Genomic DNA, 70916 nt, shown 5'->3' on the forward strand with positions numbered 1-70916 from the left:
TTTAAAAAAGGCTTATAAATCTAGTACAACAAACTTATAAGTAGGGTAATTCTTTTTTTTTTTTTTTTGGATTGTATTTCTTTATTTGACAGAGAGAGAGCAAGCAAACACATAAGCAGGGGGAGCAGCAGAGGAGAGGGAGAAACAGGCTCTCCGCTGAGCAGGGAGCCCGACACAGGGCTCCATCCCAGGACCCCAGGATCATGAGGCAGATGCTTAACCAACTGAGCGCCCCATAAATAGGGTAATTCTTAAGTAGTCTTCAAATATTCAGTATTTGACACAGACCTAGGTTCACCTGCAATAGCGTTGCGTGGTTACAGATGGCCACTGCACGTGTAGTGAGCATAACGTACAGATGTGTCCAGTCATGATGGCGTACCCCCAAAACTCATGTAACATTGCTAACTGTACTTCAGCAGAAATTTATTAATTAAAATAAAATAAAATCACAAATGCAAATCAATTACTCAAATACATAGTTCAAATTGGAACCACAAATGATTACTTTAATAAGCTGGATGTCTCAAATAATACATATATATAAACAAAAAGTACTAACTGATACCTTGAACATGCCTAATCTGAATTCCTTATCTTTCCAGCACTGAAAGATTCATAAAGGACACAGTTAGGACATCTCCACTCCTGCTGTTTTCGCCTCATCAACAAAGGTTGCTTAAACACCAGAAACATTACTGAGATTTCAACTGTTGGTACTAGCCAGGTCTCTTTGTTTATGTCCTCTAAAAGGCTGGTCTCAGGTGCCTGGGTGGCTCACATGGTTAAGCATCTGACCCTTGGTTTCGGCTCAGGTCATCATCTCATGGTTGTGGGATGGAGCCCTGTATCAGGCTGTGCACTCAGCAGGGAGTCTGCTTGAAGACTCTCTCCCTCTGCCCTCCCCTACTCCCAGAGAGAGAGAGAGAGAGAGAGTGTGTGTGTGTGTGTGTATGCACGCACACAAACACCCACGCTCTCTCTCTCCCTCTCTCAAATAAATAAATAAATAAATCTGAAAAAAAAAATAAAGGAAGAAGAAGAAGTCTCGTCTCATAGCCTGTGTCCCTCAATTCAACTTGCCACACTGTGATATCACCTAATTCTTTCTTCGCTTTACTCTAACTGTAGCCCTTGATTTCATGTTACATTTCTTTCAGCTCTTAAGATATTTAACTATCTTTCCATTGAGGTGTAAGAAGTTTTAAACTTGTTGAAATTCTGTATTCTTTTCATATTGTTCCAATCTGCAGGAGTATAAACATGTAAAAACCCCCACATAATACTAAAAGTGAAGTAAAAAAAATACAGTTGTGTAAAAGGCAGGGTCATCTTAATTGCAAATTTAATGAAGGGCCTGTTAGGAACTAGTGGTGACTGTAAGCAGCAGAACTTGGGACAGTGGCTGCAGAATCCAAATCACAGCCCAGGCTGAGATTTGATGATAACTGGGGGCAATGCCCAGTAGATGGGTGATTCTGGCACCTGTGCCTGTGCCTGGCTGGGTTCCTGGGGCAGCAGAAGGAATTCCAGAAATTTCCAGTTATTTGCTCACATTTACTGACCTGGACCAAGGACACGGAGAAGCTGAAAATAACCAACTCCACTTGCCTCCTCCCTGAATCCCAGCACAAGATGTCTGCGTCCACAGCTCACTGAGAATATTAGCTCTCGCTGTGTGAAGTCGGGGACTGGGTGAGGCCGGGACACATTTGCCAACTGCATTATATCAAAATTCATATTCTTTTAGGTTTTTACTTATTTAAATGCTTATACTTCAATTCTACGTATCACAGACTGCCCATCCGGGTTTACCACTACCATGGTTATTCGAGGGACGTATACCTTCAGTTTCTTTGTCTCTAAAATGAGGATAGCAAGAGTACAAACCAAATAAGGTTGGCTTGAGGATTAGAAGAAAACTTACATAAAGCACAAAGCATCACTCATAGTCATTACTCAATAATTGTTAGCAATGATTTTTATTATCATCGGTGTCCTCGAACCACCTCCCACTCAGAGTGTGGCAGCTCTCATGCTCTTACCTGGGCTCCTTAACAACTCCCTACTTGTCCTCTTATCACAGTCCCATTCCTTCTATCCCCTCCCCACTGCTGCTGGAGCAAGCTTCCAAATGGGTCCTTGAATAACACTGCAACCCTGTTTAAAAACACCTGCTAGGGGCGCCTGAGTGGCTCAGTGGGTTAAAGCCCCTGCCTTCAGCTCAGGTCTTGATCCCAGGGTCCTCGGATCAAGCCCCAAGTCGGGCTCTTTGCTCAGTGGGGAGACTGCTTCCTCTTCTCTCTCTGCCTGTCTCTCTGCCTACTTGTGATCTCTCTCTCTGTGTCAAATAAATAAATAAAATCTTTAAAAAAAAAAAAACAAAACACCTGCTAGATGGGGGATGGGCACTAAGGCGGGCACATGAGACAATGAGCACTCTGTGTTATACGCAACTGATAAAATACGGAACACCACATCGGAAACTAATGACAGCTAATTGAATATGTTGGCTAGTTGAATTTTAATTAAAAAAAAAAAAAAACTGCCTACCAGATGCTCTTTGCCCTCTAGTCTCTTGGTGAGTTTGTGCTGCCCTAACAGCAGTGCCAGAGACGGGGCTTATAAACAGCAGAGCTTGACTTCTGACAGTTCTGACGGAGGCGGGGAGGTCGAGGGATGGAGGCACCAGTAATTCAGCTTCCGGAGAGGCCCCACCTCCTGCGTCATAGACGGTGTCTTCACACTCTCCCCTCACGTGGCAGGAGGGGCGAGGGAGCACTCTGGGGTCGCTTGCATGCAGACACTAATTCTGTACATGAGGGCTCTACGCTCACGACCTAATCACCTCTCAAAATCCCCGCCTCCTAATGCCACCCCTTTGGAAATAAGACTTCAACATATGAATTTGGGTGAGGTGGGACGGGACACAAACTTTGAGTTCGTGGTTTCGGGTTATAAGAGCCTTTATCTGGGCTCCAGAGACCGCTCCTGGCCGTGTGTCCTGCAATTCTCTCTAGACAGCCACACTCCAGCCCCAGGGCCAGGACTAGCGGGATGCAAGAGAGGCACCTGATACACCAAATTTAAGGAGGCCCTCGCTCTCAAGCTTGCACGTGCCCTCTGATGGCAGATGCCTGCCATCCTCATGGTCCCCTCTCTCCCTCCTTCCTTCCTCCCAGACTTCCTGGGCTCAAATTCTTACTTTTCAAAAAGTCAGAATAAGCCACTTAGCCTCTCTGTACTGTGGCTTCCTCATCTATAAAACGGGGGTGATAAAAATACCGATCTCCTCAAGCTGTCATGTGGACTAAATGAGTCCGTGCGTGTTTGCTCTCGAGGGGTCCAGCACCTGACACGCACTCACTGAATGTCAGCTGAAAGCCCCCACTCCGCTTTCCTGCAGTTTTCCTTCCTAAGTCCTCTCCTGCTACAACCTCAGCAAACATACAATCTGAATCTCAAGACACCAACTAGTTACCGTTTAACCAGACACTGTACATCCACCATTTAAAAAGTCAGTTTCCCGGGGCACCTGGGTGGCTCAGTCAGTGTGCATGTGACACTTGATCTCAGCTCAGGTCTTGATCTCGGGGTTGTGAGTTTGAGCCCCGCACTGAGCTCTACATTGGGCGTGGAGACTACTTAAAAAAAAAAAAAAAAGAAAAGAAAAAGAAAAGTCCGTTTCCCATACCCGGTTAAAGGGAATGATGCCAACCCCCAGCCTGCTGACTGCACACTCCGGCCTGGTGACTGCACACCCTGGCCTGCCGACTGCACAGCTGCCCCTGGAAGCTTCCATCCTCGAGGCAGCTTTGACGCCCTTCCTTCCTACTAGTGAAAAGCCTCTCCGTTGTATGTGACGGGAAGGCAAATGCAAACTAGCTTTGCAAAGCAAAACAGTGAATTCATTGGGCCATGCTGTTTGTTATCCATTGCTGCGTAACAAATTACAGAACTTTGCAGCTTAAAATAAGATTTATTACCTCATGGTCTCTCTGGATCAGCAATCCAGGCACAGCCTATCTGGTGCCTCTGGGTCCCGGTGTCTCACCAAGCACCAGTCAAGGCATGGGCGGCGTTGCCGACCTCCCTGGGCAGGCACGGCCTCCCGGGGGCTCTCAAGTCCTCATGAACTGTTGGCAGAGACGTGCGCTCCTTGCTGGGTTTGGGCTGGCGCCCTCCCTGTCTCCTCGCCTTGATGCCTCCAGCTCACAATACCTGGCTCCGGGCAAAGGGACCTGGGGGTGGGAGAGAGGAAGAGAGACGCGGAGAGGGAAGACACAACCTTTTGTCACCTAATCTCAGAAGTGACAGCTTATCACCACAGCCACGTTCTCCTCGTAACAGCAAGCCGGGACACCAGCCCCACACGAGAAGAGGCCGTTACGGGGCACCTGGCTGGCTCAGTGGGTAGAGCGAGCTACTCTTGATCTTGGGACGGCAGCGCAGCCCGAGCGAGTGGGAGGAGTCTGTGTGCCAGTTACGAACAGCGCTTGCCCGACCAGAGGCACACACATGCACAGGAGTCTGTGGTAAGTGCTTCCTCTTTCAGCCGGAGATCCAAAAACAAATCATCATGGCAGGCCCAAAGCGACACCCGGATGACTCGGCTCTACAGTCCTTCTCCAGTAAACCACAGAAGACCAAGACACACATGTTCTTTTCCTTTCTCTGGACCCATCTCCTCTTCCTGCCAGTGGGTAAGTCCCCATTATGGCCACTGCCCCTCATTGGCGGTGTCCCTGTGGGGCTGGTCACATTATTCGCTGGAGTTCTTATTGGTAAAATCTGGAAACTCCTCTCCTTGTGATAGTTCTTCTGTGGGTTCCACGTTATTCGTGTGTGTGTGTGTGTGTGTGCGCGCACGTGCGCGCATGTGAGCATGCGCGTGTGTGAACATGTACGCGTGTTAGCGTGTATGTGTGTGTGTGAGCGTGTGGTGTGAACATGTGCGTGTGCGAACGTGTGCGTGTGTGGGCATGCACGTGTGTGCGCGTGTGTGTGTGTGTGTGTGTGTGCATGTGTCAGCCTGTGCATAGTCACTCACCGTGAGTAGGTGACGTTCTAGCCCCTGTCTCAAATAACTCAAATAACTATGTTCCTCTCACTCTGACATTCTCCCGCTGAGGATGCTGAGTGATGAGTTTGTTCCCTGTACAATGTGGATAAAATCCACAGAGAGATACATGAAAATTCTGGTGACAAGCCACCCCCTTTTCTAGGGACATATTGAACTGCTGGAACTCCTTTCTACATCTGCCATGTTTGTCATATATCCCAAACTGAGGGCTTCCCTTGCGGTCTGGAGATGGTTTGGTGGCCCTGAGCTGGGTGGTTTCTCTCCGAATGTCCTTTTCTCCCCACATCCTACCTCCCTGTCAAGGCCCGAATCCTGCTATTTTCTGGAAACATCTCTCAGCAGCATGGCCAGCAGGCAGAACTGACCCAGTACCCCAGGGAGGGTCTCAGCCCCCTGGGACGGTGACCTCTACTGTCCCTCTGGGAATACTATTTTCCTCAGGACCTTGGAGGATAGCACAGTTAGCCTAGGGATCTGAGCACAGAGAGGGTGGAAGGGTGGGCAGTGAGGGGAGCTCTAGAAAACCTCCCAGATGCATGCTCAGGGGCAGGGCCTAGACTCTGGGGTTGGGTTCCAATCTAATCTCTTTTCACTTTGCATCTCATCTTTGCTCGCCATAAAAACATTACAAGCATCATGGTTCCTTGTAGTCACACCCCACTCTTGGGGTGCTACCTGGCTGCATTGGATAAACCGGAAGTTCACCATCTAATGTCACTCAAGCCTCAGATGACCAACAAGTAAATTTCAAGGTAAAGAGGCATCTCCCTCTGTCTAGCTCCACTGATTGGGGATGACCTCAAACTTCACTGTCTTGGTCTAGCAGGGAGTTTCTCTGATGCTTTTGTGTCTCCAGGGAATGGTTTCAGGAACTTAGGAGGCAGTAGGGTGAAAAGTTCTTCCACTTCGGTATGTCAAGGAGCAAGAATGTCCTACCCCCTTTTTTGGGGAGCAAGAATTCCTGTCCCCTTCAAGGTCCTTTTAGCTGGACTAAGAACCAAATTGACATGAGACAGATTAACAGGAAAAAAATCAAATTTAATGACATGTATATGAGGAGTCCACTCAGACAAGGAAATTCCAAAGACCCTCAGGCAAAATGAGGCATCTACGTCATCCCAGACTAAGGAGAAGGGGGCAGCGGTCTGGGACCTCAGAGGGAAGGAGGGTAGTTCACAGGGCAATGCAGAGAAGAGCAGATGTACGGTAATTAGAGGTTTGCCCTGCCGTGCAGAAGGGTCACTCAGATAAAATTCATGTCTGCTAGTAACATGGGAAAGACCCCCCAGTTAAGATTCTTCTGTGTAGTTAAGGGAAAGGCAAAAGTTTCTCTGGAGCCCACAAGGTCTTGATTGCCTTCAGTTTGGAATAATCTTCATGCCAAAGTGGCCCACCTCAGGGCAGCCCATCCTCTGCCCCTACAAATATCAGAAACATTTGAAATTAAATCTTTGCTCCATTGTTTCCTAGCTGTGTGAGCCTCTGTTTCTTAACCATAGAATGTGATTAGTAAGACATATCACGCAAGACTCTCTTGTAGATGAAAAATGTTAGCTGTAAGCAAGCACTTGGCATGCAGTTGGGAGAAGTTGATTGTTATAATAATCACTAAATGCACTATTTGGAAACTATTGAAGGTGGGGAAGCCAAATTCAGTTATCACAATCATTGAACACCCTTTTATTATTTGCCAAATGGGTAGTTCAAAATAAGATGGCTATGCCTGGGACTCCTGTCACTGCACTGGGAGTCACGGAGCATTGTAGCATTGTTTGCTGCAACAGTAGCAGGATTCGACACACGAACCACATCTCTCTTCTCCTGCTGACAGTCTGTACGCCTTGCTTTGATGTGAGGAGACACGGGTGCGTCATATGTGCCCAGCCAAGACTCAGGCCCTTCTGGGCTCCTGGGATGGAGGGTGGTCAGAGCTCTCGGCCTCCACCTTCCGGGACATCACGTACATGGAATCTGGGCTCTGCAGCTGACAAACCTGTCATCTAAACAAGTGGCTAAAACTCCCAAAATTTTAGCTCCTTTTCTGCAAACACGAGCTAATTTTCAGGTAATTTTGAGGACTGAATGAGGTCACTTCTACACAGTGCTAGTTGTCGTAGAGATCATGAACAGTATCTTTCAGAGGCAAAAAGCTCTCTTTCGGGTAACTTCAAACCAGCATCACACGAACCCAGTTTCTGCTTTCTGACTGCCCCCAGAATCTACCTGAACTGACCTAGACTAACTTGTCCAAGGTCCCTAGCCCTGCATCCTCCTAGCTACCTCCCTACAAGGTCCAAGTGCTTGGCTGATACAGGTAGAGAATCACGCCCCAGTCCCCAGCCCTGCACCAGTCTGCACCAATCTAGGGGTCTCATCTGTGTACCTGCATAACTCTGTACACTCTGGGCCTTCAGAGCACACCTCAGCCTCTTTCCATCCCTCCAGGCTGTGCTTCAGATTTTCCTTTCTCTCCAACATTTTCTACTTACTTTCAAAGCAGATTCCTGGAGTAATCTGGGTCCTGAACCCATCTGATTTGATCTGGAATTTTCAGAGGACTCTCCAGAGCCTCAGAAGCTCTTGAATCTGGGAATAGACACTGGGGCCCCCCAGCAGACACTCACAGGGCCCCTGCAAGGAAATGAGCCACCTCGGACTGATGCTGGGCCTATGGAAGCCATGGTAACAATGTATATCAGGGATCTGGCTCTTTCCCGAGATGAGGAAATCAGGAGCAGAATCCATGCTACTTAACTATTTCCAACCGCAAACCTTGTTCCTAAGGACAGACCAGATTTCCCTGGCCAAGACAAAGCCAGTCTGAGATCCCCTGGACAATGAGGGAAAGGAAGAGTGAGATAGAGATGAAAAATGGTCCTTTTGTGGCCGACGTTTTATTATGAAAATTCTTGAACACAGAGAAAACTTGAAAGAATTTTGCACTAACACTCACATGCTTCCCACCCTGGTTCTACCATTACTTTCACTTCACTTGCCTTCTCCCACAACTTTACATCTATCCACCCTGCTAGCCATCCATAAACCCATCTCATTTTTTAAAATATGCTCCCTTTTTACTTGTTTTGTTCTTTACGATTTACAGCAACCTATTTTTATTCCATGTCTACCATATCCTTAAAGGAAGATAGTATAGGTGTGAACATTTCTATCTTATAGATGAGTAAACTGATTCTCAGAGAAATTCAAAAACTCACCCAAAGTCACCAGCCTAATTTCCACATTGGGATAGAAAACTAGAAAGTCTGTTTTACTCATCTTGTAGATGCGGTTATAAGACAGTGTTTTTTAAGTGAGGGAATGAAGGAATGGTTCTGCTGGGCAATGAGCCTAGAGGAAGGAGGGCAGGAATTTCATTTCATTTCTCAACATCTGTCATTTATTCCCAGTATGTTTTTATAGAATGAATGAAAGAAGGCTGACTTGAGGAGTCCAGCTGCTTCTTCTCCAAGTCCCTCTTCTGTCTCTGCAGGTCTAGGAGCCTCTGAAAAGGACTCAACCCCAGCAGTGGTGCCCGGGATTCTAGGGGGTTTGGTGATTTTCCCCCTGAACATCTCAGTAGACACAGAGTTTGAGAATGTTGCCTGGAGTGGTCCCCAAGGCACTCTTGCTTTTGCAACTGCAGAAAAACAAATTTTCATCACAGCCAAAAGCTACCAGGACCGACTAAACATCAGCTGGGACAGTTACTCCTTGCGTCTCAGCAACCTGACTTTGGAAGATGCTGGACCCTACAAAGCCCAGATAAACCGGAAGACTTCTGCAGTCACCACTGACAAGGCGTTTACACTGCACGTCTATGGTGAGTTCCAGAAAGTTTCCATGGGTTTTAATATTTTTGTTTGTTTGTTTATTTATTTATTTAAGATTTTATGTGTTTATTTTGAGAAGGAGACAGGCAGAGGGAGAGAGAGACTCTGAGCGGACTCCACGCAGGACTCACTTTTATGAACCCAGATCATGACCTGAGCTGGACTCAGCCAGATGTTCAACCGGCTAAGCCACCCAGGCACCACGATCCTTTATTTTTTTTTAAAGATTTATTTGTTTGTTTGTTTGTTTGAGAAAGCGAGAGGGAGAGAGAGAGAGGCAGAGAGAAAACACACATGGGGGGAGGGGCAGAGGGAGAGGAACAAGCAGGCTCCCCGCTGATCACAGAGCTGGACATGGGCTCAGTCCCAGGACCCTGAGATCATGACCTGAGGCAAAGGCAGTAGCTTAACCCACTGAGCCACCCAGGTGCCCCTAATCTTTTATTTTTTATTTTTTTTAAAGATTTTATTTATTTATTTGACAGACAGAGATTACAAGTAGTAGGCAGAGAGGCAGACAGAGAGGGGAGGAAGCAGGCTCCCCGCGGAGCAGAGAGCCCAACATGGGGCTCGATCCCAGGACCCTGGGATCATGACCTGAGCCGAAGGCAGAGGCTTTAACCCACTAAGCCACCCAGGCGCCCCCCCTAATCTTTTATTTTTAAAAGCAGATTATTTTCTTCCTAGGTGATTATCTCTCTAGGACAAATAGGACCACCATGTTGGTCCTTTTCATGCAGTTCCATAAATATAGATGTCAGAGTGAAAACACAGCCAAAATATGTTTAAGACCATTTGTGTTCTCTTGTCTGCAACTCTGTTAGTACCCTTTACCCGTCTGTACTAGCTAGCTTGCTGGGTTTGACATAACAATATACCACTGCCTGGGTGGCTTAAACCACGGAAGCTTATTTTCACAGTTTTGGAGAGTGGAAGCCCGAGATGAGGGTGTCAGCAGGCTGGGTTTCTTCTGAGACCTTGCTACTAGGCTTGCAGATAGCTACCTGTTTTGATATGTCCTTGTATGGCCATCCCTCTGTTTGTGTCTTCTATGTCCTAATCTCCTCTTCTTATAAGGACACCAGTCATTTTGGATTAGGGACCATTCTCATGACCTCATTTTAGCTTAATGGCCTCTATCTCCAAATACAGTCCTATATCCAAATAAAATCATGTTCTGAGGTACCGGGAATTAGGGCTTCAAGATATGAACTCTGGGAAGACACAGTTCAGCCTATGGCACCATTTTTCTATCAGGTAGTTTGACCTTTTTTATTGATTTGTTGAGTGCTCTGCATATGTTAAAGAAATGGAATACTTTGCAGGGAATAGAAATAGAATGAGTGAGCTCCATATGTACCAACCTGCAGCAATTTCTAAGTCACATTGTTAACTTGTTTTAATTCCAGCACCGTGAATGCACAGTGCTATGTTAATTTCACGTGTGCCATAGGGTGATTCCACACCTCCGAACGTCACCCGCTGCTCGTAATGATAAGTGTGCTCTTAATCCCCTCCCTGAGTTCACCCATCCCCTACTCGCCCTCTGGCAACCATCAGTGTGTTCTCTGTTGTTAAGAATCTGTTTTTTGGTTTGTGTTTTTTTCCTTTGTTCATTTTATTTCTTAAATCCCACATATGAGTGAGATCATAGGGTTTTTGTCTTTCTCTGACTGATTTCACTTAGCAAAATACTCTCTAGAACCATCCATGGTGTTACAAATGACAAGACTCCATTCCTTTCGTGGGGCGCCTGGGTGGCTCAGTTGTTCAGCATCTACCTTCAGCTCAGATCATGATCCCAGGGTCCTGGGATCGAGCCCCACATTGGGCTCCCTGCTCAGCCTGCTTCACCTTCTCCCAATCCCCCTGCTTGTGTTCCCTCTCTTGCTGTCTCTCTCTCTGTGTTAAATAAATAAACAAAATCTTTTAAAAAATGATTTCATTCCTTCTTATGGCTGACTAATACTCATATATATATGGTATATGTATGTATGTATGTATGTGTGTGTGCATATATATCTTCTTTATCCTTTCATCTATCTATAGACACTTGGGCTGCTTCCGTAATTTGGCTATTGAAAATAATGCTGCTATGAACACAAGGGTGCATATATCTTTTCAAATTAGTGTTTTCATATTCTTTGCGTAAATACCCAGTACTGGAATTTTCTGTTTCTTTATGATTCAGTTTGGGGAAAGTATATGTTTCTAGGAATTTATCCATTTCCTCTAGATCCTCCAATTTGTGGACATATAATTTTTCATAATATTCTTTATAATCCTGTGTATTTCTGTGGTGTGAGTTATTGTTTCCCCTCTTTCATTTCTGATTTTGTTAATTTGAGTCTTCTCTCTCTCTCTCTCTTTCTCTCCTTTTCCTTTCTCCCCCCATAGACTCGCTAAAGGTTTATCAATATTGTTGATATTTTCTTTCTTTAAAAAAATATTTATTTATTTATTTATTTATTTATTGGAGAGACAGAGAGACAGCACAAGCAGGGGGAACCTCAGAAGGAGAGGGAGAAGCAGGCCCCCTGCTAAGCAGGGAGGCTGATGTGGGCCTCAATCCCAAGACCCTGGGCCCAAGGCAGACCCTTAACTGGCTGAGCTTTGGACCAGATGAATCTAACAGATATATTCAGAACATTTCATCCTAAAACAGCAGAATACACATTCTTTTCAAGCGCACATGGAACATTCTTCAGAGTAGGTCACATACTAGGACACTAAACAAGTCTCAACGAGTTCAAAAAGATCAAAGTCATACCATGCATCTTTTCTGACAACAACACTATGAAACTAGAAATCAATCACAAGAAAACCTTTGCAAAGAACACAGATACGTGAGGGTTACATAACATGCTACTAAACAATGAATGGGTCAACCAAGAAGTCAAAGAGGAAATCAAATGTACATGGAGACAAATGAAAATAGAACAGTCCAAAATCTTTGGAATGCGGCAAAAGCTGTTCTAAGAAGGAAGTTTATAGCAATATAGAACTACGTCAAGAAGCAAGAAAACTCAAATAAAGGACCTAACTTCACACCTAAAGGAGCTAGAAAAAGAAGAATAAACAAAACACAAAACCAGTAGAAGGAAGGAATCGTCAATATTAGAGCAGAAATAAATTAAAGAGAAGCTTAAAAACCAACAGAATAGATCAATGGAACCAGGATCTGGTTCTTTGAAAAGATCAATGGGGTGCCTGGGTGGCTCAGTCCGTTAAGGGCTATTTGTGCTTGTGTTGTGAGTGGTCCAGTCTAGGGCTGCCTGGGCTTGAGCTGAGTCAGAGCAGGCATTTGCCAGAGATGCCATAGCACTGAATTACAGGGTGATTTCCTTGTTTTGTTCCCTGAGATGCTTTCCTGGTGGGCAGGGCCTGACCTCAGACCAGATGTTGGCCCCAAACCCATTGCTGTGGCCATGTTGGAGTGTGTGTGTGTGTGTGTGTGTGTGTGTGTGTGGTCATCTTCCCTTCCCCCGGGGACAGGGGTCACTTTGGAGTGGTGCTGGCCCCTGCTGGCACTGCTTGCACACTGTCAGGTTTGAGGCACTACTTTGGATGGGCTTTGGCCGGGAGCACGCTGGACAGGTCAGGACCACAGGAGAACTCGGGGGCAAGCTGGGCAGTGTTATCAAGCTTTGCTTCTCCCCCTCCAAGCGGGCTGCAGGAGGAGACCTGTAGCAAATGGGACCCAGGCAAGCTGGGTTGCAGGGGCCAAATCTGCAGAAGCGGGGGCTGGGTGGAGGGCAAGGTGTCTGGTGTTAGCAAGGTATGTGCAAGTCTGCGGTGGGAGCGGGCCTGCAAAGGAGGCATGACAGGGAGGGGCATGTCTACAGGAGAATGCAGGGGTCGGGTGAGCTGTTAGCACGTTAGGTATTGCATGTTGGCACTGTACTGGTTCCCATAGGTGTCCATGTGTCTAGGCGAGGCGGGGGTGGGGGGGAAGGAAATGATGTCCTCTACCTCCTTTGTTCCTGGAGAAGCCTGCCCGTGATCTCTGCCCCTCCAGAACATGCTCTGAGATTAGTAAACAAGTCTCCTTCCCACATATTCCAGGTGATTTTCAAACTGCTGCTACTGTTCTGGGGGGCAGGGGGCGTGCTGTTTGTTGTGCTGCCTCTTTACAGCCAGAGATGCAGTTTCCTTTCCCCCTCCCAGAGCCCAGCCAGCCCATTTTTAAAGTTCCAGGTGTTAAGCCCCTGCTGATCGTAAGAACTCACGAAATCAGGCCCCTCTGGTTTTCCAAACCAAATGTTATGAGGATTCCTCTTCCTTGTGTGAGAGTGTTTCTGTCCCTCCTCTGCACCCACACTATCCTTCCGTCCTGTGGACGGTCTTGTGATCCCATAAGTTCCCAACTGTGCCTCTGCCTTTCTTACCCTCTTTGCGGTGACCTCTTCTATACATTTAGCTGTGGAGCGTTAGTTCCGCCAGTCTTCAGGGCATTTTCTGGGTTATTCACATGGATGCGGGTGTTATCCAGTTGTATCCATGGGACAAGTGAGCTTAGGGTCCTTCTATTCTGCTGTCTTCCCCAGAAAGCCAACATATAATTAAATTTTTAAAGGTTTCAGGACAGTGTGTGTGTATATAATAGTAATATATAGTATATATAATAACAATACATACTATACATATACTATATATAGTATACTATCATGTATGTGTCTATATCTAGAATATTTCTAGAAAAATCAACAGGAAGTTCATAGCATAATTCCTGGGGAGAGGAAACAAGTAGCTGGGAACAAGAAAGCTTGCTTTTTAAACTATGTACACTTTTTTGTATCCTTTCAACTTTATGTATTATCAATTCCCCCAAAAAAGCACACTTAAACACACACACACACACACACACACACACACAGTGGACAGAGGAAATGGAACAAAAGGGGAAGAAAGGACCAGGAAGAAGGTCTGAAAGCACAATGGTCATAAATTCTGACCAAAAGGCAAAAGCAACTCAAATTCTAGAGGCAGAGCTCCCTGCTGCACAGCGTTTGGGGCTGACTCATTTATGCATTTATTCACCGAACATTCCAGAGAGACTTTCACGGATGGGCCAGTCAGGTGTTAGTATTTGGGCACAGGCATTGGCCCTGTCCTGAAGGAGTTCATGTACTGATGGAGAGAGAGAGAGGTGTAATCAGACTGGTGTCACGCTGAGTCATGGAGGTAACACTCTTTGGGGATTTACGGGGGTGTAGAAGAGGGGCACTCGGTCCAGGCTGCGGGGGAAACTAAGAGAAAACTTCCCCTGGAACAGGTACTCTGGCTTCTTCCTTCTGTCCCTGGGTCTTCTATCATCACCACTCTCTTCTCTCAGTTGTGTCCTGCTGCTGAAGGGATCTGAGTAATCTCCTTGTTGCTGTTGTCCCTACAGAGCAGGTGCCGGAGCCTCAGGTCGTCGTGAAGTCTGTGAACATGTCCGACAGTGGCTCCTGCAACATTACCTTGATTTGCTCTGTGGAGAGGGCGTGGACAAGTGCTCTGTACAGCTGGACCCTGCAGAACACCCAGGCTTCTGAATCGCAGGAGGGCTCCACTGTCACCATCCGCTGGACACTGTGTGACCCAGACCTGCCATACACCTGCACAGCCAAGAACCCGGTCAGCCAGAGCACCTCCAGCCCCATCCATGCCCGGCAGTTCTGTATAGGTACAGGCTCCACTTGGGCCCTCCAGGGGATTTCAGAGATGGTCTGAGCAGCCATAGAGTTTAAACCGCCAGGGTTCTGGCAGGACACAGGTGGAGTGGGGACGAAGACAGGCTTGAAGAACTCTTGTTCTCTACCCTCCGGGGTCTGAGAGAGACTGGCAGGGCACTTGGGAACTCCCAGGGAACTCTGAAACTCTAAAGATAGAGCAAGGGAAGAGAAGGGAAGGGAATATGGATGAAGAGATCTAATTTGTTCTTTATTTAGTTGGAGGTATCCCCTGCGGTCTCCTCAGAAGGACAGGGAGGGTAAGGGAAGCCTGAGTACGCAAAAGGCAGAGCCAGGTGTCTATCTGTCCCTGACAAGTGTCCAGCAGGGATGCCTTGTCAGAGGAAGGGAAAGGGGGTGTGGGCAGGAGAGCTTCTGGGGCTTCAGTCTCCTTCAGGCAGGCTGAGGGTTTAGGGAAGAGAGCCAATGACTGAAGCCACAATGTCTCATCTCTGACTGCAGCTCCAGAAGCCTCCGGAGGAGACTCAATGGGGGAGACAGTGGTGGGGATCCTGGGGGAGTCAGTCACCCTGCCCCTAACACTCTCAGCCAGTCACTCCGGAGAGAACGTCATCTGGATGTTTAACACGTCTATTATCAGCAAAGAGCGGAAAGCAGCAGCAACAGCTGATCCATTCGTGAAGTTCAAGGATGCCAATATGAACTCTAGCCAAGACTACTCCCTGATGATTGGCCGGCTGAAGATGGAGAACGCTGGCCACTACCATGCCTACGTGTGCTCCCAGGCCTCCGGAGTCATCAGCACAAAACACATCACACTGCGCGTCTATGGTGAGTTTCTGAGCAGGATACTCATCATTACATTCCTCCCCTGGGATGTTTCTCCTTCCTCTTTGCTCCTTTCCCTGCCTCCCCAAATACCTCAGATCACTAGCACAGCTTTTGAGTCCAGACCAGTCAACTCACAGGAGGGAAAACTTCCAGCCAGCAGCCAGGCAAGAACCACCTGCCAAGTCCCCCTTCTGCCAAGCTTGCAGTTGGCCTCCGCCACCCAACCTGCAGTGCTTGTCCCTGTCCTCCTGCATTGCTTGTCAGGTGAATCTCAGAGCTCTTCGACCCGCATTTTTATAGAAGACTATCCTTTTGGATAAGGGCACAGCAGGCTGGAGTGGACTCAGAAAAGACTGAGGAGAAAGGCTTTAGTATCCAAAGACCCTCTGACCTCCAAGAGGGATGGCTGCTTGGCTCTCCAGGGTGTGAGGGACAGAACTTGCAGTCTTTCTCCTCAGGCTTGGGCCTTGCAGGAGCTTGGCTTGACAGCTGGGTTTACATTTGCCACCTGCTTCAGTTGTATCACCCAGACGTGGTCATCACATCCCCTGCCTGGGTTTATTGGTGTCTAAGTATCTGTGGAGACTCACGGGACATGGTCCTGTTAGAATATGCTGGAAGTCAGCTAGTCCGCATCTGTAGCATGCCATGACTCAACTACTAAAAAAAAGAGAAAGAAGATTAAGTGAAAATAATAATAAATTAGGAATAACTAGTGCCAGTGTTATATTTCTTTTAAAATCGCTAACATTTTTTGAGCACTAACTCTATGTCAGAGCGGCACTCAGCTCTTCACGCTTTATCTCCTGAGTACAGAACGTCGATGATGGAACCTCAACAGGTAAGCCTGCAAGTCCTCAGAGCGCATGAGACGTTGTACCTACCTGTGTTGACGGGTTTGCTGGTTCTTCACAGGGTACGCTATGGAGGGATGTGATGTCTTTCTTTTTCCAGTTTTTATTTTGACTCCTTTGTTCAACATCTGAGCATCAAAGGCCCATAGTGGTGAAGGGGTATGTCTGAGGTTCCATTGCTGCCACGAGAAAGGCCAGGTGCATTCCAAAATGCCTGTGACTCCTGGAGGCACTTTCTCAGCCCTAACGTGGTGCCAACACCCAACTTCAGGAGCGTGTTCTGAATGAGTGAAGATGTGGTGACTGCCCAGCAGGCAGGCCTGACTCCACATTAGGTCTGTCTTTCTCCTCACACAGGGAGATTGAAGAAGCCAAAAATTACCTGGCATCCTGGGCTTGCTAAGGATGGTATCTGCAGGGTCAGCCTGACATGCTCAGTGGAGGACAGTGGACACAATGTGACATACAGATGGGCCCCCCTACAAAAAGGAACCTTCGAGTCCCAAGAGGGACCTCACCTCAATGTCTCTTGGACACGTGGTGAAAATCACCCCAACATCACATGCATCGCCAGCAACCCTGTCAGCAGCAGCTCCCAGCAGTTTCTTCCTGGCGACATCTGTCAAGGTTACCGTTTATCTCTGCTCAGCCAGACTTCAGGGACTGGGACGTTGGTATCCAAGTGTTCGCAGTCTGAGTGGTTCTTTATGAAATGCGGTGAGAGAGTGTGGACGAGAGTGCTTCAGAGTAGGACATTCCAGCAGAAATATAATGGGAGTCCCTCATGTCATTCACACTTTCTAATAGCCACATTAGATAAAGTCAAAAGAAGCAAGTAAAACTAACCTTAATAATATGTTTTATTTAACCCACTAAATCCAAAATATCACCGTTTTGGATTATATTCAATACAATTACCGTTGAGATAACTTACATTTCTTGTTGTACTAAGCTTCTGAAATCCAGTATGGATTTTGCACTAAAGGCACATCTCAGTTCAGATGACAAATTTCCATCGGAAGTACTCCATCTGTATTCAGATTTCATAAAAGTGACAGTTGAAAAAAATAGCTTTACATATCCAAGTTGTTCCAAACCTACTTACTGTTTTTCAATAAGAAATTAAATCGCCGATTTCTATTTCAATTTCAATTTTTAAAAAATTAAATAAAATAAACAATTTAGTTCTTCAGTCATACTGGCGACATTCCAAGGGCTTATAGCATGGGTTGTGGCTACCATACATGGACAGCACAGTGTCAGAAGTTAGTGGAGATGAGTTGATTGAAACGGATGGGTGAAGGAAGGCAGACCACGAATGAACACGGACTGTGAGTGGAAGCTAGAAAGGAAGCCCTAGGGTCTTTCCCTAGATGTCAGGCACTATTCTAGGACCATGAGCATTTTAACACAATTAACTTCACAATAATCCTGCACAGCAAATACTCTTACTATCCTCCATTACATGAAGACACTGAGACTCAGAAAGGATTAGGGACTTGCTCAATGTCACACAACAAAAGCACGAGTGGAACCCTGAGTTCTGTGCTCTGTTCTGTTCTAGAAGGAAGTAGAAAAAGAAAGGTTTACCTGGGATGTAATAACGCTAGGTCAGGCTGGCAGATGGATTTAGAGCCCTACGAAGTGGAAATCTTGACTCTGTCTCGAACCTAGAACTGCCCTTACACCATTTACAGAGAGGAGCAGTGTAGTGTGATAGATAAGGGCATCTTAGGTAGAACCAGGCAGCCTACATTCAAATCCTGTCTAAGTATTTAAAACTCTGTGACACTGGGAAAGGCATATATTTCTCTACCTAGGGACAGTGTCTACCTTAAGCACTGCTATAATTTCTAGCCCAGAACAATGCCTACTCAATAAATAGTTGTAGAATGAATGAATGAAAAGGAAATATTTCCTGCGATAGCATGAGATTTTAAGAGGCCATTTTGCTTTTTTTTTTTTTATTTTAAGATGGCCATTATGCTTTGTCCATTGCTTGTTCCAATCTCCTTGTCATTATTTGTATTAATGTCATTCATTTCCTCTTCAAAGGGCCTGAGAGGAACACAGAGCTTTACACTGGACTCTTGATAGCCAGCATCCTGTTCTTTGGGATCCTCATCTGGTACATTTGGAAGCGAAAAATACCATGTGGGTTTCTGAGATCATTGGCGTGTGCCAGCACCAGACCATATCCCTGGGACCTTCGGAGGCTTGTCTGCCCTCTCCTGGTCCCCTCCTACTCCCATTTTCCCAAAACTTCATTTCTTCTCCTCCTGATGTGGGAGAGGGCTATTAGTTGGGACTCTAAATTTAGTTACAAATCGCTGAAGCCAAACTCAAACTACCTTTAAAGGAGGGGAGGGTGCAGGAGGTGTGATTTATTATTTTGGGACTCACATAATCAATCTTTGGGGAAGAAAGGGAAGGAGCTGACCTTAGGGACAAATGTTACCAGAGACTTAAAAATCAGGGCCCTCCATCTCTCACCCTTACTTTTCTCTTTGAACTGAGGGGCAGGGATGGGGGTGGGCTGTGCCACAACACAGTAGTTGGTAGCTCCAGACTCGTATCTACTAAGAGATATGCCACCAGGAAGAGAAAAAAGATGTTTCCCTCCAGCTCCAACTTGAAAGATCTCTGATTGGTGCAGCCTTGGCTCATGTGACCATTGATTGCACCAACCACTGTGGCCAGCGGGATTAGCTATTACGATTGGCAGCTCCCTTGGAATTTCATATTGCAGGGGAAATGGAACAGTTCCTCAAAAGAGCACATTGGGTAGAACACATAAGATCCCTGCAGCAATTCCTGCAAGACGGCAAACCAACCTGAGAGGTGGCCACCACAGAGGGGACAGAGGGATGGCAGGAGGCTCCAGGGCCCTCTCTTCATTTGAAAATGACCTTGGGACTCTGGTCACCCTGTCCTGTGGGTTCCTACTCATGTCAGGGTTCACCCCCTCCCTCGAGCGTTTTTCTTGTCTTTGTCTCTGGAAATCTCTCCCCGTCTCCTTTGTCACTTAGAATCACACGTCTCTCTCCAAACAGACCTATTGCTAAGTCTTCTCTACCTTGGTTTGTCAGGTTCAGACCCAGCCTCCAGCTCCAGCGCCACTGAAACCCCAGCAGACGCACCAGGTAATATCACCAATGACACGGGCTGTGGGGTCCCTGGGCCAGATGGAAGCTCCAAAGCCTGACAATTTATTCAGTGTGATCTGTCAATCTGCAACACGGGGCATCACCCAGGAGCTTGTTAGAAATTCCAGTTTGGGGCACCACCCCAGATACCGAACTCTAGTCTGCATATCAAGGTGAATCATACGCTTGTTAAAGTTTGAGAAGTTATGTGACTTGGAGAAGGAAAGTTTGGGGAACAGAAATCAGAGCCAGGACGGACTCCAGAAAGATGATAACCAGAGATAGGGGAGGCGGCCTGGCCTCTGGGATCTGTAAGGTTCCTCCGGCATTATCGTCATTTAAATGTGGGCTCCGATGAGAATAGAGTTATTTTCCTCACTCCAAGAGTGGAGGAACAAAGGCCAGATAGAATGGTAAAATTTGCGGTAGGAGCAAAACTAAAACCTATTTAAAATTAAAACCCATGAAATTGCATAGAACACCTATTGCCCAAGAACATTCCTGAGGCAGTGGTTTTCCAATTTTTAAAAAAGCTAAGGAATGCTTTCTTCGAACAAAATACTGTGCAACACCCCAATAGCACAAAGTATGCAAAAGTGGAATTGTCCTGATGGGTGTTGGAGTGGTGAGATGAGATGCCTGCGTCTTACCACCCCCGCTTCCCATGGCTCAGTATCCTCCATTACCACCCTGAGCTCTAAGCTCTGGAATTCTAAGGAATTCCCGAACTCCCCCCATTGGGACAAACCCTGCTATTAAAAAACAAACAAACAAACAAACAAACAAACAAACCCCATGTAACCTCTCATGGAAGAGATCCCCCGAAGAGATGGAACACAAAGAGGGGTTGGGTGGGATGCCAGCAGCTCAAGGTCCAACAGTGTGGGCCTTAAGGATGGGAAAACGTTACCAAGAGAAAGGGACCAAGAAGTAGGAATGACGGTAAGGGTGGAGGTTCTCACCAGCTCCTTCCTCACAACCTGGGGGAAGACCCTGGTCTCCCCCAGTCTGTGCCATTGTACCTTGGTGCTCTGGGCACAGGAGAAGGAATAAGGAAGTGTTGGGAACACCACTGCCATCCCTGATCTTCCTCCCTCCCCAGCACCTTTCCTCAGCTCCCAAGGTCTGCTTCTCTAACCTTCCTAGCATCTCTTCAAAGTCTCCTCTTCTTGGGGCGCCCGGGTGGCTCAGTTGTTAGGTGTCTGCCTTCAGCCCGGGCCCTGATTCTGGGTCCTGGGATCAAGTCCCATGTTGGGCTCCTGCTCTATGAGGAGCCTGCTTCTCTCTCTCCCACTCCCCCCGCTTATGTTCCCTCTCTGGCTGTCTCGCTGCCTGTCAAATAAATAAAATCTATTTTTAAAAAGGGAGGGAGGAAGGAAGGAAAGAAGGAATCAAAGTCTCCTCTTCTCTAGATCTTTTGTCACTACCAAGGTTCATTGTGTCACAGTTTTTCTGTTTACTGAATAGGGTTTTTTAACTGAAAAATCGTATTTTCTCATGGTATACGATTAAATCTCCTTCCCAATCCCAATCTCCTGGTCTCTCCCCCCAGAGACTTTCATCGTTAAGATGCATTTCTAAATCTTTTTGGGGTCTTTAATGCATTTATGGGCATTAAATAGATTTGTGCATATGTGTTTGTGTATATGTGTGTGTGTAGGTGCCTTTCTTTTAATTACACATATGGGAGCAATCTATAGCATTTTCCTGAACCTGGCTTTTTTTAACTTAACAGAATATCCTAGTAATACTGACATATGTAAGACTGATTCCTATTTATTCCATCCTACAGATGTACCTTAATTTACTTAACTAGTCCTCATTAACAGACATTCCCATTCCTTATTATTTCTTCCCTAAAAGTATGACAGTTTCCTAACTGGCCATTCCTTCCCCAGGGTTTCTCTTTTTTTTTTTTTTTTTTTTTTTTTTAAGATTTTTTTTTTTTTAATTTATTTATTTGACAGAGAGAGATCACAAGCAGGCAGAGAGGCAGGCAGAGAGAGAGGAGGAAGCAGGCTCACTGCTGAGCAGAGAGCCCGATGCGGGGCTCGATCCCAGGACCCTGAGATCATGACCCGAGCCGAAGGCAGCGGCTTAACCCACTGAGCCACCCAGGCGCCCCGGGTTTCTCTTTTCTATCCCTTCTGCTCACTATCTTGCAAAGCTCAACTCTGACTGCTCTAAAGCCATCAATGACTCCTCATGGCCTTTGTTTGTTATTCAAAAGTCAATAAAACCTAGGGGCCAAGTGTGTGTGTTCTGAAGTCAGGCAGTCCTGTGTTTGAATCTTGATTCTGCTCATAAGTGATGCTGGGCAATTCAATCTCTATGCATCAGTTTCCTTACCTTGCAAAATAAGTGCGCCCAGTTCTTAGAGTTGCTGTGAGTACTGAGTGGGTCGGTGCCAACACTGTGCACTCAAGAGGTGGTAATTACTCTTATATTCTCATTCACTCTTTAGCCAGACCACCCTTTACCTACTTTTTTCCTATGCAAATTTTGAGTATTGGTTTTGAGTATTAGTTAAAAACATCAGGGACAAGGTTTCCAGCATTCAGATCCTGACCTTACCGCTTACTCAGGCAAATATTTAACCCTTATGTGCTACAGTTTCCTCATCTGCAAAAAATAAATGTAGTTTTTGTTTCATGGAATTTCATGCAGACTGAATACATTTAGGATGGTGTCTGATACATATGAGGCACTTGGTACGTGTGAACCATTATTATTCTACACTCAGACCAAATAATCCACTTGATGTGTCCCCAAAGGCAGCTAAACATGCACCCGGTGTACCAACGAATTGTTCAATACAGGGGTCCACTCTGATTGTCTTACACCCAGTCCATTGCACCTGTTAAATATTTTTTTAAAGATTTTATTTATTTATTTGACAGACAGAGATCACAAGTAGGCAGAGAAGCAGGCAGAGAGAGAGGAGGAACCAGGCTCCCCGCTGAGCAGAGAGCCCGATGTGGGGCTCAATCCCAGGACCCTGGGATCATGACCTGAGCCGAAAACAGAGGCTTTAACCCACTGAGCCACCCAGGCACCCCACCTGTTAAATATTTTGAATACCTTAATCATACTGCTTCTTCAACCAATGACAGCCTGTCACTCATGAAAATCCCAGCCCTCCGTCCAGGCCCACCTCAATCCCACCAACTCCCTGAGTTCTTCTCTGCTTCCTAACCCGAGACCAAGTCCTCACCTTTTCCTGACACTTGTCCCATCACCCTTGCCAGAGCTGGGCTTGCATTCATTGATCTCTGTATGGATCTGACCCCCTGCTGGACAGTGTTCTCCTTCAAGAGCAGGTCTAATGGGCTCTTTGTGTTTTCCCAGACCACACATTGTGGCACTCAGGGTGGCTTAGCCAGCAGAGCCAGTTAGGCTCACGGAGCATTGCTAAGTCCATCCCGTGTCACCCTCCATGAATATCTACCCAAGAGAAATGAGTGAATACCTGAAAGGAGGAAGGACGGGGGAGAGTAGAACAGAGTCCCTGGGGGGGCACAGGACAACCTCTCTTCCAGTTCCTTAGGCCTCACCTGGAGTAGAGATCACAGCAGGTCAGATCCTTGCACAAAACAAGAAAGAGGTAGGGGCTGGCACACTTTTTAACCAAGCCACACAATGTGTTCAAAACTCACTACTTGGCCACACACTGTGCGATATGCTCTCCCAAGAGTGTCAGAAGCTGGACACTTTCTCTGAGACTGCCAAGCAACTGCACAGGCCCACCTCCGACAGCGGCTCTGACAGCAGTGAAACAACGGAGAAGGACCGGGAGAAGACTGGCATACCCAAGGCTGGAAGGTACCATGAGTATGACTTGCTCACTCAGGAGGACACTGGATCTGACTCATCATCTGAGGGGCAAGCAGAGTATGATCTTGTCACTCCAAAAAGCATGGTGCCTGCACCTGAGGACAACACAGTGTATATGCAAGTAGTCCTGAACTTGCAGGTGAGCCCTTTGGATCAGTACACCTTCCCTCCTCCTCCACTTCTAGAACCATCCAATAACTGGGATGACTAGTCCCTCCAAATGGGGGCCAGAACTAGCAGCACATGGGAAGATAGCTTTGGCCCTATCCATGTTTACCAAACCTTGGGTTCCCTTGGAGTGAAGGTGCTCATCCTCAGCTCCCAATCTTGGGCCATTGATAAAGGAGGTGTGAGCAACCAGAGCACTTCCCCACTGCACGGAGGCAACCACCACCCTCTGTAGGAAACCTAAACCTGGTGGGGTATCCCCTCTCCTTAAGGGCTGAACGTGAAACTCTGGAAAGTTCTTATCTGGTGATTATGGATACTCTGATGTCGGTCTATTACAGGGAAATACCCCAGTTCCTGAGCAGAAAGAGAGTTCAGCCACAGTCTACAGCTGTGTACAGATACCTCAGAAGGTGAGAGCAATTTTCTCTGTATCCCAGGGTTCCTAAAGCAAGGAACTATTGTGCAGACCATTTTAACTGAAAGTCCTAGATCCCCATGGCAAAGGAGCTTAAGTTCTCTCCACTACGCAACCCCCTGACACACTCCATGGTCAATAGAAATGCTTAAACAAATATTTCTGATTCACATCTGTTTGGCCAAAGGCTGAATGTTTCTAAATGATTTAATAATGTTTTGTATTGATTATTCTTAACACTGACCAGAATGAGAAGCTGTAAAAATGCTGCATGATCTATGTATATTTCCAAATTTACTTCCAACCCCATCTTAACCCACCAGTATGGCAATTTACCAAAACAACTGGAAATCAGCCAATAGTCCAATGTCAAGATTTTTTGGAAAATGTGCTATTAACTATAACACATTGGTTTTATTGTGATGTTGAAAGGTCCTTTAATGGTAGAATTTATCATTAAATAATACGAAGAACTAACTTTCATATCAAGTTTATAAAACATGGACAAACCAAGTTTATAAAACATGGACAAACATATTCTCTTGTGATCCCTAGGACACCTCTACAAATGTGTTATCGTCCACATTTTCTAGCAAAAGAAGCTGAGATTCACAGAAGCTAAGTTTGCCTAAGGTCACATAGACAGTAGTTGGACTTTCAGTATTAAACACCAGAAAGAAGGGCACCTGGGTGCCTCAGTCAATTAAGTGTCTGCCTCCAGCTCAGGTCATGATCCCAGGGTTCTGGGATTGAGCCCCACATCGGGATCCCTTCTCAGTGGGGAGTCTGCTCCTCCCTCTCTCCTTCTGCCCCCGACCCAGCTCATGCTTTCTCTCTCTCTCAAATAAAATCTTTTTAAAATAATACATATATATAAGTAAAAAATAAAAACCACAAAGAGCTTTAAAATAATCCTGAATAACCTTAACCAATTAACCTTGACCTGAATCCAGCTGTCTGTTCCGCTTTCACTTCCCTGAAAAGATTGGGTTCATATATACTTTTTGTTTTCAAATCTCCCCCAGAATTCCTTCCCTGTTTTTCCTCCTTGTTTTAACATGCTCAAACAAAAATTTTTTATTTGCTTACTTAGCGGGAGGAGGGTGCAGAGGGAGAGAGAGATCTTAAGCAGACTCCCCGCTGAGCACAGAACCAGACACAGAGCCCTTTCTCACGACCCTGAGATCATGACCCGAGCCGAAATCAAGTCAGACGCTCAACGGACTGAGCCACCCTGGCACCCCCAAACAAGATTTTAATAAAAAAGAAAAACTCAAAGGTTTTCAGTCATGCTACTTCTCTGTGATTGATGCATCAACCAATAGATATTTATTGAACATCTTGTGTTTGTCTAGAACTAGGCTAGATGCTATGGGATTTAGATACGGTGAAGGCACTATCCTTAGCCTTGAAGACATGTTATCTTATCTGGCTGTCAGTGGAAGATGCATGGAGAAGATTCAATCACCTAGAAGGGAAATGAAAACACTCTACATACTACTTGTGAGGTGTGCCGTTCCCAGGGGTTTTCCAGACTTTGGAAGTGGGAGATACTACTGCACTGAGGTAGACAGGAAAGCCTTCATGAAAAAAAAAATAACTTGTGTTGGACCTTCAAATGTGGATAGGACTTGCTCAGTAAGCATCTGTGCAGATATGCAGCCCCGTTTAGCCATCGTCTACCTCCTGTCCTGCCTTGTGGAAGGTCGCCTATGCTTAGCCAACAAGGTACTTCACCTGTGGCTTTGAGACCTCATCTGTACGCTACACTATACTCCCAAAGCCGCTTTTTACTCCAACCTGGCCCTTTGTGTTTGGGCCACCACTGGTCTATCGTAAAGTCATGGACATCATCCCTACTCTGAGTTTCAGAATGGCCTTGAGTCACCACTGGTGGGGTGGGTCCTGCATGGTTCCCACACCACCCAGGGACTCCCTCACTCCCAACCTAAGTGGACAGGAGCACGTTTCCTCAGGTCTTGACAGAGTTTACCCGTTGCCTTCAGAATTTTCAGGACCACCAGTCCTGACTCTGTGTCCCCTGAGGCTGTCATTGCCCATTGGTCAGGAACTTCTCAAACCTACCTCTGCCGTCACTCTCCGACACATGTCTCTGCACCGTATCTCAAAGGGTTATGCCGTTCCCCAGCTGTTCCTGACACCTGGCCGCCCCTCTGCTCTGCATCAGCTCACGCCTCACCTGCTCCTTGGGGCCTTCCCTGAACCAAGAGTCAGAACCCTGGGAACATGAAGTCTGAGAGTCTGAACCATTACTTTAAGGCATAACCTCTACCACCTGGAATGTCTTTCTCTAGATGTTTGTCTTGCTTCTCCAGCCAGGGCGGAGACTGAGCTCATTAGACAGTAGCTTCTTGAGAGCAAGACCTTTTATTGCCATTTTTATATCCCTTCAACGAGCTGCACTAAACTGCCCTCTATCTGCCTTACAGAAAGCCTTGCCAACTTCCCAGTGGGAGGTTCTCCAGAAATGCCTGCAGTCAGCTTGATGGACGGTTCTATCCCAAGGCCAGTCCATATGAACTGACTCTTACAGCACGGACCAGTCTTAGCCTGGCCTGACCTTCCTCTCTCAGCAGCACAGGGCCTAGGAAACCAGGGCTTCCCGGGCTTTGTTAACCATATGCTTTGTGTCTTTTGGTTCACAGGTGGTGCCACCACCACAACAGAATGATCCTGAGTCTTCTGAAATCCCTACCTATGAAAATTTCACCTGAAAAGAAAAGCAGCTGCTACTTCTCTCCTTGTAGTTGGAAAATCTTCTGGAAGGTGTAAGGCCTGGAGCTCTTATAGATAGAAGCACTTCAGAACTGCCTTCAGTGTCTCCAAGATACCTGAATTTGACGCGCCCCCTTCCCTCCACCCCTGTGACTTCCCAAATCTATGAATAGATCAGACACGGGCTGCGTCTTGGAGTCCCCGGCCTTCAAGAAGTCCCTGCTCCGTCCGTCCCCTTCTGTGCTTCTACAGTTTGGAGGCACCAACTCAGGACTCTGCCACAACTGGTCCAGTGTTGTTGAAAGGACCCTGGACCTTCACACCATCTTCTAAACAGCTGCTAAAATGAATCCAATGGATATTCTCACTCATGGACACAAAGATCCATGTAAAATCATGTCCACTGTAGTATCTTTTTAAATAAAAGGACAGAAACAACTTAAATGTCCATTTAGTAGGAATGTGGTTAAATGTGTGATAGTGAACCCATGCGACAGCAAGCCCTGCCACTTTTGTAAAGAAAGGAAAGACCAGGGAGGCCTGGGGGGCCCAGTGGTTAAGCGTCTGCCTTCAAGCTAGGGTGTTGACCTGGGAGCCTGCTTCTCCCTCTTCCTCTGCCGTTCCCCTGCTTGTGCTCTCTCTCACTCTCTCTGTCAAATAAACGAATTAAATCTTAGAGAGAGAGAGGAAGGAAGGAAGGAAGGAAGGAAGGAAGGAAGGGAAGAAGGAAGGAAGGAGGAGGGAAAGAAGGAAAGAAGGAAGGGAGGGAGGGAGGGAGAGAGGAAGGACCAGTATGTGCTAATATGGAATACAGTCTAAGGACAAAGAAGCAGCCCAGTGCTACCGGTTAGATAAAGAAGAAGTGTGTATCTACATGCTTGAATAGTTGTACAAAAGTTCCGAAAGGAAATACGAAATACTTATCAGTGGCTGCCTCCAGGGAGTGAACTGGGTTGTTGTTTTTATTGCATACTTCTTTGTACTGTGGATTTCTGTTTTTAACCACATATGTGTATCACTCTTTTGATATATTTTTAAGTGCTTAATATGCCTCTTCCATATAAGCTTCCCATATTTACCTCAAAGAACTTCTCCTTTCATCGTCAGGTCTGGATGCAGAACAGCCATAGCATTTCTCCTTTCCCCCCAGCTATGGCTCAGCCCTATCCCCCTGCCTATAAGTTGCACTACCTTGACTTAGATTCATGATACTGTAGTGTACGTTTGTGTCACGTGCACCTAGAAGCCCACATATGTCCTTAATGTTGTGCTTCTGCTGTTGTGCTCTCCTGCATGTGTCCTGTGGAGTCCGTATGCTTTCCGTGTCCTGCAGTGGGTCCTTCCGGGGACCAAGCAGTGCTTCATACACAGCAGGAGCTAAATTACTGCTTCTTCACTGGCTGGTCATTGCATGGATAATTATCCTCATAAGGCATTATTACAGAAGCTCAGTAAAGACATACAATATGATAACGTTGTGCATTATTACACTCTAGAACACAGCATCCCCAAAAGCCCTGGGAGAGACCATGGGGTCTCTTCTGCTCCTTTAATAAGCTGCAACTCAGGTTGCATGAAAGGCCGGGTGAGTGGTCAGTGTCTCTGGTGTTCATCTGAACTGTTCCAACCCCCATCGTTTCCAGCTCCCTCTGCTCACCAAACTCCTAACTCTAGCGCTGAGTTGCCAGTATGTGCCTTGGAGCCCCCAGGCTTCTTTTGCATATGTTTTCCTGGTTTTTACCCTTGACACCTGCTCCAAAATGTGGTCCGCTCACACTTGTCTCCAGGAGGAAGCTAGCTGGCCAGCCAAAGAGCCCCCAGGGGAGAGGGATCAGGAGGGCATGAGATGAACAAGGATAAGCTGTGGCTATGCTCCCATGAGACTGAATGGCCTGGGGTCTGGGGACTCTGGGATCATCTGCTCCAGTGTGAACAAGGCTGGAAGACACCAATAACTTGCAAAGAATCCAGACCCCTCTCCAGGAGGAACTAAACAGACTTGTGTTTATTGATGGACACAAGTGCCCTTTGGCTGCTATAGAGAGGAAAAGTACAGAATATGGAAGGGACACAAAAATTTAACTCAGAAAAGAAATTTAGAATGCCTCTGAATGACAGCATGGTTTTATATTAAATTCCCATGTTACATACAGAGTGGACAACTGAGGAACCAGGTTCCATGCGATAGCCACAGCTGGGGTCTCTGAGTAGGACCTCTTCCAGCTCACACGCATCCCCTTACCGGGCTCAGCCAGAGTCTCGTCTCTTGTCCGCACAGCCTCGTGGAAGAGACTGGCCTGAGGCTCAGGGGAGCCCAGCAGAGGGTCTAGTTCCCAGCTGCTCAGCCCCCTGAACCCTTGCTCCAGAATACGCCATGGGGAGCACTCATCAGGACTCAGACTTAAAGAGAGTATGGTTTCTACTTGTGAAGAATTTGTGAAGACGCTAAAACAGATTTCTAATAACGTGTTTTTGTAAATCATACATCATACCGTAGGCAAAGCTGGTCTCACTGTCCAGTTATCAGGACAGCACGGGCTCAGGGTGATCTTTCCACTCAGAGGTCAGCTTGCTCTGCACCGTCTACTCTCACTCCTGCCCTCTCTCCCTCATGATCAAGTGGCCAGAAGTAAGGGTTTAATGTGGGGAGGGGGTTTCCTCTGTATCGGAGTAAAGCCTAGGCCCGGGCCTCCTGGAGAAGCTGCCAGTGGCTCACAGCTGGTTAGTCCATCCTCACGGTGGGGGGCTGTTTCTCTCTCTCTGAGTCACCCTATCTTTCCTCCCTCTTTGGAAGATGGGCCTGGGCAAGGGGAGAGTCTGGAAACGTGGTCTTTCCCGATTAGAGAGGAGGAAAGATGAGTCACACATTAGAAAACCAGAGGAAGGGATCGTAATGCTAGTAATAACAGCAGCCTGCCTCGGCATAGCACTTGATAAACTCGCTGTGTGGCTGTCGACTTGCTTTGCAGTCTACGATGAACTACCCAACGGTCTACTCATTCTCATCCAGTCTGTAAGTTAGAGATATTATTTAACAGATTCGCTCTTACTAGAAATCATTTTTGAAACAAGACATAGACTATAAAAAACTCCCATGTCCTCTCTAAACTGTGCACCACTCTGTAGACTCATGTGGTATCATCCATTGCGCTGATTTCCAAAGCAACACTGGGATATTAAGGGAGGAGAGAACAGCTACAGCAACTAGGAATACACGCAGAAGTTCTCCAGCTCCCTGCGGCTTAGTCGGGCAGGGTTCTGGGCTTTGAGTTGTGTCTTTCCAACCTGTGGAAGAAAAGAAGAACTTTAGACCCTCTCCCTTGAGGAGATCCTCATAGCATCCTTGAGAGGCATCAATTATTACCCCCATTTTACAGATTAAGAAAATGAAGCTTGGAGTTGTAGTACAAATAATGTAAAGGAGGAGCTTGAAACCAGTTCTTCTGGCTCCAATTCTAGTGTTTTCTTAACATTGACCCAGCCCTAGGTTGCATTGGCTCACATGGTGTCCTCTACAGCCCTGGGCTGTCCAGCTGGCTTTGATGTGGGGCTACAGCTGAAATGCCAGGAATTTGAGCAGGCACCCACCTACCTTCTCCCCTGTGACCACCGGCAGCATCTTTATTGGGCCGCAGGTGGAAGCTCCGATATACCATGAGGCTAGTGGGTGGGAATGCCCTCCATGCTTCAAATTCTTCTGGGTATAATGGGAAGTATAATTATATCTACCTCATGGCATTCTATGAGGATTAAATGAGATAATTCACACGACGCCACTAGCAGGCTACCGAACACATCATACACCCTCAATAACCATTGAGAGGCAAAGGGAGGAGCAGGGAGCCTGACCCTGAGATCATGACTTGAGCCACAGACGCTTACCAACTGAGTCACCCAGGTGCCCCCCAGGGATGTTCCTACCCACATTTTCATTTTAGAGATGAAGAAACTAAGGTCCAAGGAAAGTAAGGGTTTAATTCAAGGTCAGAGAATGTATTAGGGTTGGACTCTTATTAGGGAGCTTGAGTTTTAAATTAGGGCTGTCCTTCAGCTAGTTCCCCAGCTGGGGGCTATACCTTGGACATGTCTCCTTTCCACGGGTGTGTGGGACAAGGGTGCAGAGAAGGGAGGATAAATAAATCTAAGTGATTTTCCAAAGTTAGCAAGTAATTGGGAACCATTCTGGGGCATAGATAATCTTACACTGATTCTGGAATGGACACTGTAAAGTGATCATTGAGCCTGGTGGCTCCATTGAGGCCATTTAGGGAATGGAAAATAGGGACACACACACCCCCGCCCCAATTGTATGCTGTCTATCTCTCTCAAATAAATAAAATCTTTAAAAAAATAAAAGAAGATCCCTAAAATCTCTACAACTCTGAGACTCTATGCATGGCTTTTTCACGAGTGTTCAACTTCAAGGCTTTTCTACGGGCCCTGAACCCATTCAGAAAGAGCTCTAGAATCTCACCTCTTCATAGATGGTATAACTGAAGGAAGAGCTCTGGTTCTTCTTCTTGGATTCAGACTGGAAATTCAGAGGGTAAAGAGTGCTTAACTTCAAGTCAGGAAACGTCCCACTCCTCACTAATGTGAGAGGTCCCCAAAGGGACTCAGGGCCCCCTCCAAAAAACATCCCTGAACCCACAGCCAGGGGTGAATAAAATCTTCTACCCCGAGAGTAAGTAATGGGGTTTATGGTTTCCAGAGAAGGCACAGTACACACTTACATATGACCTGACATTTCTGAACCCGAGTCAGAAGTCGGTATCCCGTACCCACATACCTCTCAGATCCACTCACACACATTCCCAGCGCACGCACACATACACATACGCATATGTCCTCAGACCATGCATCTCATCAACACATCTCACTCACACACACACACCCCTAGTGTAAGCGCTTCTGGCACACACATCCCTGACCGTGGTGAAACCCTAGAAACACTGGAATTCAGAGGCACTCGCAGTACTAGGTAGAGTCTCCTCAGCAGCAGCAATCACGTGATGGTGGTGCCTGTGACCGACCCTAGCGCCATGCCCTGCAGCATAGAACTGAAGTGTAACTGTCTCTCATGGTGGGATCTTGAGGGATTGAATGACATATTAGAAGGCAGGTGAATAAAGAGTCCGAAAATCTGTTTTAAACCTCCCCCCCATTCGACCCTGACCCGATGTACTCAGCACTCCCGCAGTTCAACATACTCCCAACTTCCCGTACTACCGTGTTAAGTTCATGTCGTCCTGCTGTGACTCCAGCCTTGGAGATACCATTCTTCCAACTCCCTCCCACTCAAGGTGAAAAGATCACCGTGGGCACCAGGTTCACAAAAGAGCTGTGAGCTCAGCTTGGAGCAGGACGTGAGGGGGCTGCGATGGGTTGCCTCAGCTCACCAACCAGCACAGGACTGGCTAGAACCTTACCGGTTTCCTGAAAGTCAACATTGTGTCTCTCTAGGTCTGGGCTCCTCCTCCTGCTCTGGGCTCTACTCCCCCACCTCGGAAAGCCCTCTAGTAACCCTCCATAGCCTCAGCTGGCCTACTAAGGATGGCGTGGTCTCTCTGGACAAAGTACCACCTTTCTGTCTGATTGTCCTTGTCCCATAGAAACTCCTAGAGACTCCTTTAATCCGCTGTTGTCTCAGTCTTTTTCTCCAAACAGAATCGGAAAAGCATTTCTAGTTGGCCCATTAACATTTAAATCCAGCCATTTAACCCACTCTGCTCAGATACACACAAGGGAAGACAACTCACGGGGCAGTGCACCCATACTCGGCAAGCTCACGTGCACGTGCAGATCCACACCTGCCTCCCAAGCACTGGAGGAGGAGACTCACCTTCCGGGAAGGCTGTACCAGCGCATACAACGTATTTGTTTCTTGTGATGTGGGAGCCGAGGACTAAGAAGAAGAGAAATAAAAGCCTTTCGGAAGCATAGATCCAACAGAATCCTAGGGAGGGAGGTCGTCTCTTCCACCCCCCCACAACCCTGCCCAGACAGAATCTCTAAGTACTAGTGAAAGGAACCCTGGACCCAGGAGGTCAGACAACCTGATGGCACTTACTCTGTATAAGTGTTCTCCCCTAACCCTTACGATACACCCACATGAGAGGAATGATCATCGTCGGCCCCATTCTACAGATGAGGCTCCAAAAAGGTAAATGGCCCAAGTCAGTATATTCACAGTAGAAGCAGGATTTAAACCCCAGACTCACCGGAGGTCTTTCCTAAACACCTCAGTGCCTCCTGTTGGCAACATGCCTTCCTTCTCTGCACCTGAACCAGGTGTCCTCAGAGAAAGGTAGCCATCCTCCTTCTCAGGAACCCCAGAGAAAGAGGCTCCTTCTCACTCAACATCTCAGTCTGAGGTGAGCTCTCCCTTGCATTTACTGAGATTCCTCTTGTGGGAATCCAGTGTGACTAAAGCCAGAAAACTAGCAGGTATCGGTCACTCTTACATCTCTCTTTAATGCTCTTGGACTTTGACCCACTGTCAGTGAATCACATGATCTCATGGGGAGCAGGAGGGGGCACCCCCCCGCAACTTCCCCTTCCCTCTTCCCACTTTCTCCTCTTTCTTGCTCTTTCTCTGAAGCCTATCACTATCCCCCAGGGATTTTCTCTGCTCAGCAGCTTAGCCACCAAACCAAAGAGGTTACTGCTTCAGGACTTAATTATTTTAAAAATAAAAAATAAATGTCATATTTATTAGAAATTTTTCATCACTAGCCACCAAGAGGCAGTGTTTCCCTTGAGAGAGATGCCCCAGCCTGGGTTATCGAAAATGTCATTTTAGCTGTCAAAATTAGAGGATTCTTCTCCAGTTTATGGTAAATTTCTATAACCCCAGGATGTCGGAGACAGGGAGAGGGCAGGGGGAATGGGAGGCTCAGAAGCCCTTTAGCTAAGCTCTGTGGCCTGGAACACACTAGTTTATCTGTGTCTGTCTCCTCATCTGCAAAATGGAGGTTGTATTAGACCCAGTTCATGAGGCTGTTTTGTGAGATTCATGAAGAAAATAGACATAGTAAGTACATAATAAATGTTATTGTTGGGCGCCTGGGTGGCTTAGTCAGTTAAACATCTGCCTTCCGTGCAGGTCATGATCCCAGGGTCCTGGGATAGAGCCCCATGGCAGGCTCCCTGCCCAGCAGGGAGCCTGCTTCTCTCTCTCCCTCTGCCTCTCTCCCCTGCTTGTGCTTCCCCTCTCTGTATCCCTATCAAATAAATAAATTTTTAAAAATTGTTATTGTTAAGGCATAATAAGATAAAAGAGGACAACCCAGACACATTCTTCCCTGAAAACAAGTATTATAAGGAACAGAAATTAAAACAAAACAAAACAAACACACTACAAGGTCCCCAAGTATTGGAAGTAGCAGGGAAGAGAAAACAGAAGCCAAGTCCCCTGACAAGCTTCCTCCCCCTACCGGCTGTCTGGGCCACGCCTGCCACCAGGCATGGAAGGGAAATGAAGAGCTACATCAGACTCTCAAGCTCTGTTCAGCTCTGCCAAGACACTCCAGAGCCACAGAGATCTTTTCCAACATCTTAATGCAGCTGAGGCCACGCCGTCCTTTAGACCCTAGGAGCACGAAGCTCTTTTCTGCCATTCAGGAGTGTGAGCTTCTGGAAGGCCTTAGGAAGCGCCATAGACAGGCCTGGAATGGATTCGAGAAGCCATAGTGGTACCTGCGACTGGATCATGGAGTAGATGGTGCTTCCTTCTCCGGAGGGATTCTGCCTCTGCGTCTGCACAAGAAAGAGTAAAGGGGCACACGGTCGGATGGCTGTGTCTGTCCAGATTGGGGTTGGGTGGGGAGAGACAGAGCAAACAAGAGGGGCGCCCGGAAGCTAGTGAAGGAGGTGGTCATCAGTCACCCCAGGATAGGGAGCGACAGTAGAGAGAGCGACTCACACTGGAGTAGTTACTGTCCCATGCAAGGAACCCCCCAGGTGTGAAGGGATTGCACCGGGTGACCCTGTCCACAGGGGCTCTGATCACCGGCTTTACTTCGGTAACTTAGAAACTTGCCTTTGCGACTTCTCAGCCAGATTTCCCACGTAACCACTGGGCCCTGAGCAGGGCTGTGATCTGAGCCTCACCTCATGGCCTGCACCTACCTCAGAGGCTTTCACTGTTTTAAAGCCCCTTCTCTAGATCCAGCCTTGGTGCAGAGTTTGCCTTAGGCCTGATGTCAGCCCCCGGGCAGCCGCAGAGCTGAGTGAAGCCTTGGACCGAGGCCCAAGGCAGGGAGACCATGCCTTTCCTGTTCCCCTCCTGCCCACAGGAGTCAGGGTTGGAGGTGTTTTACCCCTGAGCGCCTATTGCCAGGTTGGGCTCGAACGGGGAGCAAGAGGGGGCCAGCAAGAGGAAGGAGAGCAGAGGATCAGGAAAAAGCCTGCTGTCCTGGGAGCTCGAGAGTCATGGGCATCTGGCAAGAAATGAGAGTGGAGCGTCTCTAGAAAGGTCAGAACAGGGCCCCAGAGTAAGAGCACATGAACTTGAGATTTAGGCCTTTAGACCAAACCCCGAAACCCATGGGGAGAAGCCAGCAAGGGATGAGGCCATGGAGGGAGGAGCTCCCGAGTCAGAGGCAGAGGCCTAAATCCCCAAGAGAGTTCCTTTTTTCTTTTTCTTTTTCTTTTTTCTTCTTTTTTTTTTAATAATTTTTTTTTATTTTTTTATAAACATATAATGTATATTTATCCTCAGGGGTCCAGGTCTGTGAATCGCCAGGTTTACACACTTCACAGCACTCATCAGAGCCCACGAGATTTCTTATCCTCTGACTAGCTCTTTTCCACTCTTCCCCTGAATTTACCTAAATGCTGATGACCTAGAAGATGACCTAAAGTCATCCTCATTTTGTGGGAGGAAAGGCAATTTGTCGCAAGCATCTGGGCTTCTAGCTGTAGGTAGACACATTTGCTCTCAGGCATTCGTCCCAGTGGCTGGTAGTGATGGGAGAGACAAAGTCTCCTTTGTGTCTCACACCCCAATATTCCATGAATGGGGAAAGGAAACGGGCCGGGGAAGCTGCCCCGATTCCTGATTCCCATGGGGCCCAGACCTGAGGGAAGAGGCTTGCCTGTTCCACAAGGCCTCACACATGTGATAAAGCGGGAGATCCCACCACTCCGACTTTCTGTCTCACTGCCTCAGGTGGAGCACAAGGAATGGGGGTGGGAAGAGGGCCCTTCCCATCCCTCCCACCCTCCCGGCTGGGCAGTTAGGCCCTGCCTTTCCCTTAGGCCTGTCACCACTTCCTGCCCTACTTAAGGGCAGGCAGTGGAGCTGCGCCCTACAGGGCTCTCCCCAGCTCCACCCTGCAGGCCGGCAGAACTGGCCACTCCCTGCAGAGGCTGGCTTGGAGAGGTTCTTCATAGATTCTCGGAGGAAGAAGCCACTTTGGCTCCTCAGTTTTGTGCTAAACTGGTTTCTCGCTCGCAGATCTCAGCCAGACTCAGGCCTCTTCCCAAAATGTTGTGGATGCAGGCCACTGAGCTAGCTACAACATTGTTATGCATTGGCTGGTCAGGCTGGTTTCCGTCACACCCAGGGCAAAAATAGAGGGACCCACAAAAGTAAACTTGGACATGCATGGGCATGAGAATTTGTGGCCAGACACAAAATGCAGGGAAGCTGGATTCTTCTTGGGCCTTAGCGCAGCTGGGGAGACCAGGCAGAAACAAGGACACCAGGCAGCCATCACCCTGGGAGGCAAGAGCAGCCTTCTGCCCTCTTCTGTGGATTTGTTGGGTTCCATCCTTCTCAGCAGGTTCTCCCTTATTTTCTGCTTGTCCTCCACAGCCAGAGCCAGGACGGTGATGGGAAGACAGAAGGGAGGGCTGAGGACCACTTTGAGAAGACACTTATGTGGCACCCTTTGTCTCCCTTCTCCTAATGACCATCCTCCCAGAAGCATCTTCCAGGCTAATGGAGAGAGACCCCCAGCCCCTCGTGTACCGTACTTCATTACACCTGTTTTGCAAGTTGTTGACGTCTTCATAAACTGTCAGAGGTTCCTCTGGGGTCATATCTGTGGGAGAAAAGCAGCAAAGACAGAGCTGCAGAGACCTCCAGAGGGCATCCTGTCCAGGCTTCTGCTTCTCACAGTCCCACCTCCATCCCAGATGGCCAAGACCTTGAGAAAGATTCTAGAAAGGAGGCAGATTAGTGTTCTCCCCAGGATGCCCACAGGAGCAGCAATCAGGCAACAGAGGAGTCCATCGTGCTGGGCAGCCCCCCCAACAAACCAGCCCCCTGCAGGTTAAATCTGCACATTGGCCTGCAAACATCCCCGAGGTCCCTCAGTAGGTATGACCTGGGAGAAAGGGCCCAGCAACTTTCCCTCCCCCAAACCTGCACACACATGTCCCAACGCTCCAGAGGAAAAGCAGGTGCTGTGCTCCCAGGCGCGTGCCACTGGGGACGCCAGGTCAGGCAACAGCACCTCCTGGGGACCCGCACTTACGGCACTGCTTCCTCTTCCTCCTCCACACACAGAAGCAGGTGAGGGTGACCAGGAGCAGGATGATTAGAGAAATCACGATGAACACCAAGTAGTCCACAAAGGTGTGTTCTAGGACATGGAAAGCACGAGGCCTGAGCTTTCAGCCTCTCTCTCCCCCTTCCCACCTATTGGCCAGAGGACTTGTTTCAGACCTGCACTCCCCCCTTACACCCCATTGATTGCACCATCAACCCTGTCTCCCCGCAGTTGGGTGACTTCCCCTGACTGATGCTAAGGGCATGGATACCAATGTCTGACAGGCCTGGCTCTGTGCCCTTGGGCAACTTCCTCAACCTCTCTGAGCCTCCATCTTCTCACTTATAAAAGGAGATGATGTTATCTGCGTAAGGGGGTAGATCGTATGATCTAATACATGTAAAGCATCGGGCACAGCAAATGGGACGTATATCCATTCTTTTGCTAACTCAACAAAACACATTGCACCCCACATTGCGAGAAAACACAAGGCAGCCCTCCCTTCCCCTTCCTGCCACTCCCCTTCCTCGTTTGAACTTCCACATTCCATATCTGTGTGGTAGGCGTAGCATGACGTGGGAGCCCATCGACAAGGGAAGAAGGGGAAGAAGTTCCGCGTTCCAGGTGCTCACTGGTGAGGCTCTTCACAAGCATAACCTCACCTACTCTTACCAGCAATCCTGGGAAATACGTCTTATCATTCCCACTTTACCCAAGAGAAAAACTGAAGCTCAGAGAGGGTAAGGAATCTTCCTGAGACCACGGAGCTAGTGAGTAACGAAACCCTAGCTGACATGACCCAAAAGCCAGGGTCCTTGTCACTCCAAATCGCTTCAGCTTGTTGGTTGCTTTTTTTGCCTAGGAATGCCTAGTTTTGTTGCCCGTATTGGGCTGTAAACTCCTTAAGGACAGGGACAGCAAGTAGGTTTTTCCCTGTAATGCCTTTGCTGATGACACATTAAGTCTTTATTTCTCTGATAAAAATTGTTGCAAACTTAACCCAAGATAAGTCTTAGGATGACCATAGGCAATGAACCAAGGACTCTCCCAGGAACCCTGTGATCAAACTGACTTTCCCATGACCCAGGGCACTGTTGTACCCCATAGTCACCTCCTGGGGAACTACATGGCTTAGGGAAGTTACCCTTCCCTGGGAGGAGGAAACAGGTCTCCATCAGTCTGTCAGAGGAAGGAAGTGATGACCAGCAGCCGGGGCAGGGCCGTGACCCACCAAACAACTAAGCTTTCCTTACAGAAAGGAAAACTCACATCTCCTAGGATTCTTGTTGGGGATAACAATCTTCTCAGACTAAGCTACACCTGGCTTATGGGAACTCTGTGCCCAGAGACCAGGACCACCCCAGGGAGGGGCTGCAAGGCACTTGAGGAGGCAACCAAGGGGTCTTATACCAAAGCATCTCTGGCATGAGTCTGATTATGGGGTCCAACATTTTCAGCCCCTATTAGTGCACAGTGCTCCACTCACGCTTGTTGTCACAGCTCTGGGAGAAGGTGTGGTTTACCCAGCTGACCGGGTTGCTGACGTTGCAGGTGTAGTTTTCCAAGCCGTGGACATCAATCTGTTCCTCCAGTTTGCTGAGATTGTTTGGGGTCTCGATCAGCTCCTTCCCTCTATACCAAACATAGCTCACATTGCCACCTCCAGAGACTGAGCAGGACAGCGACACTTGGCATTTCCCTCCACCCAGGACCTTCGTCTCCCCCACTGCTTCAAGGGTCCCTACGGGATCTGGAAGCAGAGATTCTGGTCAGAAAGGCACTGGAAATAAAAACCTTGCAGGGGGTCAGAGGGGCAGGCTGAGCAGTCCTAGGGACTCACCAAATACAGAAACCTGGAACTGGTGATGCTTAACTTCCCCACTGTCACCAGTCACCTCCAGGAGGTACAGGCCACTGTCCCTTGGCTGAGCTGCTTTGATGAGAAGAGTTAAATTCTTTTCCCTAAAATCGAAGATCTCTTTTAAATCATTAGTCCACACTTCAGTCTTATTCTTCCAAGTCAGTATCACGGAAGTTTTTGAAGTTGAGTTCCTCTGTATCTTCCATTTTACAGAGTTTATGTGCTTTGTCTGTGTTGTGGGGGCTTGTAGGGAGAGTTGCATTCCCGAGAGTCCAACCACAGTTTCAGCAGAATCTAGGGATTCCAGAAAAGAGAACCCAGGCTGGAGGCCGCAGGAAGGGCGCCACCCTGAGCATAGCAGGCAGTTGGATATGACTTCCCTTGAGCCAAGAGGAAGGGGGCATGTGTGAGGAGACCAGAGGCTGAGAGAACCTGGAAGTGTACTTCCCTTTCCTGCCTCCCTGCTCCCCAGGCTCCGTGCCCCTCCTCTGAAGGAGCCCACCAACCAGTAAAAATAGTTAAAACCCCCTGACTTCTTTCTGTGGGGCAGCAGGCTTTAAACACTTCATGTAAAATTTATAAAATACTTTATATAAAGTTTATAAAACACTTTTATGTAAAGTTATATAAAAACATTTTAAGCGGGGTGCCTGGGTGGCTCAGTGGGTTAAGCTTCTGCCTTCGGCTCAGGTCATGCATGGTCTCAGGGTCCTGGGATCGAGCCCCATGTCGGGCTCTCTGCTCGGCGGGGAACCTGCTTCTCCCTCTCTCTCTGCCTGCTTCTCTGCCTACCTGTGATCTCTGTCTGTCAAATAAATAAATAAAATCTTAAAAAAAACATATTAACCATGTTTAACTATGTGGTTTTCTTGGTTTTGTTCTTGTTTTTAAATTTTATTTATTTACCTCACAGAGAAAGACACAGTGAGAGAGGAAACACAAGCAGGAGGAGTGGGAGAGGGAGAAGCAGGCTTCCTGGTGAGCAGGGAGGCTGATGCGGGGCTCAATCCCAGGACGCTGGGATCGTGACCTGAGCCGAAAGGCAGCCGCTTAACGACTGAGCCCCCCAGGCGCCCCTTAACTATGTGTTTTAACAATGACCTTGTAAGAGTTTTATCCCTATTTTACAGGTGGGAAAAAACTGAGTAGAAATTACTGAAAAGTAATTAGCCCAAGTTACACAGCAAGAGAGATGAGCTTGAAATCTAGTCAATTTAGAGGCTGTAGAGGAGGCGTTTTTAACCATAATGTTATAAACACTGTATCTGACATGACTCCCTCCGCACAGAGCTGAGGCAACCACCGGTGACTGCTGGAAATTCTGAACGGGCCAAACCCAGTAAGATGAACCCTCCAAACTGAACTCATAGTTCCCTCCCCTGTCCTCCTATAGAGCTAGATTCATAATCCTCTCTTGTAACACTTAACACACCAAACTGGGGTCATTTCTCATTAAGGTTTGCCAGTTTTGTAGTCACTAGGAAGTCTCCACAGCAATTACTCCCTTAAGAATAATGAGAAAAATGAAACTACACGGCCTTGATATATGCCCACAGTTGTCCTCTCTAGAGATCAAGATGTGTGCTAATTAAAATGAGGCTGTGACATAGAGCTGCTAGTTTTTGCCTCCCCGAGGAAAGACCAGTGCAGTCAGGAAAGAAAAATGGAAGTTCCAGTGGCCATTTTTGGCAGGGAAGCTGTGTGGTCACATAGAAAATGCTGGAAATGAAAAGGTCCACCGGGGAGGGTCAGAAAGTATTTGGAGGAGAGAATAGGATACGGGGATTGTTATATGAACAGATCTGTTAAGATGGAGGACATTGGGAGGAGAGCAATGGCGAGGGGGATTTTTAGATATCCATTTGCGTTATAAACATGTTCACTCCCAACCACATCTTCACCCTGGCATTTCCTCAGGAGTCAGAGTAAATAATTAAAGAAACTTGAAAAAATAAAGAAAGAAAGAAGTTATTCGGTTGATAGATTGTATTTCTTTGCTCTTGACACGCCTAAGAATAAAATACATAGGGTTCGGGGCACTGGACTGGCTCAGTCAAGAGAGCACCAGACTCTCGATCTTGGGGTTGTAAGTTTGAGCCCCACGTTGGGTGTAGAGATTACGTAGGAAAAAAAGTCTTTTAAAAAAACAAAACAAAAAGGGGCGCCTGGGTGGCTCAGTGGGTTAAGCCAATGCCTTCCGCTCAGGTCATGATCTCAGGATAGAGCTCCACATCGGACTCTCTGCTCGGCAGGGAGTCTGCTTCCCCCTCTCTCTCTACCTGCCTCTCTGCCTACTTGTGATGTCTGTCTGTCAAATAAATAAATAAAATCTTTAAAAACACACACACACACACACACACACACACACACACACACATAGGGTTCCCATTCATATTTCCATGATTGAACTGGCTCTGTCCATTGCCAAACCAGAAACCGACTGCGCATTTGTCTCCCATGGTCCTACAAATGCAAGAGGCACGATGACACATTGCACAGAAAGCCTGAGATCAATCCCCACTGGTTACAATCCGGAGTGTGACCAGGACCCTGAAGAGTTGGGGCCCCTTTGTGTATCAGACATGTTTCCTGACTCCAAAGAATTTGTGATCTGAAAGCAGAACATACTTTTATTCCACAGCATAGCTGTTTTATTCTTAACAGTTGAGATAAATAATCATCTAAAGAAATCTAATTCTGATCATGAAGACCACATTAAGACATGCTAACCAAACCTCCCACTGAGAATAACTAGGGAAAAAATGGGCAAAGTATAAAAGCATATTGCTAAAGGCATCAGAGAGCTAATAAAGCAGTGAAATATAACAGGGCAAAGATCTGGAAGGAGGAAACTCGGAGAGGTGAGGCTAGCATTTTTGACTCCCATTCCCAGAAGGCTTGCAATAAACTCAAGGAACTAAAAGAACACAGAGTTCAAGGATCTCATGTTAAGAAGAAGTGGGTATACTGAGTCACCTGGGTGGCTTAGTTGGTTAAGCTTCCAACTGTTGATTTTGGCTCAGGTCATGATCTGAGGGTTCTGAGATGGAGCCCTGCATCAGGCTCTGGGCTCAGCATGAAGTCTACTTGAGGATTCTCTCTCTCCCTCGTCCTCTGCCCATTCCCCTCCAACCCTCTCTCTCTCCCTCTCTCTAATAAGTAAATAAAATCTTCAGGGGCACCTGGGTGGCTCAACTGATTAAGCATCTGCTTTGTGCTCAGGTCATGATCCCAGGGTCCCCAAGTAGGGTTATCTGTTCTGTGGAGAGTCTGCTTCTCCCTCTCCCTCTGTCCTTCCTCCTGCTTGTGCTCTCTCCCTGTCAAATAAATGAATAAAATCTTAAAAAAATAAAAATATAAATTATTCCTGGAGGAAAATAACATCAACATGAGCATCAAATTATTTCTAAAATTTGCAAATTTGCATGCAAATGTCCAAAATGAAATAAAAAACAAACAAGAATAAGGAGAGAAAACATGTCCAAAACCTAAAAGAAAAAATAACCAATAGAATTGGGCTCAAGGAGCATCTAGATAACTCTGTAATTACGTTTAATGTTTCAAGGAATTAAAATTTAAAGTTTGAGAATTCCAGCAGAAAATCAGTGTGATAGAATGCAAAAATGGCCATGACCCTTGCAAAGTGACTTTGTAGCTCCACCCATCATCAAAGATATAAGGCTCACTTTTCTGTCTCCTGTAACTGGGCTGGCCTTTTGAATACAATGCAGCAAAAATGACATTGTGCCAGGGTCACCTGGGTGGCTCAGTCAGTTAAACATCTGACTTCAGCTCAGGACATGATCTCAGGGTCCTGGAATTGAGCCCGGCATTGGGCTTCATGCTCAGCCCAGAGTCTGCTGCTCCCTTTCCCTCTCCCTCTCCCACCCCCGCCCGTACGCTCTCTCTCTCTCTCTCTCTCTCTCTGTCTTCCTCTCTCTCAAATAAATAAATAAAATCTTTTTTAAAAAGAGTCAGAGAGAGAGACAGACAGACAGAAAGGACACAGAGAAAAGGGAGATGGAAAATAATTATACAGGATGCCTGGGTGGCACATTTGGTTATGCGTCTTCCTTCAGCTCAGGTCATGATCCTAGGGTCCTAGGATTAAGCCCCAAGTCAGGCTCCCTGATCAGTGGGGAGCCTGCTTCTTCCTCTCCCTAGGCCTGCTGTTATCCCTGCTTGTGCACTCCCTCTCTCTCTCTCTCTTTATCTCTCTCTCTCTCTCTCTCTCTATTAAATAAATAAATAAATAAATAAATAAAATCTTTAAAAAAGAAGAAAGAAAGGAAGGAAGGAAGGAAGAAAGAAAGAATTATACAACAGAGTATCAACAAGCCATTTATTTTAGTTCATAAAAAATCAAGGCATGGGGGGGCGCCTGGGTGGCTCAGTGGATTAAAGCCTCTGCCTTCAGCTCAGGTCATGATCCCAGGGTCCTGGGATCGAGCCCCGCATCGGGCTCTCTGCTCAGCAGGGAGCCTGCTTCCTCCTCTCTCCTCTCTCTCTGCCTGCCTCTCTGCCTACTTGTGATCTCTGTCTGTCAAATAAATAAATAAAATCTTTTTTAAAAAAAATCAAAGTATGGTAAATGCATAGCTAGATTGATCAAAAGAAATGTGAAAAGATACAAATAAGCAATATCAAGATTTTTTAAAGATATCACCACAGATCCTACAGATATAAAGATCTTAAGAGTTATAAACTGTTTTCCATCAGTAAATTTTAAAATTGAGATTAAATAGAAAATTTCTATGAAGTAAATTGAATCTATACTGAAAAACCTTCTCACAGAGTAAACTCCAGACCGAGTTAGCATCACTGGTTAACTCTACAAAATATTTAAAAAGTTTTAACTCCAATCTTACCCAAATGCTTTCAGAGATAGAAGTAGATAATACTTCCAAACTTGTTTTATGAGGTTAACATATTTATTAGTTTGACACCAAAATCTGCAAGGATATCACAAGAGAAGAAAATCAAAGGCTCTTTCACTCAGAAACATGGGTGCAAAAATCCTAAGCAAAAGACTAGCAAACAAAATAGCAAAACATATAAACAAGAAAGTGTGGCCTATTTAAAAGGGAGAAAAAGAAAGTAACCATGAAAAGTCATAGACATTGGACTTAATGGAGAAAAGCAATTTTTTTTTAAAGTAGGCTCCATGCCCAGCATGGAGCCAACATGAGGCTTGAACTCATGATCCTGAGATCAAGACCTGAACTGATAACAAGGTCTGAGCCACCGTGGCACCCCTAGTCAAAAATTTTATATCAACTGTCTGAAATATGCTCAAAGAGCCAAAAGAAACTATAGACAAAGAATTAAAGGAATCCAGATGACTGATGTCTCAACAAAGAAAATATCAATAAATAGAAATTATAAGAGTGAATCAAATAGAAATTCTGAAGCTTAAAAGTATAATAACTGAAATGAAAGTTTCACTGGAGAGCTTCAACAGCACAACTAGGTCAACTGATTCAAGTTGAGGAATGGAAAGAGAAAAGAATGAAGAAAAATAAATCGAGCCTAAGAGATGCGAGGGAAGCCAGCAAATATACCCACATGTGCATAATGGGAGTCCCAAAAAGACAGTAAAGAGACAAAGGGGCAGAAAGAAATAATGGCCCAGAACTTCCCAAATTCAATAAAAGACACGAATATACACATCCAAGAATGTGTATATGAACTCAATGAACTCCATCTAAGTTAAACACAAGAGATTCATACCAATCTACATTCTAAAATTTCAAAAGCCAAAGTCGGAGAATCTTGAAGACAACAAGAGAGAAGCTATTTGTCATGCAGAAGGTATCCCCAGTAAGATTAATAACCAGTTTCTCTTCAGAAACCATGAGGGTAGAAAGCAGTGAGATGACACATGTAAAGTTCTGAAAGCTTGTAAGACTATCAACTAAGAATTCTATCTCCAGGGGTGGGTTAAAGCCTCTGCCTTTAGCTCAGGTCATGATCTCAGGGTCCTGGGATCGAGCTCTGCATCGAGCTCTCTGCTCAGCAGGGAGCCTGCTTCCTCCTCTCTCTGCCTGCCTCTCTGCCTACTTGTGATCTGTCTCTTCCAAAGAAATAAATAAAATCTTAAAAAAAAAAGTGGTTTAAAAAAAAGAATTCTATCTCCAACAAAATTATCTTGCAAAAAAATGAAGGACCAATGACAGCATTCCCAGACAAAGAAACGCTGGGAGTTGTTCCTAACAGATCTTTAGGCATGCCTAAAGAGATAAGACACCAGGCAGTTACTCAAAGCCACGTGAAGACATAGAGAACAGTGCTAAAGGGAATTACATAGGTAACTATCACAGCCAGTATTATTGCATTTTTGGTTTGTGACTGTTTTTTTACAATGTGAAAAAAAACAAGTGCTTAAAACAACAATTATAAATCTATGTTAACAGGCACACAATGCATAAAGATGTCATTTGTAACAACATAATGTGGAGAAGAGTTGGTAGTCATCAAACTAGCCCCACTGCCTATTCTCCAGAGAGGAAACAAGGGCTGGGGACGGAGGTTAACAATCAATCATGCCTACAGATATAAAGATCTTAAGAGTTATAAACTGCTCCATAAAATCCCAATAGCACAGGTTTTGGGAATTTCTAAGTAGGTAAACACATCCCACTGGGAGGATGACACACCCCAACTCCATGGGGACAGAAGCTCCTGCACTTGGGACCCCCTCCCCCAGACCTTGCCCTATGTATCCCTTTATCGTATCCCTTAAAAAGTTGGTAAATATAGGTGTTTCCCTGAGTTCTGTGAGCTGCTCCAGCATATTAATCAAACCATTCTATCTTGGTTGTAGGTCGTTTGATCTCTAACCTGTTGGTCAGAAGCACAACCAGGGCTTGACAACCAGACTGGCATCTGAAGCAGGAAGGCACAGTTTTGTGGGACTGAGCCCTGAACTTGTGGGATCTGATGCTATCTCTGGGCAAACAGTGTCAGAATTGACTTGAATTATAGGTCACCTAGCTAGTGTTACAGAGAACTGCTTGTGAAAACCCCCACACAGTTGGTGGTGGAAGTGTTAGAAGTGAAGTAATGAAGTGTGAGTAGTGAAGGAGTTACAGAGGAAAGGAAGACAGAGGACAAAAGACAAGAAGACAAAACTGGGTGGCATTGCAATATAGTTTTTAAAATGCAAAGGAAGGGACACCTGGGTGGCTGAGTCATTAAGCATCTGCCTTCACTTCAGGTCATGATCCCAGGGTCCTCAGATAGAGCCCCACATCGGGCTCCCTGCTCAGCAGGAAGCCTGCTTCTCCCTCTCCACTCCCACTGTTTGTGTTCCTCTCTCTTGCTGTGTGTGTCTCTCTCTCAAATAAATAAATAAAATCTTTTAAAAATAAAATAAAATGCAAAGGAAATGAACTAGGAGTGGAAAGCCAGCAGAAAAAGAGAGGTTTAAAGAAAGGTCAGAGATGTCATCAGGGAGAAGCAGGTCCTGGCTGGCCTCATGCATGAAGTGGTGATTTCCAGAGCACACAGGAAAGGACAAGCCAAGCAAGAGGTGGATGGGTTTCCTTATGGGAGTAAACAAGGTGGTTGACATTGGAGAACCCCTCACTAGTGTCTCTGACATTGAGGAATGGTTGGCAGATGGCTGGAACCCCTCACTGGCATGTGCTTGCTTGCAGAAGGAGGGTGTGGGTTGACGGAGCCAGTGACCGTAGAACTGGCCCTCAACAAGACGGCGAAGGTCTAGAATCCTCTCTCTGGGGAATGGGAGATGCTGAGGGTCAGAAACAAGGATTCCCAGAATACCTGGGGCCTGGCTGAGATTGGAGGCTCTGAATCAGGAGTTGATCTGTGGTGTGGAACTTCTTCTGCAGCCCTCACCAGCCTGATGTGGGGAGGAGGTAGACGGTCAGAGTGGGGCAGGACTGGAAGGGGATAGGGGCAGGATGTTGTGGGGAAGAAATGATGGAAAAGCAAATGGACAAGGTACTATATGCTAGGGGCTGCAACTCATTCACTGTTCTGGAGGGCTTAGATGCCAAAAGGGGAGACGAGAAACACCAGTATGAAAACATAACTTCTGATACTCTATGTGGAAAGCCAAAAAGACTCCAGTAAAAAACTGCTAGAACTCATACAGAAATTCAGTAAAGTGGTAGAATATAAAAATCAATGCACAGAAATCAGTTGCATTTCTATACACCAACAATGAGACAGAAGAGAAAGAAATTAAGGAGTTGATCCCATTTACAATTGCACCCAAAATCGTAAGATACCTAGGAATAAACCTAACCAAAGAGGCAAAGGATCCATACTCGGAAAATTATAGACCACTCATGAAAGAAATTGAGGAAGACACAAAGAAATGGAAAAATGTTCCATGCTCATGGATTGGAAAAACAAATGTTGTTAAAATGTCTACACTACCTACAGCAATCTACACATTTGATGTAATCCCTATCAAAATACCAACAACTTTCTTCACAGAGCTGGAACAAATAATCCTAAAATTTGTATGGAACCAGGAAAGACACTGAATAGCCAAAGGAATGTTGAAAAAGAAAACCAAAGCTGGTGGTATCCCAATTCTGGACTTCAAGCTCTATTACAAAGCTGTAATCATCTGGACAGTATGGTACTGGCACAAAGACAGACACAGAGATCAATGGAACAGAATAGAGAACCCAGAAATGGACGCTCAGCTCTATGGTCAACTAATCTTTGACAAAGCAGGAAATAATATCCATTAGAAAAAAGACAGTCTCTTCAACAAATGGTGTTGGGAAAATTGGACAGCCACATGCTGGACCATTTCCTTATACCACACACAAAAACAGACTCAAAATGGATGAAAGACCTCAACGTGAGACAGAAATCCTTCAAAATCCTTGAGGAGAACACAGGTAGCAACCTCTGTGACCTCAGCCAGAACAAATTCTTCTTAGAAAACTCTCCAAAGGGAAGGGAAACAAAGACAAAAATGAACTATTGGAACTTCTTCAAGATAAAAAGCTTTTGCACACCAAGAGAAACAGTCAACAAAACCAAAAGACAACTGACAGAATGGGAGAAGATATTTGCAAATGACTTCAGATAAAGAGCTAGTATTCAGGGGCACCTGGGTGGCTCAGTGGGTTAAGCCTCTGCCTTCAGCTCAGGTCATGATCTCAGGGTCCTGGCATCGAGCCCTGCATCGGGCTCTCTGCTCGGCGGGGAGCCTGCTTCTCTCTCCGCCTCTGCCTGCCGCGCTGCCTACTTGTGATCTCTGTCTGTCAAATAAATAAATTCTTAAAAGAAAAAAAAAGAGCTAGTATCCAAAATCTATAAAGAACTTCTCAAAATAGAATAATCCAACCAAGAAATGGGCAGAAAACATGAACAGATATTTCTGCAAAGAAGACATCCAGATGGCCAAGAGACACATGAAAAAGTGCTCAACGTCATTTGGCATCAGGGAAATACAAATCAAAACCATAATGAGATTCCACCTCACACGAGTCAGACTGGCTAAAATTAACAAGTCAGAAAACAACAGATGTTGGTAAGGATATGGAGAAAGGGGACCTTCCTACACTGTTGGTGGGAATGCAAGCTGGTGCAGCCACTCAAACAGTATGGAGGTTCCTCAAAAAGTTGAAAATAGAACTAGCCAGGCGCCTAGGTGGCTCAGTGGTTGGGCAACTGCCTTTGGCTCAGGTCATGATCCCAGAGTCCCAGGATCGAGTCCCATATCGGGCTCCCAGATCCACAGGGAGTCTGCTTCTCCCCTCTCATGCTCTCTCTCAAATAAATAAATAAGAAAGAAAGAAAGAAAGAAAGAAAGAAAGAAAGAAAGAAAGAAAGAAAGAAAGAAAGAAAAGAAAATAGAGCTGCCCTATGACCCAGCAATCACACTACTGGGTATTTACCCCAAAGATACAAATATAGTGATCTGAAGGGGCACATGCACCCAAATGTTTATAGCAGCAATGTCCACAATAGTCAAACTATGGAAAGAGCCCAGATGTCCATCGACAGATGAATGGATAAAGAAGATGTGAGATATAGATATAGATATAGATATAGATATAGATAATGGAATGTTATGCAGCCACCAAAAAGAATGAAATCTTGCCATTTGCAATGATATGGATGGAACAAGAGTGTATTACGCTAAGGGAAAGAAGTCAGTCAAAGACAATTATCACATGATCTCAGTGATATGTGGAATTTAAGAAACAAGGCAGAGGATCATAGGGGAGAGAGGAAAAAATGAAACAAGATGGAACCAGAGAGGGAGACAAACCATAAGAGACTCTTAACCATAGGAAACAAACTGAGGGTTGGTGGAGGGTAGGGGGATGGGAGGATGGGGTAACTGGGGGATGGACATTGTGGGGGGAGGAGTATGGTTGTAATGAGCATTGGGTATTATACAATACTGATGGATCACAGACCTATACCCCTGAAACAAAAAATTTAAAAAAAAAAGAAAACATAAGTTCCTCACAAGTTAGCCCATGCTGAGTGAGAGATGGAGGAGACTCTGACAAAGAGGACTGGCTTGTTCAGAGGGGAGAGGCCACAGCAGATTCCGGTGGTCAGGGAGGCCCTGGGGCTGCCACCACTGCTGCTGTTACTGTTCAGCAGCTTTGGGGCCCCTCTTCCGGTGGTTGAGAACAAATGGAATAAGACAGTAGCTCTGCAGAGGGAGAGCAGAGGTGAGGTGATTGGCTCCATTGCCTCCTCAGGAAGCAACGGGCAGCTAGCAGGGAGGGTGGCCAAGGAGACAATCTGGCCAGCAGCCTCCAAGGCCATGCATTGTCCACAGTCAGCTCAGCCAACTCTGACCTGGACTGCTGGTGGAGGAGGGGTGAGGGCCGAGTGCCGGGAGGGGGTGGGGGAAAGTCTCAGAGCAGCATACTTCACCAGCCAACAAAAGGATGTTGAGGTTTTTCTCAGCTCGGGGGTTGTGCCACCAGGCTTGGGGTGAAGGCAAAAGAGGGGCCACCTGCTGAGGACTGAGTGAATAGAGCCCAGTGAGATCCCAGAAGTGCCGGGGCAGCTCCAGTCAAGGCAAAACCATAAGTAGATGAAGCATCCTTGAGGGCCCACATCCCACTTTATCTGCCCTCTTTCTTCACTTAACCCCACACTTGGGGGCTTCATTGGCCATACTGACTCCTCTCCTCAGACGATGCAACCCCCTGACCTCTATTGACCTTACTCAATCCATGCCCCTCAACTCCTTGTATCAGTTAACTGTATCAGCTCATTTATGCAATCTTTCTCCAAACTAACAGGTGCATTTGCTTTTCATTTCCTGTCCAAACCCTGTGTGTTTTCCTTACTTCCATTCAGCTGTTCCCTCTACTCACATTATCTTTCCTCCTTATCCCTACCTCCTGAGCAATTCTGCATGCATCAAGGCCACGGGCCACACCACTCCCCGCCAGAAGGAATCTCCATTTTCTCAGGTCCCTTTGTGCTCTAACTGGGTCTCATCTGTTGGTGATACTTCCCTTATAATCATTGCTGCACATGCTCGTTTTCCTCTGTCTGAAAGATTCTTTTTTTTTTTTTTTTTTTTTTTGGAGAGACAGAGCACAAACAGGGGGAGCAGCAGTGAGAGGGGGAGAAGCAGGTGTTCCACTGAGCAGGGAATCCGTGTGGGGCTCAATCCCAGGATTCTGGGACCATGACCTGAGCCATGGGCAGATGCCTCACTGACTGAGCCACCCAGCTGCCCCTGTCTGAAAGATTCTTAAGGATACAATCAACATGTTTCATCTTTGTTTCATGAACAGAATCTTGTATAGTTCTTGGAACATAGTAAAGGCTTAATGAAGTTAGTTAATTAATTAATTAATTAAATGCAATAATGCATCTCAGCCTAGGCCCAGAAACAAGTGCACTGTAGGACTTTCGTGCAGAATACCGGGAAGGCTGCAGAGAGGTGGTTCCCTTGGTTTCAGCCTTTGCCTTCCAGGCTCCACCCACCTGCACCCTCACTTCCCATTTGCAGGACCTCAAAAAAGAAGCCAGCAGCCCTGAAACATCATGGGATTCTCATATACTGCTTGGTTCAACCACCTTGGCAAACAGTTGGCCAACATCTGCTGCAAGTCTGTACGCATACCCTATGATTCTACACCTAGAGACACGCTCAACAGACATGCATATATAAAAGTGTGCACAATAGGCTGCTAGCACCATTATTATAATGGGGGGGAGGAAACAGCCGAAAGATTCATCAATAGCAGAAGGGATGAATAAACTTCTGCATGGTCATACACTGAAAAGCCATGAAATGACCAGGTGCAAGTAATAACACAGGTAAATTTCATCAGATGCTGAACAGAAGAAGACAAACATAGGGCACACACCATATAATACCCTTTATACACAGGCCAAACTAACCTATGATGTCAAAAGTCAGAATAGTGGTCGTATTTGTGAAAGGGAGAAGAGCTAATGAGTGGAGAGAACGTGTGGTAGATACACAAGCATGTTCATTTAACAGTAACATATGGAGATGTCCGTTTCTCTTTTTTACATATTTTGTTTATTTATTCATGAGAGACAGAGACAGGGAGGCAGAGGCAGAGGAAGAAGCAGTTTCCCCACGGAGCAGGGACCCCAACACGGGACTCGATCCCTGGACCCTGGGACCACGACCCAAGCCAAAGGCAGATGCTCAACCAACTGAGCCACTAAGGCACCCCCGAGATGTTTCTAATTTTGTATGCTTTTCGGTACATGGGTCACACTTTAATAAAAATATCTGTTGGGGCCCCTGGGTGGCTCAGCGGGTGGTGTCCAACTCTTGATTTTGACTCAGGTCATGATCTCAGGGGGGTAAGGTCAAGCCCCATGTTGGGCTCCGTGCTGAGTATGTACCGTGCTTAAGATTCTCCCTCTCGTTCTCCCTCTGCCCCACCCTGCTCATGCTCTCTCTCTCTCTCTCTCTCTCTCAAAATAATAAAAAGTAAATAAAATTAAAATTTTAAATGTCCGTTTATGAAGACAATGGCCTAGCAATCCTTGGGGCGATTTCTACAGAACTGGTTCCCCCCAGGATGATGCTGCAGCCCTGAGTCCTCCGAGTCCCCGTCTGTCCCCCGTACCCAACAGCTTCACCATTCACTTGGTTTCAGGGGAGGTGCAGTGAGGAAGAGATAAACAGCTACAGTCTTCTCGGAACATGCCCGGATCCCAGCCAGAGCAGTCAGAATCAGAGGCTCCTTCCCAAGAAGTGAACATTTCAACACAGTCTGTAAGAACAGCCGGCAAGCGTGCCTTACAGCTAATCCATGAGATTCTGCCCTCCCCTTCCGTTTTGTCTGCAGGCCCTGTGCGTTCAGTCCCCAGTGTGGGTTCCCCCTGAATCCACAGCCAAACCTGAATTTAGGGCCCAGGCCCACTCCTATGGGCAGCATTTTGAAGGTCCTTGCTCCTCAACATATCTGACCCCAAAATCATCCAAATCGGCTTCTAACATACCTAAAAACTATTAATTTATTCACTTGGTTAACATTTTGAGTATCTATTGTGTGGGCACTTTGTAGTGCACTCATGACAGCTGTAATTATACGTTGAGTCCTGTGCTAGATGTTAGCTCTGTGAACAAGGGGCCCAGGTACCGATTCACCATCGAATTCTCAACACCTAGCCCCGGGCCTGGCCCAAAGGTGTTCAAGCACATCAGGGAAGGACTAGGAATTGAGAAGGAGATATCTCTGTGAAAACCTTAGAATATTTCACACTGTACAATGTAATAATAGGATTAAGTGTCTTGAATACCTGTTCTTTTAAGTTAAAAAATGTTGCATTCTCCCAAAGATCCCAGTTATGACAATGAGAAAACCCTCAGAAAAGAGTCACCCATTAAAACATCATCTCAGGTGACCAGGTGGCTCAGTCAGTTAAGTGTCTGCTTTCAGCTCAGGTCATAATCTCAAGGTCCTGGGATGGGGCTCCCTGCTCAGTGAGGAGCCTACTTCTCTCTCTCCCTGTCCCCTGCTTGTGCTCTCTCTCTCTCGAATAAAAAAATAAAATCTTTAAATCTTTAAAAATAAATAAAACATCATCTCATCCAAGATGTTCTTTTTTTTTAAGATATTTACTTATTTACTTATTTAAGAGAGAGTGCACAAGGTGAGTGCAGGGAGAGAGGCAGAGGGAGAAGCAGACTCCCCGATGAGCTGAGAGCCTGATGCAGGGCTCGATCCAGAGAGCCGGAGATCATGACCTGGACTGAAGGCAGACACTTAACCAACTGAGCCACCCGGGCGCCCCTCATCCAGGATTTTCTTTCTTTCTTTTTTTTTTTTTTAAGATTTTATTCATTCATGAGAGAGAAAAACCATGAGAACAAAGGGACAGGAAGAGGAAGAAGCAGGCTCCCCACGGAGTAGGAAACCCAACTTGGGTTTCAATGCCAGGACCCAGGGATCATGACCAGAGCCAAAGGCAGATGCCTAACTGACTGAGCCACCTGGGGCACCCCTCAGGATTTTCTAACTCGCTCTGACTCAAATAATTAGCCAAGAAATTAGTCTCTCTTCCTGACTCTGATCACTAAACAAAGTGAAACATAGACTCTACTTCCAAAGACCTGAGTAACATGAGGGACATTTGGGAGGACTTGGTATAAGAACTTTCTAAGAGTATTTTAAGACCATAGCTCACCTAATGCCCACACATCCCTGTGGAGCACGCACCACGCTTGACTTCACCTTATGAATGGAAAACTGAGAAACAAGAGGTTAATTAGCTTCTTCAAGACCACAGAGGAAGTATGTTTAAAATCTAGAACAGCTTCTCCCAATGAAACTCGCCAATAGACAGATAAACTCTCACTTTATTCTGTGGATTGAAGGATCCATCCATCCATTCATTCAGCGAGTATTTACTGAGACTCTACGTGTGCAAGATACTGTTCTAGAGGCTGAAGATGCAGCCATGTACAAGACAATGTACAATGTCCTGGCCTCAAGAATCTTACATTGCAGTGAGGTAAAGAGGAGCCTGGGAGACAGAAAAGAAAACAAAGGAGTTAACAGTAGAGCATGTCCAGTGGAGATGAAGACCACGGGGAGGAAGATAAGGCATTACAGGATGGTGCAAAGCCATGGAGTGCAGTGTTCTCCAGGAGCAGTGGGTCAGGGATGCTGAATGCAGGGCAGGCAAGAAAGGAGATAGGAACACAGGGCGTGCAAGAAAGGGGGGTGGTATCAGGGAAGATAGATCAGGCCATTGTGAAACGTGTGGCTTTTTCTCTGCATTCAGAAGTCTTCTGAAAATGTTCTGCAGACCTCGAGAGTGATAGGAGCTTCTTACTTATATATTATGCTCATTAAATTCTTCAGCAAGCCAAGTTTAAAAAAAAAAAAAAGGCTCCACGGCCATCATGTGTCCCGATGGGAGGCTCTGAAACAGACACAGCATGGCTTGTGTTGTAGCCCCGCCCAAAAACATAGCCCAGCTCACATGAGCAAACCTCACACAAACCCACATCCAGGAGCCTTCCACAAAACAACTGACTTGTACTTCACAAAAATGTCAAAGTCATGAAAGACAAAGAAAGGCTGGGAAATTGTTATAGATTAAAAGATAGTTAAAACCTCTACCTTCAGCTCCGGTCATGATCCCCCAGGGTCCTGGGATTGAGCCCTGCATCGGGCTCTCTGCTCAGCAGGAAGCCTGCGTCCCCCTATCTCTCTGCCTGCCTCTCTGTCTCCTTGTGATCTCTGTCAAATAAATAAATAAAATATTAAAAAAAAAAAAACCACAACAAAAAAAACCAGGGTGCCTGGCTGGTTCAGTCAACAGAGCATGCAACCCTTGATCTCAGAGTTGTGAGTTCAAGCCCCACGCTGGGGGCGGAAGCTTACTTTAAAAAAAATTTTTAATAAAAAAATAAAAGACATAAGAGAAAAAGACCTAACAAGTGAATGTAATACATGATCCTGATTGGATTCTGCACTGGGGAGGGGAGAATGCCATAAAGCATGTGATTGGAACAATTGGTAATATTTAAATATGGTCTGTGTATTTGATTGTACCAATGTTAGATTTACTAAATTTGATAATTGTGCTGATATGATATAATATGACATGGGAATGCCCATGTTCTTAGAAGAATCATGCTACAAAATTCACTCTCAAATGGGTCAGCAAAAATTATTATTATTATACTTTTTTAAATTTTTTTTAAATTTAAATTTTGTTAGTTAACATACTTACTATCCATTTATATGCACATACCTATAAGGGGACAGAGAGATATAAAGCAAATGTGATAAAATGTTAACAACTGTTGAGTCTGGGTGAAGGAAATATAAGAATTCTTTGTACTACACTTGCAACTTCTCTGGAACTCTGAAATTATTATTTTAAACTTTTTATCTTAAAAGTTTTAAAAAATATGGGACACCTGGGTGGCTCAGTCGGTGAAGTGTCTGCCTTTGGCTCAGTCATGATCTCAGGGTCCTGGGATCCAGCCCTCTGCTCAGCAGGGAGCCTGCTCCTCCCTTTCCCCCTGCCCCTCCCCCACTCCTTCTCTCTCCCCTCTCAATCTCTCTCAGATAAATAAATAAAATCTTCCTTAAAATAAATAAATAAATAAAAATAATAAAGGTTTAAAAACTTTTAAAATAAAAGTTTAAAAATTAAAACAAACGGAGCAGCAGTTTCGTCAGCTTACAGCAGGCCAGCCCCACAAACACAGGGAGTAGCAAGAAGAGAGAGAAGTTCCCCAAGGCCAAAGCCCATCAGCCTGTGCCCACACCCTGGTGAGGCCAGTTCCGTCCTCCGCCCCCCCCCACGTTCCCTGCAGTGGGTGTGCTCCGCCGTGCCCCAAAGCATGGACCTGGGACAGTCCCGGTCTCCTGTCTCACCAGCTCATCATCTCAGACCCCTCAACTTCTGGCATCCAGACCTTCTTGACTGCTCCCTGTCCCAGCACTCTCTGCCCTTCTCTGCCTGTATTTGTTCAGATTTGTAAATACAAATGCATGTGTCATAACCATCTGTCTCCCCCAGTCCTCTGGAGCCTAGCTTGTGCCTTGGGGGACACAAGAGTATCCACAGTGTGTCTACATCCGGCTTCTAACAGGCCTTGGACCAACACTACCCTGTGCCCCACTTCCTTCCCTGTTCACCCAGAATGTGTCCTCTGCTCGCTCCCTCCCCCTTGATGCCCCTGGAAAAGCCACTGACCTAGAATGCAGACTCCCATCTCAGAGCACCCTTGACTCCAGGGCTGGAGGAGGGGGGAGCAGCCTTCAGCCAAGATCTCCCCAAGCTGAGTTTTCCATGGGCTCTTCCCGATACTGTATCCTTCCTCCCCCTTCTCCACCTCCTGCTCCAAGCCAACATTTCCCTACTAATTCTCACATTCTTGGAGCCTCTGGGCTGCTGGAGACTGCTGGGGGATAGGGGGCCAGGCCATTCAGGTAGCGTGGCTTTGGTCCTTCAAGTCCCTCCCCCTTGCTCAGCTTTCCTGCCTCAGGGAGCAATCTGTCTGTCAGTCTCTGCTTTCCAGAACCACCCAAATTCCTTACAGAAGCCCAAGCCCAGGGACCACTTTTCTCTGCTGGTAATCACGCCACTTAGAGAATATTTCCTTTGTCCATCTTACAATCAGCAGAGAGGACACTTTCTCCCCACTACACAGAAAGATAAACTGATGCCCGAGGAAAGGAGTCTCCTTGCCCCAGGCCACCTGGATTGCTGAAGGCATGGCCAGACCCCCTTCTCGAGGACCTCCCAACCTGCTGCCAGCCTGTTTGGTGTGCCCTAGCCAGAGCTGTCAGGAGCGGCTCAACATCGCCCTTCCAGGTGACCTTGGAAATGGCATAATCCAGGGGCTGTGGGTTCTGATCTCCCTGGGGGCTATGGCCCCAAGTCCATGCTATCCCCCACCGCATGCCAGGCTGGGCCTCCTTACCTTGGGCCTGATGCCCGTTGAGGAGCAGGAGGAATGTGAGGACGAGAGCTTGTCCCAACATCCCCAGAGGACGGAGTGGTCGGCTGGCTTCTCGCCCACCAGACACTCTGCTCGCGCCCAGGCTCAGCAACAACCCACCAGCTGGAGGCTGACACGGAGCAGAACTGCCTCGCTGTTTGTCCGGCCACAATTTCCTCAACTCAAGGCTGTTCTCAGCAGCTGAGAGCGAACAAGGCCACGGAGAAAACCCCAGTACCTGGACGTGGTCCTACACTTCACAAGCTGAACTTTCAAATTTGGCCTCAAGTGGGCGGGTGCTGAGTTCTCAGTGACTCACAAAACCAGCTTCAAAATCCTGTCCATTGCTCTGCCCCGGTCAGGCTGCCTCCTTCAGGAACAGAGGTGAAAAAATGTTCCGGTTGTCTCCATCCTGCTGGCAATATGGAGAAACCGCCAGTAGGCAAGGGGACCAAAGAGTCATTATCTCAGACAGTCCCATTCCAACAGGCACAGTGAACGTGGGAGGAGGGGGCTGGGGGCATGTGACTGAGAAGTGGAGCCCTGGGTAAGTGGGTGCATGTTGAAAGAAAGGAACAGGGACCCCAGGAAGATCTAAGACCCCGGGGAGGCTGTGTGAGTGGATAGCCAGGTTTACGCACATACAACCTGAAATGTCTTTACGTAGATTTGCTTTCGCTCATCTCCTGTCTGTGCTTCTCCTTTCCCTCCTTTCCTTTCTTCTACTTTCCCACGGTACTTCTCTCTTCCTTCTCTTGCCTTCTCTCACCCAGACAGCAACCAAATTCATCTTTGCTGTCCTCCCCTGTGCACACTTCAGTTACACACTCCACGAAGGCCAGGAAGCTTTGATCCTTCTTAGGCCCCCACAGAGGGGGAGAGGTAGAGGCTCCCCAACTTCCCAGAAAGCGTTTGCTTTAAGGCCATACCCCAGGACTCCTTGATTTTTTTCTTTCTTCTGCTTTCCCCTCCGCTGCAAATACTTTCAGTTCCCTTCCGGTCAGCCCTTCTTCTTTTTTTCCATCCTTTGATCCATTTCCAATGACCCCATCCGAGGCTGGGCTCAGGGGAGGCTGAATGCAGCCTCCGCTACCAGTGAAGAAAGCAGGGTGCTCTGGACAGAGCACAGATTTGGAGACTAGAGGGACAGTTCAGCGACTTAACAACCTGCGTGACCCTGGCCAAGTTGCTTTCTGAGCCTGTGGGGTCAGTCCTTGGCTTGTGTTCCTCACAAGGTCGTTTTTAGGGTCAAATCAATAACTATAGCTGAGGGTGTACACAAAAAAGAATTCTGGACACAAGTAAGTGCCATTTTCTTTTTCTTTCTTTTTTTTTTTTTTTAAGATTGATTGATTGAGAGAGAGAGAGCAAGTGGGGATAGGGGCAGAGGGAGGAGAGAGAAAATCTCCAACAGACTCCCTGCTGAGCAGGGAGCCTAGCTCTCATGACCCTGAAAACATGACCCGAGCCAAAATCAAGACTTTGATGTTTGACCAACAGAGCGACCCAGGCGCCCCTCTTTTCCTTCTTTTCATTTTATTTTTCTTAACATAGTCCTGCATAACTTATTCCCACTGGTTCCATGGTTATCCGCTCTGCCAAGGGGCAGTTCCTCACCCCTGCGGAGCTTCCTCAGAGCCTATCTGGCCATGCCCTTGACTTTGAGAAGTACTGCTCATGACATAATGCACCATGTAAGGGTACATTTCCTGCTATGAAAGATAGAGGACGAATCCAACAGTTCAAAGCAGCCAATAAACATTTGTTAATCTGCTTCACTGATCCTGACCCCAACACCGCTCTATCCTTTCTCCACACGTCACATGGATACCTACCATTCCCTGGACACTGAACTGGGAGCAGACATATCATTATGTCTTGTGGTCTTCTTAGCTAGAATGCAACGGGAAGTTACTCAAATAAGAGAGCTGAAAGCTATCAGCAAACGGGAGGAGGGGAAGGGACAAGAGCAAGGAAGGAATGTGTTTCGTTTTGCAGAACCAACAGTTCTAGCCAAAGAGATGCCCAATTAGATGTTTCATCTGATAGCCCCTTGCTAGATGTGTCCCCCCTGATATCCCCTTATGTAGTCATTGACTTGGATTGGAGTTGAGGACCTTTGCAGAAGCCCCCCTGAGTTGTCCTGAAGTTAACAGTAGCTCATTAGAATACTAACATCTCCTCCTACAGGCGGTTTTCTGCCACTTTTTGAACGTATGATGTATGCACCAGAATGCTGACATGCTAGGCTTGTGCAATTGAACAGACTGCTTTTGTAAGATCCCCATTCCCGTCTCCTAACACATTGAATGAGCTCCTGTCTCCTAATGCACTGAATGAAAGCTTCCTGTACTAACCCCATGGGAGACAGCATGTTGAGAGCTATTTCCCTGTCTCCTTACTTATAATAAGTAATGAAAAGTTCTTCACTTTCAACATTTCCTTGGGTTGTATTCCATCTCACGCACCCCAAGCAGTGAACGTCTTGAGCTCAGTTACAGTCTACAGATTGCCCTGCCCGCCCCTGACTGCTTCATCATGAAGTCTGTGCTCTCATTAGTGTTTCCAGAACCTGGCCGGGTGTCTGGTGCTTAGTAGTTGGTTACAGAGTGTTGAGTGCTGAAAGAATGAATGACTTCCCTAAAGAAAGCACATCATGAGATACTCTGGTGAGCTAAGGCGTGATGATCCTGCCTCCGTGGGATTCATATCCTGCCCTGCAGGGTCCTTGTACAGAGGGTCCCTCTGAGCAATTCAGCCACTTTAGCATGAACACCCAAGACCCTACAAATGCAGAGACTCCCATAGCCCCACATTCCATGCACATTCTCCAGGTCTCTGGAAGTCGGGGACATTGAAAAGTCAGTGGCAATCCAGGAATTGAATGTTCACCAACCCCCATCCTTCCTTTTCTCAAATCATACTTCCATCATCTTTCACTGAGTCATGGCTATTCTAGTATAGCCCAACTGCAAAGTTCACGAGTCCCCCAGACCACCCACTTGTCAACCAGTCATCAGTTTGGAGTCCCTAGGACCACCTTTAGTTCTGATCATTCATTAGAAGGCACTTAAACAACAATTTTTTAAACGATTCTTTTTTTATTATTATTTATTTGTTTGAGAAAGAGAGAGGGAGGGAGGGAGGGAGACAGCATGAGGAGGGGAATGGGATAGGCAGAGGGAGAAGCAGGCTCCCGCGGAACTCAATCCTAGGACCCTGGGATCATGACCCAAGCTGAAGGCAGACGCTTAACCAACTAAACCACCCAGCCACCCCAATAATCATTAACACATGAATACCCATGCCCTTTGACCTAGCAAGTCCCCCTCTTTGAATTTATCCAACAGAAATACTCTAATGCACCAAAATCACTTTCACAAATGCCCAAAGATAGGTAAGATTCTTCCTTACAGCAATGTTCAGTAAAAAACTAGAAATAGCCAAAATGGTAATTAGTAGCAAAGAATTGGGGGAAAATGGTGTATTGATTCTATACTACAGTATATTAAGAAACCTTTAAAAAGAGTAAGATGGGGGACGCCTGGGTGGCTCAGTTGGTTGGACGACTGCCTTCGGCTCGGGTCGTGGTCCCGGAGTCCCGGGATCGAGTCCCGCATCGGGCTCCCAGCTCCATGGGGAGTCCGCTTCTCCCTCTGACCTTCTCCTCGCTCATGCTCTCTCTCACTGCCTCTCTCTCAAATAAATAAATAAAATATTAAAAAAAAAAAAAAAAGAGTAAGATGGAGTGCCTGGGTGGCTCAGTCATTTAAGCATCCAACTCTTGATTTTGGCTCAAGTCGTGATCTCAGGGTCATGAGATCCAGCCCCACATCAGCCTCCACGTTCAGCAGGGAGTCTGCTTGAGATTCTCTCCCTCACCCCCACCCCACTTGTGCTTGCTCTCTCTTGCTCTCTCTCAAATAAATAAAGATTTCTCTTTTTAAAAATAAAATAAAAAGAATAAGACAAATGTATATATACACACATTAAGCTCTAAGACAAGAGCACCTGGGTGGCTGTCAGTTAAGCCACTGCCTTCGGCCCAGGTCATGATCTCAGGGTCCTAGGATCGAGCCCCACATTGGGCTCTCTGCTCAGCGGGAAGCCTACTTCTCCCTTTCTCTCTGCCCCTGCTTGTGTTCCCTCTCTCCCTGTGTCTCTCTCTGTCAAATAAATTAAATCTTTTTTTTTAAAAAAAAAGGTCTAGAAAATTCACAAGGCAATGTGCATAATATAATTCTGTTTAGGTGGACAGAACTAACTGTGTGAATTTATGTTCTCTGAATAATTGTAAAGGCAGAGAAATATACCCAAGGGAAAACAATCATGACAGTAACCTTTCGATAAAGAAACAGAATTTTAAGAAGGGTTGAGTGAGAGTGTGACTGACTTTTTATTCTTACATATTTTACAATGGCTGTATTATGCATATGATGACTGATATATATCAGTTCTCCAAGTTTCCAGATTTTCAACTACATAACATAAGACCAGAGCTTTAGAGTTTTCCAGAGACACAGAGTAACTAGGAGACATGTGGACACAAATGCAGAGATAGAGATAAAGATGGAAGTGGAGATTTATTATAAAGAATTGGTTCATGCAATTATGGAGGCTGGCCAGTCTGAAATCTGCAGAGCCAATGTCCCAGTTCAAAGGCCATCAAGCAGGAGAATTCTCTCCTACTTGTACGGGGGAAAGACTTGTTCTACTCAGACCTTCAACAGATCAGACAGGGCCCACCTACCCTATCAGCTAGGGCAATCTGCTTTACTCAGACGACCAATTTAAATGTTAAATTCTCACAGTGTCCAGGTAGCTCAGTTGGTGAAGCATTTGACTTTTTTGTAAGATTTTGTTTATTTACTTAACAGAGAGAGAATGAGAGCACAAGCTGGTGGAGTGGCAGGCAGGGGGAGAGGGCTACTGAGCAGAAAGCCCGATGCAGGGCTTAATCCCAGGACTCCGGGATCATGGCCTGAGCCAAAAGCAGACCACCCAGGGACCCCAAGCATCTGATTCTTGATTTCAGCTCAGGTCATGATATCAGGGATATGGAATCAAGCCCTACATCAGGCTATATGCTCAGTGAGGAATCTGCTTCTCTCCCTCTCCCTGTGCCCCTCCCCTCTCTAAAATAAATAAATAAATCTTTAAATGTTAATCGCATCTAAAATTCTTTCATAGAAACATCCAGAATAATGTTTAACTAAATATCTGTGTACCCTGTGGTCCAATCAGACTGACATAAAAAATTAACCATCACAATCAATGACCAAACATTCATTGTGATTAATCTGTCTATTGGCTGGTTTTAAGAAGGCAAAACTTCACGATCTAAATATATTATCCAAGTGAATTACTGTAACTGTTTTTAGAAATAGCAATCCATTTTTATTTTTTAATAATAATTTTTCATTTTAGAATTCCATTAAATTTTGAAATATCCCTCCCTACCCATTGACACAGTATTAACCAGTGTTCCTAGTCCAGGGCTCATCTCACTACACAGTCTGCTTTTTCTTGTTTTTTAGAAAAAGTGAAATATGCTAATCCAGCTCTGGACATTGATCTTTGCTTTCAACTATCAGAGTTTTGGAGTCCCACATTCCCCTTACTCTTGAGAAGGTTGTCCTCGCAGCTGTTATCCTTAGAAGTTTGAAGGATGTACGTAATGGTATGGCCTCAGTCACAAAAAGTATTACAGTCACTACTTGTGGGGTGCAGTGGTAGGTGATGATGAGGCCAAGGAAGAGTATAAAAGCTTAAGGGCTGCAGTGTAAGAGAAAAAAATTTGAGCCTGGGGCACTTGGCTGGCTCAGTCAGTAGACCATGAGACTCTTGGTCTCAGTGTAATGAGTTCAAGTCCCACCTTAGGCATGGAGTCTACTTTAAAAAATAATTAGATAAGGGCACCTGGGTGGCTCAGTCAGTTAAACATCTCCCTTCGGCTCAGGTCATGATCTCAGGGTCCTGGGATTGAGCCCTGCATCAGGATCCCTGCTCAGCAAGGAGTCAGCTTCTCCCTCTTCCTCTTCCCCTCTGCCTGCCTGTGCTCTCCTGTGCTCTCTCTCTGTCAAATAAATAAATAAAATCTTTATTTAAAAAAAAAAGGAAAAAGAAAACCAAGTTACAGGTAGAACTGGGATTTGAGCCCCAGACTGAGCTGAAAGCCTGAGCACAACTGACCACATCCAGGGAACTGCTTGAAAATAAGAGCAACTTTTATATACTTTTGCTGGGAGAAGCAGGGGAAAGGAAGGAGAAAATGCGAGCCCAAGGCCTGAAGCGAGTCAGTCATTATTTTGCAGGTTTCTGGCAAGTCTTCCTAAATACAATGGGCCTGTGGTCTCCAAGATCAGGAGTAATGACTCCCCTGCTAGAAGTCACGTCTTCCAGGCTTGCCGAGAATCTCCACCACAACTAGAGAAAACTCCCTGGAACCTGTTGGGGGAGCGTAAGAGTGAATCCCAGAGCCAGTGATGGCAGCTGAGCTGGATGGACTCTAGGCTTGCTTTGTGAGGACCCAGATCCATGAATTAGAAGGGACACCAAGCTGAGATACAAAATACAAAATGTTGTCCTAGGGACAACAAGGAGACAGCAGGTGGGCACATGGGTGGCTCAGTTGACTCTTGGTTTTGGCTCATGGTTGTGAAATTAAGCCCATGTTGAGTATGGAGTCTGCTTGAAATTCTCTCTCTCCCCGTCCTGCTGCCCCACCCCAACCCTCTAAAAAAAAATGGGGAGAGAGAGAGAGAGCAGTAAACACTCCCAGTCGACACTTAGGTGCTCCAGGTCTAGAGGGTGACCAACAGACCACGAATCAACGCCTCAGGCTCCCTAACCTATGAGTAGTGAAGAAACTTCTCTGTCTTTGATCAGCAGGTGTCTGGGCCATCTGGAGACTTCCTTTCCAGGCTGCACAGCCATCAGGAGCGTGTCGGGGAGACTGGCTATAAAGGAGGGATTGGAAAGGGTGTTCAAAGACCACGAGTGAGCAGCTAGTGAAAGGGGAAGTTCTAGTCTAGGACCCCAGGAAAACAGGAAACATTCTTATCTGAAACTGCAGAAGAAGAAAGAAAGCGGTAGTCACTAAATGAGAACACATGACCTTTATTTCCCAACCACCTGAGCACTGTCTGTGCTTCTGAAGCCATGGCTGAGTTTTGGACAAGTGCAGCCATTATTCTGGGCCTTTCTCTCTCCGTCTTTCTCACAAAGGCTAGAGCACGGCTTCTCCTTCTGTGTACGTTTATCTTCTTTGGGCCTCCACTTTGCCAGAAGAAAACCAGCCAGTTACTGTTTATTTGTTGGGTGTGATGATGTTCAGGTTCAGGCTAAATTGGAGGAAGGCGATATTCCCACCGAGAAGATCAAGACTTTTAAAAGCAATACACAGGGCAGCAAATGACCTCCTGGAGCCCCATCTGAAACGATCCATATCAGGGCTCATCTCGGGAACAAGGGACCTGTTCTCTGACTTCAGTGTGGAGAAATCGCTCTGTCAGAGAACTGGAGGCCAGCTCCCTGACACTAGCAATATGGTGTAAGAAATGGGGCTCCATCTCTACTGCTCTGAGCTAGAACGAGGTGCTTCTACAGGGGCCCCTGGCTGCCTCAGTCCATGGAGCACATGACTGTTGACCTTGGGGTCGTGATTTCGTGTCCTGCACTGGGTGTAGAGATCACTTAAAAATAAAAATTTTTTTAAGGTGTTTCTGGGACACCTGGGTGGTTCAGTCCATTAAGTGTCTGCCCTCAGCTCAGGTCACAATCCTGGAGGCCCCAGGATCAAGCCCCACGTCAGGCTCCCTCCTCGGTGGGGAGTCTGCTTCCTCCTCTGCCCCTCATCCCACTCGTGCTCTCTCTCTCTCTCAAATAAATAAAAATCTCTTTTAAAAAATTTTAAAATTGGGGCGCCTGGGTGGCTCAGTGGGTTAAGCCTCTGCCTTTGGCTCAGGTCCTGGTCTCAGGGTCCTGGGATTGAGCCCTGCATCCGGCTCTCTGCTCAGCGGGGAGCCTGCTTCCCCCTCTCTCTCTGCCTGCCCCTCTGCCTACCTGTGATCTCTCTCTCTCTCTCTGTCAAATGAATTAATAATATCTTTAAAAAAATTTTTTTTAATTTCAAAAAGGTGTTTCTACATAAAAAAATGAATGAAATTTTCACAGTCGCAGGAGAAATGCATCACTGAATTGCTTTATACGATGGAAAGATAATTAAATATATACTTGTCTTATTTGTTAGTATCTTTTCATATGTAGTATAAATCAGAATCAGATGATACCAAATTATATGCTGAGATTTTTTTGATGCATTACTATATCAGAGTGCTTTACAAAAAAGAAAATGAAAATAGAATGACTCTGAGGTGCCCTGCCACCTAGTCTGCGAACTATATCAATTTTGTAAATTATAATATAAAAGATCAAAATCAAGCCTTTTTTTAAAGATTTTATTTATTTGACAGAGAGAAAGACACAGCGAGAGAGGGAACACAAGAGGCGGGAGTGGGAGAGGGCAAAGCAGGCTTCCCGACGAGCAGGGAACCCGATGCGGGGCTCGAATCCAGGACCCCAGGATCATGACCTGAGCTAAAGGCAGACGTTTAACGACAGAGCCACCCAGGCACCCCCAAAATCAAGGCTTTAACAATAAGGTAATTTATTCAAGCCCATGTTCCCTCTCACTCTTCAAGTCGTGTCACCCTGGTGACTCTAAAAACAAGTGCGTGTGATCGCAGGTCAGTGTCCTAACCTGAAACTCACAACTGACAACGTGGCAAACCTTCATCCTGGAGCATTGTCTTCTGTTGCAGGTCGTCGTCTGTCTTGCATAATCCATATCAGTGTCAGCAACGTCCCTGCTTCTGTGCAGTTACTCCTCCCATGTGGGCTGCACAGGCCCACAGACCCACTCAACACACCACGGGAGATGAAGAGCCCAGACTGGATTTCCGGTTCCCCTCGGAGTTTCCCTTTCCCTTCCCCAACCCCGCGCCGCTCCCACTTCCCTACATAACTATTCTTGCAGAGTTCTCAGAGTCTTTCTGGTAGACCTGCCCTTCTAGGAGTGTCAGATGCTGCTCCTTAGTGCACGTGTGTGCTTTCTTCTCGCTAGGACGGAGCTTTGAGAATCACACACTTTGACCTGCCCTCATCCCACTCTCTCCCCTGATGATTCTCTCCTGTCTTCCATCCCAGCTGTACAACCCAGCACAGGTCCAGGCAGTTAGAAACATCACTAGTTGTTGAAAATAAATCAACTTCTAAAGCATCATTTCAGGTTTATAAGCCCCTAGCAGACACTTTTGTTGCCTTGTGTTTTAAATTTAGTAATTCTTTTCAAATGACATCAAAGGCCAACTTTTGGGTCTTGGACCCTAGAAATGTGACTCCCAATCTCTTTCTCAAGTAACAAAAATAACAGTTTATCTCTCCCTTCCAGATCCTTTTCTTTTCTAAATGCTGTGGTTCCTCCTGCCCTGTTCGTCTTTTTGCTCTTAATTTGTTGAATCTTTAAAGTTTTGCTTGTTCTCCTGGCTGCAGCTCAGCTGCCAATTCTGCACGCACATTGTTTAGCACGGTCATGCTTCTCGTGTATCTTAAGCCCTTTTTGTACATACATAGTGTGTGTGTGTGTGTGTGTGTGTGTGTGTGTGTATCTGCATACACAACAGTAACACTTGTTTTAGTTACTTAATTTTACTTAGTTACTTAATTACTTAAAACTGGGGCACCTGGGTGGCTCAGTCGGTTAAGAGGCTGACACTGGATTTTGGCGGCTCAGGTCATGGGATTGACCCCCATAATCCTTGTCCCTCTTCCTCTGTTCCCCCTCCTGCTCTCTCTCTCTCTCAAACAAATAAATAAAATCTTTAAAAATAACAATAACTACTTAAACCATATCCACCCCACTTGGAATCCCACCAGCCTAAACTTCTAGATACTATTGATGAAATAACAGGATCAGTACGCAGTGCTTCGTGAAAGACCAATGGAATTCTTGTTTTTCTATCATTTCAACCATCACTGTCTTCCCAGGTCTTAGTCGTATCTACAGTGAAAGCCACTGAATTCTCCTCGGAAGTGATAGTGCAGAGAAACCGTACGACAGATGGAAGCGTAGTCTGCATAGCGGAGTTGTTTTCCCCACTCTTTAGGGAATTTGCTGTGGGATCCTACAGTTACTCACTTCTTTGAAATTTCAAGATAACAGAACAAGAGAAATAGTAAACCTTTCGTTCTCCTTCTCCACTTCTCTATGTTCCCAAGATTTCCAACTTTCTTTAAATGCGTTTGGCGGGGCACCTGGGTGGCTCCATCGTTAATCGTCTGCCTTTGGCTCAGGTCATGATCCCAGGGTCCTAGGATCAAACCCTGCATCGGGTTCCCCGCTTAGCGGGAAGCCTGCTTCTCTCTCTCCCACTCCCCCTGCTTGTGTTCCCTCTCTCACTGTGTCTCTTTCTGTCAAATAAACACAAATCTTTTTTAAAAAAATATCTTTGGCATATCCAAAAAGAATAATAAAAATAGTAATAGTAACAATAATGAATAAATAAATGTATTTGACAGCCATTACAACAGTTTTACCCAACCTCATTTCTTCGAATAATCAAAATCCTGAGTGAAGTGCTCTGACAATAATAATTTTTCACAGTAAAGCTTAGCTATTTTCAGCAAAAGGTCCTGAGTATAGGAAACTAATACAGACCACATACTTTTCTTATTTCCTAATCCTATGCTACTCAGAAAAGACCAGAAAAATCTTTATCATTGAGAATTCTTGTTCCTCAACAAATACCATCAATAAGTAAAAGCAGGGACACCTGAGTGGCTCATTGGGTTAAGCCGCTGCCTTCGGCTCAGGTCATGATCCTAGGTCCTGGAATCGAGTTCCGCATCAGGCTCCTTGCTTGGCGGGGAGCCTGCTTCTCTCTCTGCCTCTGCCTGTCACTCTACCTGCTTGTGTGCTCTCTCTCTCTCTCTCTGACAAATAAATAATTAAAATCTTTTTTAAAAATTTTTTAAAAAATAAGGAAAAGTATAAGATAATACATTGAGAGAATATATTTGCAACACATATAACTAACAAAGGATTAGTGTCAATTAATACTAATATATAAAATATTTTTATTAATCAATAAGAAGAAAAGATAATCCAGTAGAAAATTCTGCAGAATATATGAACAAGCACTCCATAGAGAAAGAGACACATATGACCAATAAACATATGAAAAGATATTCAACCTCCCTAGGAATGGAGAAATGCAAATTCAGAGTTTAATTAACAAAAATAAAGAAGGCTGATGACACCAAGTATTCAAGAGCATGTGGATCAACTGAACAGTTGTAAATTGGTACAATTTTTTTGGAAAAAAATTTGAGGGCACCTGGGTGGCTCAGTGGGTTAAGCCTCTGCCTTTGGCTCAGGTCATGATCTCAGGGTCCTGGGATCCAGCCCTGCATCGGGCTCTCTGCTCAGCAGGGAGCCTGCCTCCCCCTCTCTCTCTGCCTGCCTCTCTGCCTACTTGTGATCTCCTTCTCTCTGTCAAATAAATAAATAAAATCTTTTTAAAAAATTGATATTATCTTGTAAAGTTGAATATTCATAAATTCTAATGATCCAGGAATTTGACTTCTAGTCACATACTCAAAAGAAATGTGAGCACATATGTACCTGGAGACACACCCAACAATGCTCCTAGCAGCATTGTTCTTCATTGGGGAAAAAAAAATCTGGAAACAAAACAAATGCTCAAAAACAGGGTAGCAGAAAAAATGTTCTGTATTCATACAATGATATATATACGTAGTATTGAAAATGAATGTATGAGGGGTGCCTGGGTGGCTGAGTTGGCTGGGCGTCTGACTCTTGATTTTAGCTCAGGTCACGAACTCAGGGTGGTGAGATAGAGCCCCGTGGAGCTCTGTGCTCAGCGGGGAGTCTGCTTCTCTCCCTCTTCCTGTACCTCTGCCCCTTCCCCCACTCACACGCGCTCTCTCTTTCTCTCTCTGTCTCTCTCTCATTCTAAAATAAAGAAAACAAATCTTTTAAAAAAAGAAAGAGGGTGCCTGCGTGGCTCAGTGGGTTAAGCATCTGCCTTCGGCTTAGGTCATGATCCCAGGGTCCTGGAATCAAGTCCCACCTCAGGCTCCCCCCTCACCGGAGGATGTGCTTCTCTCCCTCTCCCTCTGCCCCTCCTCCCTGCTCCTATGAGCTCTCTCTCTCTCTCTCTCTGTCTCCAATAAATAGTGTTCCTGGGTGGCTCAGTGGGTTAAAGCCTCTGCCTTCGGCTCAGGTCATGATCCCGGGGTCCTGGGATCGAGCCCCGCATCGGGCTCTCTGCTCATCAGGGAGCCTGCTTCCTCCTCTCTCTCTACCTGCCTCTCTGCCTACTTGTGATCTCTGTCTGTGAAATAAATAAATAAAATCTTCACAAAAAAAAAAAAGAAAAGAAAGGAAATGAACATAGGAATGTGTAACAGTATAGGGTTATCATAGTTATATATCAAAGGAAAAAAGGATGTTCCAAAAACAATATATAGTATTTTCTATAGTAGTTTGAAAATAAAGAAATTAAACAATCTATCACTTAAGCATATGTGTGATGTGGATGCCTGTGTGTGATTGTTAAAAAGTAATTTAAACAATAGAATAATCAACACAAAATCAGACAACATCTACTATTGAGGGAGAAGCAAGGAGGGGGTAGAGTGATCCAGAGAAACAAATGGGTAGGTGTAGGTTAATAATAACATTCCAGTTCTTGGGTTGTGTAGTGGTTCACAGAAGACAGAGAGACAGGGAGGGAAGGACACAAGGAAGGAGAAATGCCCCAGCTTCCATTTAAAAAAAAAAAAAAAAGAATTGAAAACAGATTCAGGTAGTCTATGCCAGTATTCACTGCATCATTTTTTAGTGGCCAAAATGTGGAAACACCCCAAGTGTCCCACAGAGATGACCACATCCAATGACTGGATAAAAATATTTTATAGCATACAATGGATAAGCAAGGACGAAGTTCTTTTTTTCCTTTAAGATTTTATTTACTTATTTGACAAAGAGAGTGAGAGAGCACAAGCAGGGGGAACAGCAGAGAGAGAAGCAGGCTAACTGCCAAGCAGAGAGCCCAACATGGGGCTCCAACCCAGGACCCCGGGATCATGACCCGAGCTGAAGGCAGACGCTTAATGACGGAGCCACCCCAGTGCCCAGGAATGAAATTCTGACAGACATCACAATGTGAATAAGTCTTGAAAACATCATGCTAAGTGAAATAAGTCAGACGCAAAAGGGTAAATATTGTATGATTCCATTTACGTGAAGGACGTAGCGTAGGCAAATTCCTAGAGACAAAGAGTAGAACAAAGAACACCACGGGCTGGCAGATGGAAGGAACGTGGAATTATCACTTAACAGGCACAGAGTTTTTGTTTGGGGTGATGAAAGGTTTGAGAAATAAACAGTGGTCATCGTTGCACAATATTGTGAAGGTGATTAATACCACTGAACTATACACATAAAGATGATTAAAATGGCAAATTTTGTAGTATATATAGTTTACCACAATTTTAAACAACAGCCTCCCAGAGGACAAAAACCGATGGCCCTGCCTTTTTTTTTTTTTTTTCCAAGCAGGCTCCATACCCAGTGTGGAGCCCCATGCAGGGCTTGAACTCAAGACCTGAGATCAAGACCTGAGCTGAGATCAAGAGCCGGATGCTTCGTCAGCTGAGCCATCAGGGGCCCCTGTCCTGCCTATTTAAATTCTTCATCACTCACGGTGTGTACCACGGCTCCCCTGTTTGATTTCCTTGCAGCCTCTGGGCAGAGATGGAGACAGAGAAGAACTGGCCCATGTTTCCGGTGGAGTAGTGACCACAGCCAGAGAAGACGCAAAGTTTCAGTCTTACTGCATATTTGACACAACCAGCCTCTCCTTGCTCCGAGCCCCAAACCATCCCACCTCTGCAGCAGAACCTGTGAGGTGAGGCCCTGAGACTCCCAGTGTCGTCGCCACTCAGCTTCTCTGATGCCATGTTCAG

At 46.2% G+C, this 70916-nt stretch overlaps 2 protein-coding genes across 5 annotated transcripts; one reads left to right on the forward strand and one right to left on the reverse strand.

Moving 5' to 3' along the window:
- Positions 1-4544: 4544 nt before the first annotated feature.
- On the forward strand, positions 4545-27023 carry LOC116862253 (T-lymphocyte surface antigen Ly-9-like). 3 transcript variants are annotated; one of them, XM_032849469.1, is made up of 10 exons: positions 4546-4703; positions 8574-8903; positions 14306-14581; positions 15090-15419; positions 16631-16900; positions 18329-18427; positions 19363-19416; positions 23112-23392; positions 23763-23834; positions 26506-27023. In XM_032849469.1, the coding sequence occupies exons 1-10, from the start codon at positions 4580-4582 to the stop codon at positions 26572-26574; spliced, it is 1905 nt and encodes a 634-aa protein (XP_032705360.1). In that variant the 5' UTR covers positions 4546-4579; the 3' UTR covers positions 26575-27023. The 3 variants fall into 3 exon arrangements, with proteins under 3 accessions (XP_032705362.1, XP_032705360.1, XP_032705361.1); XM_032849470.1 differs by lacking the exon at positions 8574-8903; XM_032849471.1 differs by lacking the exons at positions 16631-16900; positions 18329-18427; positions 19363-19416 and having other exon boundaries at positions 4545-4703.
- Positions 27024-29222: 2199 nt separating this feature from the next.
- On the reverse strand, positions 29223-57273 carry CD244 (CD244 molecule). 2 transcript variants are annotated; one of them, XM_032849490.1, is made up of 9 exons: positions 56847-57273; positions 38915-39229; positions 38561-38824; positions 37060-37167; positions 36557-36624; positions 34274-34333; positions 32418-32480; positions 31050-31106; positions 29223-29860 (listed from the first exon to the last, which is right to left on the reverse strand). In XM_032849490.1, exons 1-9 carry the CDS (start codon positions 56905-56907, stop codon positions 29780-29782), a joined length of 1077 nt encoding a protein of 358 aa, XP_032705381.1. In that variant the 5' UTR covers positions 56908-57273; the 3' UTR covers positions 29223-29779. The 2 variants fall into 2 exon arrangements, with proteins under 2 accessions (XP_032705381.1, XP_032705383.1); XM_032849492.1 differs by lacking the exon at positions 56847-57273 and adding an exon at positions 56117-56310.
- Between the last annotated feature and the right edge of the window lie 13643 nt (positions 57274-70916).

The sequence above is a fragment of the Lontra canadensis genome, unplaced genomic scaffold, assembly GCF_010015895.1.
Source record: "Lontra canadensis isolate GAN:19392208 unplaced genomic scaffold, GSC_riverotter_1.0 scaffold230, whole genome shotgun sequence".
Classification (NCBI taxonomy): domain Eukaryota; kingdom Metazoa; phylum Chordata; class Mammalia; order Carnivora; family Mustelidae; genus Lontra; species Lontra canadensis.

Bases quoted from the DNA above. Each gene is read 5' to 3' on its own strand.
- LOC116862253 (XM_032849469.1), top strand. From the start codon at position 4,580: ATGGCAGGCCCAAAGCGACACCCGGATGACTCGGCTCTACAGTCCTTC. The intron at 15,420-16,630 runs GTGAGTTTCTGA...CTCCTCACACAG, and splicing joins CATCACACTGCGCGTCTATG to GGAGATTGAAGAAGCCAAAA. The intron at 23,835-26,505 runs GTGAGAGCAATT...TTTGGTTCACAG, and splicing joins GTGTACAGATACCTCAGAAG to GTGGTGCCACCACCACAACA.
- CD244 (XM_032849490.1), bottom strand. From the start codon at position 56,907: ATGTTGGGACAAGCTCTCGTCCTCACATTCCTCCTGCTCCTCAACGGG. The intron at 32,481-34,273 runs GTACCACTATGG...TCTTCTTCTTAG, and splicing joins ACTCCATGATCCAGTCGCAG to TCCTCGGCTCCCACATCACA. The intron at 31,107-32,417 runs GTGAGTCTCCTC...CTGAATTTCCAG, and splicing joins TGGTACAGCCTTCCCGGAAG to TCTGAATCCAAGAAGAAGAA.